Here is a 72,089-nt window from a genome sequence, read left to right on the forward strand (position 1 = left end):
AAAGGCATGCTGTTTTATCCATCTCTGATTGCCCAGCGAAATATGCTGTATTTTATGGGTAGCCCAGTGGCAGAAGATGCATTGTCCAGGCATTTTTCTACCTGCTGTTTGATTCACAATTGAAGATCATATATATTATGGCTCACTTGCCACTGCTAACTACTTTTCACAAAAGTATGGTCCTGCTGAATGGATGAATTCCCTTTGTACACATTTCCTGGAAAAGTTTTGTGGGTAACAGTTACAGATGCAGGGTGATAGGTAGCAACAGCATTAAACTTCAAGCCATCGGTGATGAGGACCCTTGGACCTTCTGATGTGTAGCTCAGGCTTTGAGATCGTTACAGGAAGTACAAATGGTGATGCTAAATCAGGTTGATCTTTTTCCCACTCTCCTCAAGCTTCTTTTACTCTCCAGTGTCATGTTGCACTGCTGTAAAGAAGTTAGAGTCTGTCAAGCAGGTATTTATTCTTTGCTGAGTCAGGAACTCACTCTATAGCTGCATATATTTTATTTTATTTTTCCATCTAGGGGTAGTGATTTGGGACTTCAGTTAGCTGATGAATTCTGTTGAGAAACCTTACATGAAAAGGGTATAGCCAAATTGTAGTTGAAGTGCTGAGTTGGCTATTACTAAGGGAATGAAATACATAGGTTCTCAACACAACTCTCATATTCCTATAGTTCTTGACCTCCTGTAAGTTTTGTCAATTGCCTTCTTCAGGCAGTACAGTGGAGTGTTGAGAACAAATTTTCTAAGGTTAGATGAAATCAAGTTTGATTTCTGCGAGTTATTCTCTGTATTCCTCAGAGATACTGGTAACCAAGTGTCATAGGTCATATCTAGTAAACATCAGTAATAAATTTTAATTAACTACTTTAGTTACTTTACCAATGCCAACCTTCTTCTATGTGCATTAATAATAATATGCTAATCTTACTGTATGTCTGTTTTAATATTATAAAGCACAGGTCGATCTCATCAACAATTTTCTAAGAATTTAGATATAGGCATTGTAGCAAAATGCTTATTCTACTTCTGGACAATTGGGCATTTGCTTTTTCCTAAACCTGTAAGTTCCCTGGGAATGAATTTTGTAGAACTGTGTTAAAAAGCATGCTACTTTAATAATTTCCTACTAGGAAAATTGTGTTGAGCTTAAAAGGTAAGAAGATAGCATGAATTTAGGATGTAGGTAGACTAAAGTATGGTCATTCAATTATATACTGCATGATTCGGGGCCATTTACCTCTATAGGCTTTAGTTTCTTTTTCTTTTTGTAAACTTAGATCAACAAAACTTAACTATTTCATAGGAACTTTATGAGACTGGATTAAGAAAACAAATATTGTTAAAATATGTAGCGTCTGTCATATAGATCATATTTAATATGTGCAAATTCCTATTCCAATAACAGATTTGACCTAAAAAAAATCTAAAATCTAGTACTTAGCATGATAGACAAAATAGAAAAACAACAACATTACAACCTTCTTAGTAATAAATAGAAATTTATAGAACATATTCACTGTCATTTTCTAGTTTTATTTTACAGGGTTTCTGCTTAGCACCAACATAAGGAAATACCACTTGGGGATCATGTCCAGCAAGATGCACACACAGGACAAACTGTGGCCTCTCTGATGCCTATTTCACTCACAGGCTTACACTCAAGGGGAAAGGGAAGCAGCCAGCATGGCATTGTGGTCATCTGATCTCCCCTAGGCCATTGCTGACTGAGAAAGGAATGAAAACTGAATCATGGTAAACAACAAAGGATATTTTCCCAGACACATATGTATAAAGATTGCTTGTAGATCTTGACATAACCATATAGAACACTGAGAGTGAGCTGTCCAGCTTTATAAACCAGGAGAATAATGGTCAAGTCTTAGCCTAATCCTTGAGCAATGCAAGGGCTTTGCATAGCAGAGCAAAAGCGTTACAGTTGCTCTTAACAGATGAATGAGTGAATGCATAAATAGATAAGTGAATGGGTGGATGAAGTTTGGAGATCTCCAAAGCATATGCTTTCATCATATGTGTTGTATAGGATGGAAGCTCAAGAAATAATTTGTTAATTAATTGAGAGGTAGTTGGCAGTAGGTGACTCATGAGCTCCAAGGACTAAGGGATGATGGCAGTTTTTCTTCAGCATCTCAAAGCCTTGCTCAAATAACCTTTGCCTTTCCCAATGAATACTTTTGAGATTTTTCCAAATGCTGATTGGCAAAAAAAAAAACAAAAACCCAAACCCAAACCCTCAGCATTTTTCCCATTTTGCCAGTATAATAATCTACATAAAAGGACAGGTTAATTTTTAAAATAGAATGTGAAAAGTTTGCCTGTAGGAGACCAGATCACCCCAATACTCCTTGATCTGATTCTCAGTGACTAATTTAAGAAATGTTCAAAGATGAAAGTATCATCATTTGTTAATTTTTAATTATCTCCCTAGCCACTAGACATAGTGTTATGCCTTATACTGCCTTGCTTCTAGGCCCCTAAGAAAAGTACCTGTATCTGAAATAAACCGATGGCATTGTGGCTTATTGTTCTTTCCCTTTTGCATGTCAGTTGTTTCGAAGATTTGTGCTTCATGGAACAGTTGATAAGTCATCTTGAAGACTTGGCATCTTTTTGGCTATTAGAAGTATGTATGAGCCAGGCACTAGTGGCTCACGCCTGTAATCCTAGCTACTCCAGAGGCTGGGATCTGAGGATCATGGTTTGAAGCCAGCCTGGCAGAAAATTCCCTGTGAGACTCTTATCTCCAATTAACTTCTCAAAAATGGATAGTGGGGCTGTATCTCAAAGTGGTAGAGTGCTAGCCTTGAGCAAAAGAGATCAGGTACACCTCCTAGGCCTTGAGTTCAAGCCCCCTGACTGACAACACCCCTGTCAGGTCCGCTCCTGGATGGTGAGCAGACGCTACCCTCCTCGTAGCAAAGTCTGCTGTACCTGTGTTACCTAGGCAACTGGCACACCTGGAAGAGGTCATATCTGCATCAGCTGAGGGCTGAGGTCACATCTGAATTTGATGTGGGCACACCTTTCTCTGCCCATACCCTAGATAAGGCCTTGCCCAGGCCCAGACGCTCTCTTTCCCAGCTCTCTCTCTTTCCCAGCTCTCTCTTTTCCAGCTCTCGCTCTTTCCCACTCTCTCTCTTTCCCAGCTCTCTCTCTTTCCCACCTCTCTTTCCCAGCTCTTTCCCAGATCTTTCCCAGGCCTTTCCCAACCGCATGGAGGGCCAAGATGGCCTGGTGTCAGCCAGAACAATGAATAAACCTGCCCCTTACCCGAATACCACGTGCATGGTGCTATTCTTACTTGGCTACCTCTTTTTAAAAACCTGACAACCCCCATCCACACAAATAAAACAACAACAAAAAGTAGTTATGAACCTTTGGAATTACCTTCAAGTATGTGCATAAAGTTTGCCTATTGTATCTGAAAATGAAATACATATGCCTAGTACTGCAGTATTTATATGACCCACAAAAACATTGCGATTTTTTTAACAATGAGCTGTAGAACTATAATATAAGCCAACTTATGGACGATCACTACCAAAGCAGCATGTTTTCTTTGTAGTCTAATCAGTCTAATCATAAAACTTAATGGGTCTAATTGTTTTACCTATAATATTTAAGAGTATTTTCTAAGGGAATACTTCATAATTAAATATAGACTGCTAGAAAATTGAATTGATTTATATTGGATTGTGATAGATACTCTGGGTTTCAATTCATTTTTTCCAACCTTTATTAAGAAAGTCCTACTGGCTAAACATTTTCAATATTGAAAATGTATTTCATTGGTATAATAAAGTCCTCACCTCTATATGTACTTAAAGAGAGTCAGCTGGAGGGTGTGCTATGGCTTTCATCCTATGAATTCCTGAACTGTACTATCCAATAGAGTAGCCCTAAGCCAAATATGGCTTGTTCTATTTAGTTGAAACTACAGTTGGAAGTTTGCTTTCTGAAGCACAATAGTCATATTGTAAATTCTCTATGGCAGCATGTGGCTACCACATCAAAAAGAACAATTATAGAACTTTTCAATCATTTCTGAATGGCCCACTGAGCAGCACTGATCCAGGGTGACAAACGAAGATATCTCAAATATAACAGAAATAATGGATGTTGGCAGGATAAGCCACATGATAGCACGTTCTTCCCTATTAACTCAGTACATCGGAAGGAAATGTATTTATTCTCCATGACACAGACTCTTCAATAGTCAAATACTTGAATGTGACTCTTTCCCCCTTGCTCTATTTCTATTTCCTCGATTCATTCTTTGTTCCTCGTGAGTTAAGAATGGCGGCACCCTGTCTGGTAGGGAGTAAGGAGAGAAAGGAAAATGGATTAAGAGGGCACACTGATGTCTAAGCAATAAAACCCTAGCATTCGAGGTTTAGAAGTTCTCACATTGTAAGAAGTTCTAAAGTTTCACTGTAGAAAAAAAAGAAAGAGCCTTAACAGGGTTGATTTCTGCTTTTTCTGGCAAACCTTAACTTCCTGGTTCAAAGAAAAGACGTGTATAAATGAGGCCCACAAGGCTTCTTTGACATCAAATCACTCTTACAGAGCAACATTTTGATGAGTTGAGCGTAAATGAACCAGAAACATATGGATTAAATTTCCCCCATGATAGTAAGAGGTTAGAAAAATTGTGGGGGGTGGGAGGGGAAAGCGCCTGGGAAAATGCATTTGGAGATTTTTCTGAGCCTTCCGTGCTTACAACTCAGGCATATTATTTTGCTAAAAGGAAAATGGGAAGTAGAATAAGTCATCTGCACTATTCCTTTTGCAGAGTTTCAAGTGGAAATTGGAAATGACATTGGCGTTTCCCTTGCAGTTCATAAGACTATAATTTAGGTTAAGAGAGAGCTTTTGGTGCTACTGGCCTGTCTCCGTCAGGAGAGAAGAGAAGTGTGAAGGAGGCTGGGTGGAATAGAATATTCTCTTCCTGGTACTGGAGAGCAGGAGCCAACAGATAGTGTGTGGTAGTCAAGTCTGTCCGGCCACTTTGATAGAAGGGATGTAGCGTGAAAGAATGGCCTCTTTTGCATTTTAAATACTTCTTTGTTCTCTTGGATGTCGAATGGGTTGAAGCTAGGGAAATGACATGCCAAATCACCCCAGAATCCCCAATGAAGATAGGAACAGAAGAAAAAAAAGAGAGGAGTAAAGTAGGAAAAGCCAGAAAGATTAGACAGGAGATGGTAAGATCTAAAGTTCAAGGAAAAGTGAAAAAACTTAGGACCAAAGAATCGTAGGACTTGATTATCCACTTGATATGGAAGATAAAATGGGGAAAAGGAGACAGGAGACAGAAATTTTGTAATTTATTCAGTGGAATTTTGTTCAGTGGTATGAATTTTTTACATCTAGCTCTTTTCACTCCGAAGTGTCTCATTTATGGAAGACAAGAAACCAATCACAGATAAACATCAATCATTGTTAAAAATATCTATGAAACACATAACCATTGTAAATATATAAACAACATGTTAGATCCTTGAGACAACAAAGCTTAGTTTAAGGACAATTATTTGTGTCAGGGAAATTAGCTCATTAGGCTTGTTATATTATTTAGCAAAATCATTCCTGGAGACATACTCTATAACCAAAAAAAAACACCTCTGACTCTAGCTAGAAGCATGGAGAGAGAATCTTTACTATTATACTTTGGCTTAAGGTCTGGAATAAACTTGAATTGAAGGAGGGTTTCCTGTTTTCCTAAATCAGTTTATCTCCAGTGAACATTTGGCCTGAGACACTTAGGCAGCAAACATTAGGCAGCATTAGAAGAAATGGCCACTGTTATTACACAGAGGCCCTTATGTATCAAGGCCTCTACGCAATCTCAGACTAAGGTGAACAATGATAAGCTACTGCCCTAAAGAAGTAATATTTCCTTCAAAACTATGAGTCCCCTTACATTGCCAACAGAAGTTATACTCCTTCTGTCCAAGAGCATCTCTCTATTTTCCTTAGAATTCAAGTCATATATCTTTCCTTCTTTTCCCTTGGAGTGTATGTTGAGCAAGCACTCTACCTCTGAGTTACAGTCTTGATTTTTTTCAGACAAGATATTGCTGTATAATCCATGCTGGCCTGGAACTAATAGTTAACCTGCCTCTGCCACCTGGAACACAGAATCCATCTGTCTCTGACTGTGGAGCACTGGGATTGAAGGCATGTACCTGGTTTGGGGTCACATGTCTTAATGAGTTCTCAATAGTTTAAGATAAGGATTGTGGGAAAACGTGTGGATGATCTTCAAAGTTTATGAACTGAAACCTGCACCAACATAAAAAGAAAGTGGTAGAACTGAGAGGTCTTTTTATATTGAGATCTGGTTACCTACCACACACATGCTCTTTCTATATAACCTTTTTTGAAAGTGAGGATAAGTAATCCCAATTATCAAACTTAATAGGTCTTCAAATTCTTTCTGTCAATAGACATCACAGAGAGAATGGATGAGAGAAGATGCTGTAAAGAAGCAAAGGCCTCAAAATTTAACAAGTTACCCTGGAACTGAAGATCCCCAATCGATGTGTCCATGTTTTTCTTCCCTTCCTTCTTCCTTTCTTCCCTCCTTCCTTCCTTCTTTCTATCCATTCTTCCTCCCTTGTTCCTTCCTTTCTTTCTCAAGCTCCCAGATCAAGACTATTGGCTTTTAAATCCCAAGCATAGATACATTTTCTAGGTACCAATGAGACTTTTCTTATTTTATTCATTTCTACTTCTACTTTTCTCTTCCTAATATTCTCAATTTCCTCTCTGAAGATCTTTAGGGTCCTAAAGAAGTTGGCTTTATCTTCACTATAGACATGAAGAATATGATCTATTCTCAGGAAAACAGCTTATTTTATTGTATTTTATTTTGTAGATCATGAGACTGGTTTCAGAGACTGCTATGTGATCTAAGATGATCAAATCTCAGGGCTTTTCAGTATCTTTCCTTGGATTGCAAAGGTGTAAGTATTCATTTATCCTATGGATAGTATGATGTGTATACATGAAGCCTGCAGCTGCTCCACCTAGTTTTTTCCCTGTGTAAAACAGTGTGAGAATGAAGTCAACACATGGAAGAAGGCAGAACCAAGAGAACTCTCCATGAAAGAAACCTGAGTCCCCAATTTAATCATATGCCTGCAATGTCCCTATTTCTGGACTTGTAAAATTGACAAGACAAAAGAATCCCTCTATTTATTTGTTTGTTTGTTTTTGCCAGTTCTGGGGCTTGAACTCTGGGCCTAGGCATTGTCCCTGAGCTTCTTTTGCTCAAAATGAATCCTTTACCATTAGAGCCACAACACTTCTGCTTTTTTGAGTAGTTTATTGCAGATAAGAGTCTCACAGAGTTTCCTGCCCAGGCTGGCTTCGAACCACCACTCACTGTAAGGTCAGCCCTGGGGCCTGTGCAGACACCTCCCTACCTCTTGGCTAAGTTTCCACCCAGTATCTGTGTTACCTAGGTAACTGACAGACCTGGAAACAGTCACCTCCCCTTCCTGCTAGGTCACATCCTGGGCACCTCTGGTCACATACCATCTGACCTGAGGAGGGTCTTAGGCCCTGAGATCACATCTGAATCCAGTGTGGCCACACTCCTCCCCCCGCCCCCCCCTACCTCTTCCTGTCCCTGGCCTAGGTAAGTCCTGGCCCCAGGGATCAGTCTTCTCTTCCACCCCATCTCTCCACCATGCGTGGTGGGAGGGAGAGGAAGCAGTTGGGTAAATAAACTTCTTTTCCTGCCTGAATATCATGTGGTGTTCTCTTCATCGGCTACAGTAATGAAACCTACATATTTAATACACCTTACACTCAGGTCTCAGCCTTATGCTTAGCTAGGATTACAGGCATGAGCCACGAGTGCCCAACTATCTTTCTACTTTTAATGTTTAAGACATTTTTTTTCTGTTTTTACTTTTGGTTTGCTTTTTAACTGAAATCATCTTAAATGACAGACAAAACAAAGGCCATTGCCATTCTTGTCTCCACCCTGCTTTCATCTCTACTGAGCTTTTCTCTATTCATCTTTTTTTTCTATCCTCCCTTGTTTTCCAGCTGTCTCAGCCTTTCATTCTTCCAAAACTTTCACGGCTCTTATGAACCTCAAGGACAGGTACATTAAGAGACATAATATTGGGCTTCCGAGATATTTATTTTATAGAGAAATGTTAGCAATTGGGGGGAGTTTGAGAGATAATGTGTTCCAGCCATTTCCTTCAGGTAGATAAGCTATTGTTACTCTCATAAAGCAAATACATCCAGAAATATTTAATAACTTGTTCAAACTAGCTAATACCAGCTGAGAACTGGACCCTAACTGGATTCTAAATCTGCTTTGAGGGAGGCAGAAGGAGTACAGAAATGGTGGGACAAATGGTGAACAAATGCAGCAGTGATACTAGACACTATGTTGAAAATGAACTATACAACTTGTGGGAGGGTAGTTGAGGAGGGGAAAACTGGGAGAAAACAGGTGACATGGTTCAAAAAGAAACTTTCTCATTATCTGACTTAGGTAACTGTAACCCCTCTGTCCATCACCTTTATAATAACAATAAATAGTTTTTAGAAGATAAGTTGTTTTATGCACAAAATTCTTAATTTTTGATAAAAGTACTATTTTCTTCTTGCTTAAAATGAACTCTCCCATTTGTGGTATGGAAGAGAACTATGCACTAACAGCTAATTCCTTCCTCAGATTGTACTTGGAACAGTCCAGATTTCTGTAGTTAAAAAACTTTTCTATCAACAATTACTTAGGAAATTTCCTGTCATTGTGGCTATTGAAATCTTGTTTTGATTTTTTTTCAGCTGTACTGTCCAACCACAAGAAAAATATAAGCCTATATTACCCAAACACATAAATATTCCCCAGCTCAATAAACTTGACCTGATGCTCCTACCTTGCTGTAAGTACATTCTTGGTGTTTACATTTATTTAGGTTAAGACCTATCGTTTCCATTCCCTTTCACTGGAGGTCAACATAGTCATCTGTCAAAGACCTTTCTCCAATTTTCTTCTGTGTTTGCAACTCTATTCTTTTAATTGGGACTGGAAACAGGAAACTCCTTCTCTCTCTAGACTTTCTAAATATTCTTCATATTGATAATGTTCTCTAGTAATACTTGTGATATACATGATTGTATAAGCCAGGATTGTTATATAAACTTATTTTTTATAAGATAGGGCTTTCTGTCCCGTTTTCTTCTCATTTGTGATACATGTGTAATATGAGGCATCTGGAGAATCCTTTTGTGTTCTTCCTTGTACTTATCTACTGCTCAGGCTGAATGGGAAATTTGCTGTTGCCATGCCAGGATGCAAAGAGAGTTCTAGTAAGTCTGTCATTAACGAACAGATGCTGTAACCTAAATATGATACACAAATCATTATTGTTCAAATTCATTGGCCAAAGAAAAATCAAATAGCTATACCTAATTGTGAGTAAAATGAGAGAAAAAGAAAGAGAAAACAACAATGTATGTATATAACCCTAAGAATCTAAAACTGCAACTCAAATATTAAATAGTATCTCTTGTAAAAATAAAATGGGTTGGCTAAGAAATAAAGAGGAGGAGGAAGTGAAGAAGGAGAAAGGCTAGTAAACTCTGAAAATCTTCGTAAGCTATCTAATATTGTAATTTTTCATACTGTGTAGACCCTTCAGGGGTGACACTATAACATAGAAAAAACTAGAACCAAACATGTGTCTTGTTCCTGGAATATAGACTTATTTTCTTCACTGGGAGGTTTGAGTTTCAAATTTTTGTAAGTTACCAATAAGAATCATTCTAACTTGGATTCTGCTTATTACAGTTTTTTCTGTTCTTTGATATTTCCTAGCCAAGTAAAAGAAAAATTCACTTTTGACAATCATTATTTCAAATCTTCATTTGCCATTTTATTACTAATGATGGGTATTTTTTTCAACAACTGAATGATTACACTAAAATCAACTTTCTGTAGCTAAGACCATACTTTCTAATCTATGGCTTTCTTGTTTCATGCATCTGTATTTCATGAAGCATCTTTGAGGTCTCTAGATAAATTTTGGTTTATAAAACACATTGTTATTTCAAATATAGAAAAAGACCTAATGTTTATGGAGGAAACCTAATATCTTTTCACCACCAGTAAGGAGACAACTTAAGAGTAGCATTGTCTGATATGTTTTTGGCCAAAAGTAGACCTCAATCTTTGAAAATCTACTAAAACTACAAACATCCATACAAAGCATAATTTTTAATATAACTCTTCCTACATCACTGAGCTGGGTTGTTTTAGGCAGTGATTGGCTTTCTTTTCAATCAGTTGCTATTACCATTGTTTGTATTTTATCTGAGCTTCAAAATGAAAAAAAATAACTTCCAGAGGTTAATTGTTAGTTTCAAAAATCAGAATCTATGCTTAGGCATGGCTCAAGGTAGAGCACCTAACAATTGCAAGGCTCTAAGTTCATACCCCAGAATGGTATAAATAAATAAATAAGCAGAAGCTGATACAGAAAACACTTGCAGTGTAAGAGATGTAGTTATCTAGTCCCTGTAAAATGTTTGGGTAGAGAACCCAACCCAAGTATCTATTTAATTCTCTGCGAGTCAGATAAGAAGAGGATTGAGGTAGGTTATAATGTTGGAATAGGTTGAAATGTCTCAACTGCTGGGTGCTGGTGGCTTATACCTGTAATTCTAATATTCAGGAAGGTAGGTCTGAGAATTGTGGTTCAAAGCCAGGCCAGGAAGAAAAATCTGTGAGACTCTTACTCCAATTAAACAGTAAAAAGTTCAGAAATAGTGATGTGGATCAAGTGGTAGAATACCAGGCTTGAGTAGAAAAAGCCAAGCAAGAGCACGTGGCCTTGAGGTCAAGCCTCTGTACTGATACACCAAAACTTTATATTATATTCATAAACTGCTGTGTTAAATGGCAATTCCCTTGTACAACTAAAGATACTAATGAAAATTATTAAAGCTAAAAAATAAAAATCCTGTATACTGATGTTTAAACAAAGCTTATTTCCTATAGCTCCAGACATTTATTTTATTTCTGCTCTTTTTGTAAACATCAAACAATCCTTAGGACACTTCCCCCCCCCCCCACACACACACATTATATTCACTATTTCACTCTTTACATAGTTGATAGCAGCTGTCAGGGCTCCTAAGCTTTTTTTTTTTTTTCATAAGCTCCTCATGTCAAGAGGAGTCTTCGGGTGTTTGTCAGGTGAGATGGATCATAGTGTTCATTGTTCTCCTTTGGAAATAGTTGTTTGCCACTGCCTCTTCTTCAGGCATAATGTTGCCTGTGTAAATCTTCTGTTACTGGAGTTTCACAATCCACTCTATGATGATTTATTCCTCTTGGTACTTGGAATACAGGTAACAGACATACTGAGCAGAAGGGTTCCTTAGATAAATTCTTTTGGCCCCATGGGAAATAGAAGAACCCAATTGTTTCAAGTTGGTCCGAAGGTGGATGCATTTGGAGTGCAAGAATACAAATAGTATGTAGATAATAGGATTATTAGTCGTGTATCTGAGCTTCATCTCTAAGAAAGAATAAATCTCATAGTGAGATGACATCTGTAGCTCAAAGGGTCCTTTCAATACTTCTTGAAAAGCAGGTATCAATCCAATCTTACTGGTGCTACCTGCCATTAAGATATCTTGGCTCCTCTCCTGTGTCTGCTTTTTATTATAATCTCCTTTTCTTTTTCTGCCAGAATCAACTGAACAACTGTATCCTTATAGCTGCAGTTCAGATCTCCAAAAGAATCTATGAAGTTACCTCGCCCTACCAGACTGAGCATTGGTACTAGTGATGGTTACAAATGATAGTACAGAACATGGATTGCTTTTCTTGTTAGGCAGCCATTCTCAGGGCCTATCAGATATGATAAAGAGAGAGTTAAGGCATCTGATATAAAACACAGCTTCCTTTTCATAAGGAAATACATATGGTTTCCACCATGAAGAGCTCTGGTTATTGTACTATCAGAAAGTAATACTAGATTTTTCTTTGGGATCAAAGGATAGTGAGCAGGGGAAGAGAACCAGGCTACATATGCTTGGATCAACTTATTGACTGTAAGTAGAAATAGGACAAGAGTTCAGAGGCTTTTCTGAAGATACCCCTGTTAGGCCTACATATTAAGATGGGTCACTGGTTAAAAATGCACCAAGCAAGAAGAGCAGAAAAATTGTGTCATTAAGAAAGACAATAATATATATATATATATATATATATATATGTATATGTATAAATGTATTTTTTTCTTTTCTTTTTTAGTGGTACTAGAACTTGAACTAAAGGCCTTGCATCTGCTAGGCTGGAGCCATAGGTCCAGCCTTGTTTAACACTTTTTATTTTTAGGATGAGCCTTACTTTCTGCCTGTGTAAGTTACTAAGGTGTGGTCTGCCAACTTTGGGCATCTAATTATTGCTGGGATCTGAGGCACTTGACAGCATGCCCACAGAGACTGAGTTTTGTGGAGTTCTCTGCCTGGACAAGGCTTGGCTCTTCACTTCTCCCATATCTCAGCTTCCCACATAACTTGGGAGAGCAAACTTGTGCCATTGAGTTAATCTATGGGCTGAGAAGGAGTCTTGTAAACGTTTTTTGTCTGGGCTGGTCTCCAACCAGGATCCTTCTGTTTTAAGCCAAAAAAGTGGTTAGGATTATAGGCACGAGTCACCAGTACCTAGTTTAACATATCTTTCTTCAAGAATGAAGACCAGGGGTGGAGATATGGCCCAAGTGGTAGAACATCTAGCTAGCAACCATAAGACCTTGTGTTTTCCATTACCTCCTTGCAATAAAAACAAACCTAAGCCAATATTGAACACTTAGCAAGTCCTAAAGAAGTATTTGTGAATTGATACAAATAAAACAAAATGAAAGTAAAACAAAACAAAAGGAAGCCAGATGCTGGTGTCTCATGCCTGTACTCCTAGCTACTCAGGAGGCTGAGGATCATGGTTCAAAGCCAGCCCAGGCAGGAAAGTCCGTGAAACTCTTACCTCCAACTAACCACCAGAAAACTGGAAGTGGCACCGTGGCTCAAGTGGTAGAGCACTAGCTTTGAACTGAAGAGCTGAGGGACAGTGCCCAGGCCCAAAGTTCAAACCCCATGATCAATAAACTACAACAACAGATCCCAGAACTGCCTTTCATAGATATCTCTAGGAAGAAGAAATGATTTTCCCCAGAATACATTGACATTGGCCAACTGGAAAACAGGAAATAAGACTCTCTGGCATCTAATTACACAGTCAACACAGCATCACATTGAATAATTATTTTCTGCTTTTATAAAGAGTGGAAAATTTAGATAATTTAGTTACCTTTAGGCATATCCTTGTAGAAGTAATTTTACCTTAAAAATTAAGATTAGTCTGTATCATCTGGGCAAGTAGAGCTTGAGACTATTGACAGAAGTTAAGTCTACCTTCAATTTAATTTTTGAAAGATTTTTTTCTTTTTTTTTTTTTTTGTCAGTCATGGGGCTTGAACTCTGGGCCTGGGTGCTATCCCTCAGCTCTTCAGCTCAAGGCTAGCACTCTACCACTTGAGCCAAAGTTCCACTTCTAGTTTTCTGAGTGGTTTATTGGAGGTAAGAGTCCCTGCCTGGACTAGCTTTGAACTGTGATCCTCAGATCTCAGCCTCCTGAGTAGCTAGGATTATAGGCATGAGCCACAAGCACCCTGCAGATGGGTTTTTTTTATTGGCATATATTAAATCCTACATGGTAAGGGGGACATTTTTATGCATGCATATAGTATAGTTTTATTATAGTCACTCTTTTTAAATTAAATAGTAAGGGTGACATACAGAGGGGTTACAGTTACATAAGTAAGGTAATGAGTACATTTCTTGTCGCATATCGTTACCCTTTCCCTCATTTTTCTCCCACTTATCCTCCCCCCCACACCCCCCCCCATCCAAGTTGTAAAGTTCATTTCCAACATAGTGTCCTGTGAGTATCCCTGTTGCATTAGTTCACCCTTTGTTCTTTGTCTCACCAATTTGTTATTCCTCTTCCTTGCCCCAAATCAGATAAAAGTATATACAAGACACAGAGTACCAAAATCAAAAGCAGTGACAATACAGGATAAACCAAAGGCAGGGGGGGGGGGGGGAACAAAAGAAAAAAGAAGTAACTTCATGCAGTGCATTAAAAAAAAAACCCAAACCCCAAACCAAAACCAAAACCCCTGTTTCCATATCTTAGAATTAATTTCATTTCAGTTAGCATATTATTTTTTTTGTCTGTCATAGGGCTTGAACTCTGGGCCTGAGCATTGTCCCTCAGCTCTTTAGCTCAAGACTAGCACTCTAACACTTGAGCCACAGTGCCACTTCTGGTTTTCTGGTGGTTTATTCCTGCCTGGGCTGGCTTTGAACCATAATCCTCAGATCTTAGCCACTTGAGTAGCTAGTATTACAGGTGTGAGCCAGCAGCGCCCAGCATTTAGCATTATTTTATATAGTCATATGTATATAGCTGTTTAATTATTGTGATCTTCTGTTAGGACTATCCTAGATACATGCTAATTATTATAAATGAAGGAAAACATGACGCCTATGTTTCTTTGGGTCTGGCTTACTTTACTTAATATTTTTTCGGGTCCGGTCGTGGGGGCCTGAACTCTGGGCCTGGGCACTGTCCCTCAGCTCTTCAGCTCAAGGTTAGCGCTCTACCACTTGAGCCACAGCGCCACTTCTGGCTTTTTTTTTCTTTTTGCTTATGTGGTGCTGAGGAATGGAACCCAGGGCTTCATGCATGCAAGGCAAGTGCTCTACTACTGAGCCACCTTCCCAGTTTACTTATATTTTTTTGAAGGCTTTCCATTTCTTTACAAATAGGGCAATGTCATTCTTTCTGATGGAAGCATAGCATTCCATTGTGTATATATACCACATTTTCTTGATCCATTCATCTACTGAGGGGCATCTGGGTTGGTTCCATATCTTAGCTATGGCAAATAATGCTGCGTTGAACATGGTTGTGTTAGTAGCTTTAATGTGGCCTTGTTTTGTTTGTGATTGTTTGGGTAAATGCCCAGAAGTCGGATTGCTGGATCATAGGGGAGCTCTATGTGTAGTCTTTTGAGGAACCTCCATACTGCTTTCTAGAATGGCTGAATCAGTTTATATTCCCACCAACAGTGTAGTAGCATTCCCTTTTGGCCACATCCCCACCAGCATCTGTTAATATTTGTTTTCTTGATAATAGCCATTCTAACTGGGGTGAGGGTGAGGTGGAATCTCAATGTAGTTTTAATTTGCATTTCTTTTATGGACAGAAAGGTTGAACATTTCTTCATGTGTCTATTGGCTATTATTATTTTCCTCTCCAGAGGAACTCTTTAACCCAGTTATTAATGGAATGGTTGTTTCTTTGAGGATTTGTTATTGGAGAGTTTAATTTTTTTTAGCTCTAGGTATATTTTAGATATGAGTCCCTTGTCTATTGTATAGATAGTGAAGATCTTCTCCCAATCTGTGGGATTTCTATTTATCTTGTTGGCTATGTCCTTTGCCATGCAGAAGCTCTGAGGTTAATACAATCCCATTTACCCAGTCTTTCTTAGTTATGTCTGGATCTCTATTTAGGAAGTTTCTACCTATGCTAAGGAGTCCTACTGTATCTCCTATCCCTTCCTGTAATCCTTACCTAAAGGTCTTTGATCCATTTGGAGTTGATGCTGGTGCATCAACTTCAGTTTTCTATACATGTATAGCCAATTCTGCCAGCACCATTTGTTGAAGAGGCTGTCTTTCTTCCATCTGATGATTTTGGCTCCCCTTATCAAAGATTAGGTGACCATAGGTCTGTGGGATAATTTCTGGGTCTTCAATTATTTTATTGGTCCTTACGCCTGTTCAGGTGTCAAAACCAAGGTGTTTTTGTAACAACAGCTTTATAATAGAGCTGAAGTTTGGTATTGATATTCCTGCTTTTCCCACTAAGGATTGTTTTGCAATTTGGGGTCTTTTATTATTCCATATGAATTTTTGGATTGCTTCTGTTTTCATTAAAGAATATTGTTGGGATATTGATAGATTATTGAACTGAATTTGTAGATAGCTTTTGGCAGTATTGCCATTTTCAGGATGTTAATTCTCCTCATCCAGGAGCATAGGAGAATTTTTTTATACTTCCTCAAATCTGCTTTAATTTCTTCTTTCAGATTTTTAAAGTTTTCATCATAGAGTTCCTTTACCTCTTTGGTTAATTCCTAGGTATTTTATTTTAGTTGAGGCTATGACAAATGGAGTTGCTTTCTTGATTTCAGCTTTGCTCTTCTCATTGTCTGGCCAGAGATTTTCAAAGAAAAAACATTATAACTTTAAGAGACAAGCCTCTGTGTTCAGAGAACTTAAGAATATGATGTCCCCTGGCAGGCATATGTTGAGGTCATTCTCAGCATCAAATGAGCTCAAAGTACTTCCTGCACTTTGGTGATTAATTTTCCTTTTATTCATATGTGAGTTTTCTCTCTTTAGTTTAGTTTTCTGGATTTTGGGGGGGGGAGACTGGTTTTATATAATGGAAAATACCTGACTAAATGTTTCCTACACCCATGGTAGATATGATTAATCAACTATAGACATTGTTAGTAGAGCAAAGTTAGTTAGTATTATGTATGTTTGAAACTTCTTTGATATTGACCACAGTCTTAGCTCATATCTGATTCTGTACTCTCATTCTAAATTCCCATTGTGGTTGAGTTTTGCCAGTTTACTGCAGTCTCAAATATCTCTTTCAGCTTTTCCTGGATAAAAGTTAAGTAGCATTTACCATGAAGCTATTAGATTAGTTTCTTCTTTCTTGTACTTTTTTCTTTGTTTCTTCCTTTGTTTCTTCCTTTGTTTCTTTGTTTCTTTGTTTCTTTGTTTCTTTGTTTCTTTGTTTCTTTCTTTCTTTCTTTCTTTCTTTCTTTCTTTCTTTCTTCTTCCTCTTCTTCCCTCCCTCCCCCCCTCCCTCCCTTCCTCCCTCCTTCTTCTCTGTCTGTCTGTCTGTCTCTCTCTCTCTCTCTGTCATTGGTCATTGGGTCTTGAACTCAGAGCCTGGGCATCATTTTAGTGATCTGCCACTTTGAGCCACAATGTCACTTCTAGCTGGTTTCATAAGATCTCAGCCTCCTGAGTAGCTGGGATTATAGGTACGAGCCACCAGTGCCTGGCTCAGTCAGTTTCTTAATTCAGTTATTTTGTTTTTGCAACTTGTTATCTCATTAAGGATCTCTCACTCTCGCTGGCTCTTTCTTTCTCCCCCATTCCCATTTTTTTAGGATTAGCCTAGAGCTTTCTTGGGTTGAATTAAAAAATCTATTCTAAACCCTTGGAACCTAGATTGATTCTTCAGATTGCACAGTTATTCATAGAACAGGAAGAAAACACAGTATGGTTGAAAAAAACCTCATTTAGCACATGTACTGCAGGAATATTTCTGTTCTAAAATGAATGAAATAAAAAAAATTAAAAATCAGTTGACCAGGAAATGCATTCAGTGATCATCAATAAAAAAGAGATCTACCAGTATAAGATAGTTGTTCATTAGGCAAGAAAGTTGTGATTTGCCAATCTGTGTACTTTTCTGCTTTCTCTCTCTCTCTCTCTCTCTCTCTCTCTCTCTCTCTCACACACACACACACACACACACACACACACACAGAGCCAAATTATCTCCATCTGCACTTTCACAGGAATCTCCAATACAGCACATCCAATATGGAGTTTATCATCTTCTTTTCTTTAAATTAATTATCCTATATTTTCTTTTTTATTATTTATTTATTTATTATTGTGAAAATACTGTACAGAGGGGTTACAATTACATGGGCAAGGTAATGAGTACATTTCTTATCAAGCATTGTAGCTTTCTCCTTTGTTTCCCCTTCCCATCCCATCCTCCCCCTACCCCCTCACCCAACCCATTGCAACAATGAGACGTACAAGTCGTTATGTCAAAAACGAACTTTATCTTATATTTTCTATTGCTCATCAATTCAACAAATATTTGTTGACCTTCCATATGTGCTTAGAAACATACAGAATATATTCAAGGAAAGGGATGAACAAACCTAGTTCTTGCTGCCATTAAGCTTGGAGTGCAGTTAAGTAGACAGGTGAAATAAGCACTTACACAGTGACTGGTCACAGAAGCTAGAAACAAAGTTATGTCCATTTCCATCTTACATTGCATCATAGCATCTAGTAAATCAGTAAGGTCATTAAGCTCCTATGGGATATGTCACTTACATTTCTTTTGAATAGAACTTTCTTATGCATTCCTCCTCCCACTGCCAGTTTTCTCTTATGATTTGTCACCTTCATGAATACAAAAGCCAATGGTGTTTATGACCTAGTGTGATTTTTTTACATATCCATCACACCACAATGGTCCTCCTGAAATACAAAATCCACCCTGCAAATAGTTAAAGAATTTCTATTCCTAGTGTACAATTTCCAAGATCCTTTACTCAGTATCTGCTTCTACAGTTATCATTTTTATCCTCCACTTTGTTTCCAGAAGTAATATTTTCTGTGTTCTCATACTGAATGCCACTGTGATTTTGCTTAGTGTCCCCTCTGCCTGAAATGTTCTTTTTGTTGACTTCACTAAATCTTTACTTTCTACGCTTCAAGGTTTAGCCTAAAACTTCTAACTTTCCAATAATGAACCAAGAGATTGTTAGCCTTTTGTATGTGTTTGTATTTTACACAATTTATTTTTAGTAGTATATATTAATTTTACAAACCATTGGGTTTTAATACATTTTCATCATATTGGCACCTCTATCTCTTCTTCCTATCTTAATTTCCCTTTCCACATCCCTAAAAGTCCCCTTTTTACTTTCATGTGCTTTCTTCTTCTTCTTACCCCCACTAAATTCAATATGTAAAAGGAAATATATGATATCTGTGTTTGTGTGTTTGGCTTGGTTTACTTAACATGATGATCTCCAATTCAGTCCATTTTTTCTGCAAATGACATCATTTCATTCTTTTTTATGGCTTAATAAAACACTATTGTGTATGTATGCCAGATTTTTACCCATTCATTCATTGATGTATACCAAGGCTGATTCTGTAAGTTGGCTATTGTGAAAATACTGCAATGAGCATGGATATGCAGATATCTCTAGAGTAAGGTGACTCTGATATTTACAGATATAGCCAGAAGTAGTCGAGCTGGATCATATGCTGAGTCTGCAGTAATTTATATTCCCATCACCAATGTAGAAAGGTTTCTCTTTCTCTTCATCCTCACCAATATGTATTGGTTTTTGTTTTCCTGATGATAGGCATCCTCACTGTAGTAAGATGGAATGTCAACCATTCACAGCTTTGCACTATAAACACTCTTAATAAATCCTAACAAGATTTGAAGTCCTTTGAAGCAGGGATTCTGTCTTCATCCTCTGGGAACATCAGAAACTATTTTACAGTTTTAAAAAACAACAGAAGCCTATAAATATGTTTAATATCTTGTCAGGAAGATCTTATTTTTTCAAAAAGACATCCAATAGGCTTGGAATGTGGCTTAGTAGTAGAGAGCTTGTCTTGCATACATAAAGCTCTAGGTTGGATTCCTCAGCACCACATAAGCAAAAAAAGCCAGAAGTGGTGCTGTGGCTCAAGTGGTAGAGTGCTAAGCTGGAGCAAAAGAAGCTCAGGGATAGTGCCCAGGCCCTGAGTTCAAGCTGCAGGACTGGCAAAAAGAAAGACATTTAAATTTTGGAAACAAGTCTTCATTGGTCAAAAACTGCCCTTTTTTTTAGTCACAACATCTGTCTGCATAGCCTACTAAAGCATTTGATTTTCCACACACACACACACACAACAAATCAAGACTTGATGGCTAGATTTCATCTAATCCAATTAATACTAGTTCTGCAGGCAGGACTGCTCTTTGGTTAATGCAAATGCTTTATCTGGCTAAACGATCCCAGTTGATGCTAAAATAAGAAGAATGCCCCTTTGCATCTGTTTTAATGTACCATCAAAGCTCCAGGCAACTCCACATGTTACATGGGCTGACTTGATCCAGTGCCATGCCTGCTTTAAGTCAAAACTCTGTCTTGCTCTGAATCCATGCACGAAGTCCACCCACATCTTGAATTGGTCTTAGATCTATTTTACCACTCAGGCATATGCTGTTTAGATATTTATATGTAAATCTGCCTGTCATAGGCAGAACAGCTTAAGAAGGTCAGAGATAGTTGTCAAAGTACCTCCTGTATTCCAGGCTATTAACTGTGCTGTTTCCAATTTTCCTAGTGATACAGGTGCAGTTCAAATACTTGCCTTTGGATTTTTTCACATCCAGTTGTGCCTTTTGATGACTGAGCTGTAAGTCTGAAAAGGGCTTTAGATTATAATGCTAAATTGCTAAAATGGGACTGTCTTGGTACCTACCCACCTTTAACATTAAGTTGAATTATGAATTGTACATTTATTCAGTTTCTCCCATGTAATTAGCAAAATGACTAAAGTCAGTGAATCAATCTACTTCTTAAAGAGAGGAGTAACTATTTCTTTCTACTTTTGCTATTGTTTTTTATTTCTCTAAATCTCAGACAGCTCTAGGCTCAGAATTTCACATGGATTATATCATTACATCATGATGTGGACATGCTTTGATATAGTCTTTATTTGCTCATTTAATACAAAAAGGAAACTCAACCTTACAAGATTAATATATTTTCTTTCTGGTTTGCAATTGGCCATTCAGAGGCCTTACCAATAAGAAATATGCGATTACAACTTGATTAAATAGAGGGAGGAAAAATAGGCATTAATTTGTTAACCACATACTCTTTTATCAGGAGAGTATCTGGCATTTATGAGGTCATGAATGCAGATTCATGCAAATAATCACAGCTACTTAGGAGGCAGAGATCGGGAAGATGGCAGTTTCATGCCAGCCTAGGCAAAAAGCTAGAGATAGTACCCCAATCACCAATTATCAAGCCAGCTGTGGTAGTATACATCTATAATCCTAACTAACCAGGCACATAGGAGTATTGCGATTCCATGGTGTTGCTTGCAGTGAAACCTTGTCAGAAATAAAATTTAAAAGCAAAAATGAATGATGTTATGGAGGATTTAAACTGAGTTCAAATCCCAGTACTGAACTCCTTCCCTTAAGAAAAAGTTTGAAGATATTAACTAAGTTATAGCTCAAGACAATGCTAGGTAACTGATAGAAAATATTCTCTGATATAGTAGAATTAACTGGGTTACTGCAACTCAGTTTGAATAGAACATTTCAGTCAATAGATTTCATTATGGCCATTCATACATTCCTAGATGGTAAATGGTATGTCTGCCTTAGTGAAAAATTTAAAAGTTAGTATTAAAGTACTATATAATCTGTGTCTCAAATTATAATTATTATTAATATAATTATTAGATTATTATTGGGAAGTATTGGGATACAGCTGGCCTTATGATAATTAATAATTATATTGCCTAATATATTTTTTTCAAAGCTTATGCTCGCAAAAAATTAGATGTGTGGAAAAATTGAAATTATATAGTTGATATAAAGTAATATATTAAGTAATTCATCCCCATAGGAATTTATGAACAATTTGGCAGCAAGTAGAGAATCATACCAAAATTATACAATGAATTATGATGTTCTTTTAAGCCTATTTCTCATCTGCCAAAGAAAATTATTTCAATGATAATATGTCTATATATCCATTTATCTATCATATATCAATCTGTCACCCAGCAAAATTTTCATGATCCTGCTAATATTATTAATAATACAGAGATGGAGAAACTTCACATATGAATTTAAAAATTATTGGGGTAATTTTTATTATAGATCAATGGAATTTAACAAATTAAGATCTTAAAGGTAAGATCTATCTACTGGTCAAGTTAACAGCTTGAGCATATTTTTTCAACCCAAGCCAGGTAGGATAATGAAGAAAGAAGAAGATTCTCAAAAAGAGGGACTTCCAGAGGCAGACTAGGCATAGTTTCAGATGAGATGAGTTTTTCTAAAAGGTGCTGTTTGAAGTTAGCTGTCTATATTCCATCCTATTTTCTTTAACACTAAGAAGTAATTTAATTTTCTCACTATTAGCTTTTTAATGTATTTAATGTTAGTACCTTGTACTTAATACTATATTACAAATTCTAACTAGACAATAATTATTTGTGTTAACATATTGTTTTGTTACCTCATACATTCTTTGTGCTGGCAGTTACAAACTTCACATAATTTGCAATCCAGTGCAAGAGGTGAAAATTTAAGCAGACGAATGAAGAGGAGAAGAGTGGGAGAATGAAGTCAAGAAGCCAATGTAGTATATCCTACAAAATTAAGAAGAATGAGAGACGGGGTGTGTAGAAGAGGGATCGGTGAGACTATTGACAGGAATGACATTGATCAAGATATATTCATAAACTGATTTATTAAATGGCAACTCCTTTGCACAACTACTTAAAAATAATAATAATAATAATTAGAAGAAATAACATGAGAGAAATAAGAAGAAAAGACAGCGATAAACTCTAAGCAGACCTGACCCGAAGTACTCATGCAGACAGAGCTATCTGAAGCACAGTACACACAGGGGAGAAAGCTATCTTAGTATAAGATGGATTATGCTCAAGAAAGAGTTGTCTGACTTAGAAAAAATTATTTTAAGTGAAGTAAGCCAGGCCCAAAGGAACATTGGTCTCATGGTTTCCCTTATTTGCAATAACTAGTATATGTCTGAGTCTAGCAGAAAAGGTCAGATAAGTTGATGTTAGGGAAATGAACCCCAAGATAAGTATTCAAATGTTTTTTTTTCTTTCTTGCAATTGTTTCTAACATATTTATAAGATGATTTCTTTGTTGCTTTGTATGTCCCTCCCCCACGGTATAACCCCTGCTTTCATTGTATTTGATGTTGGTATACTTTGTGGAGGGGAAGGGAAAAAAAATCGTTTAAATAGGGATACAGGTGGACCCATTGCAACAATGAGATGTACAAGTCGTTATGTCGAAAAATGAACTTTACAACTTTGGTGGGGGGGGGGTGAGGAGGATTGGGCGGGGGCAGGGGGAGGATGGGAAAGGATGGGAAGGGGAAACAAAGGAGGAGGCTATAACGCTTGATAAGAAATGTACTCATTATCTTGCCCATTTAATTGTAACCCCTCTGTACAGTATTTTCACAATAAAAGAAAAGAAAAAGAAACCATAAATAAAAAAAGAAAAAAAGGAAACCTAACTTTATAACTTTGGGGGGGGAGGTATGGGGGGGTGGGGAGGAGGTATGGGAAGGGATGGGAAGGGGAAACAAAGGAGGAGGCAATAATGCTTGATAAAAAAGAAATGTACTCATTATCTTGCCCATGTAATTGTAACCCCTCTGTACGGTATTTTCACAATAATAAAAAAAGAAAAAAAAAAGAAAGAGTTTTCTGAGAAGGAAGACTGAGCTTCATAAACACTTGGGAATGAGATGCCCAGCAAAATGGTAGGCATTTCAGGAGTGTTCACAAGGCAGCTGCGCATAAAGCAATATGGTTAGAACTAGGTCTAGAGAGTATCCTCAGATTGCTCCTGAGTAGATTTAGACTTCATTCTTTTCCATAAGACAGAGTCATTTAAAACTCAAGTAGATGAGGGAGAGTAAGACACATGGGTTTTAAAACCATCAATCTCTCTTGCATAAGTGTGTCGTATGAGGGATCACAATGGGATCAAGAAGATTACTGAAAAGTCTGTGGGAACACTTCAAGAAAGAGGCAAAATAAACAACAAATAAGGCACTGGGGAGAGGGGCTAAAGAAGAAAGGAACAGAATATCAAAATACATAGGATTAGAACAAAGGCACTTTGGATCTGGTGGTGAAAGGTTGAGAAACGAAGATGAAAAGATCCATTTCTACAATCATTCAAGAATGTTTCTAGACTAGAAAAGTAGATGAGCAAAAAACCATCACTAATATCTCATCATTATCATTGTTTCTGAATGAAGGCAGTGGTATAGTCAGGTACCATGCCCTTAATAAAGTGTCTAGATATATTAGCACATTTCAATTGCTTACAAAGCACTCTAGATATACTTCTTTCAGAGAAATAGTTTGAAACATCATAGAACATGGATAGAACTCTACTCAAATGTGAGCCTAGCAATGTGCAGATAATGTAAGTCATATATGAAAGACTAGTAATTTTTTTCTCCTTCTGGAAAAATCAATTCACAGAAATAAAAACTAGGAAAATAACATGATGCTCTGTATCGACTTACTTCATTGCTACTAAACATAGTGCAAATGATGTTGCACTTTTCTTCTCTTCAAAATGAATGACCTAACTACATTTAGTAATTACATATGACTGAGAATAATTTAATTGAATATGTACAGTAGCTTGCTTTTTTTTTTTTTTTTTTTTTGCAAATGTTTGCATCTTGGTTTTCACATTTATTTCTTCTGTTTCTACTGGACCTGGCCACTCTGCTAAAAGAAAAGTCATCAGCCTTTAAGAATTCCCATGGGGCATAACAGTCTTCAAAACGATCAACTAGCCAAATTACCAAGGGGCAATTAGATGTATCCATTCAGCCTTTTCATTTCACGTGTTACTGAAAACCAACTTATCATATTCAGTATTGTTTTTTTATCATATCACATCAATTCCTGTAATCTATATAATATTAGAAGATCTACATGGCAGATTCATTTATCTCACTCATGTATTCTCAAATAGATAGATAGATAGATAGATAGATAGATAGATGTGTACATATATAGGAACTAAGTAAAATAGACACATGACAGAAAACTCACAATATACATGCATTTATGGAACATAAGGAAGGTAGCCAGTGGGAATAGACATTTATCCTATTAAAAACATTTTAAGTATTAAGAGGGTAGTTCCAGTTAAGTAGTCAGGATAAAAACTAGATTAGCAAGTTTTCCTCCCCAAATACCTAACAAAAAGAATCAAATATGATAGCAAGATAAAAAAGAAATAATTTGACAATAGCCAAAGAAATTAGAAGCAGCAGCCAGCAACAAAAAAGAACGAGGAAGTTAAAATAAAAATAACTCAAAGGGCAGTGACCCAGGGCAGATGCAGAAGGCTCAGTACATTGGGGTAAGTGGTATAGCTTATGTGCCCAACATAGAAAGTAATTGAGCAGATGCAGTCCTGAAAGTTCACCTATTTCCTCCCGATAAGGAAAAAAAACACAGGCTGATAGCATTAGTGGGCAGGTAGACCTGGAAGATGTAAAGTAGTATTTTATTTAAATATATGGCGCATATTTTTAATATTTATAACATTCATCAAATATCTTCCTACCTTTCAAGTGTCATCTTTGTCAAATGTCATCATAGTCATGGTAGATATTTTTATTAGTATACATTAATTGTACAAAGGTGTTTCATTGTGGTAGATCCATACATGCCTATGCTTTACTTTGACCAAATTCACCCTCTGGATTATTCTTCCTTATCCTTTCATTATCTCCTTCCATTGTTTTTGTTAATTTCTAGTGGGTCTCAGGATGGTATTTTCATATGTTCATATATTGAATTTCCTCATTTTAAATATACTGCTCACTGGTGCCTTCATAGTGTTATGCATGCATCACTACCATTTACCTCCCAAACGCATTTCAACTTACACAACTGAAACAAACTTCACACACATTAAATACTGGCTCACCATTTCTTCCTTCCATGCAGACTCCACAATCAACTTTTCTACAATCGGTATGATTTTGAATACTTTGGGTACCTACATGAGTGTAGTGCTTGTCTTTTCAAAACTGACATAACCTATGCCATAAATTCCTCCCTTTTTAAGGCTGAATAATATTTTACTGAATGGTACTCAGTGTTTTGATGACCTGTCTATCAAATAGATGAACACTTGTGGTATCACCACCTTTGAGATATTGTAAGTGATATTGCTGTGAACATAAGTTCTAGTTCCAGCACTGAACTTTTGACATATGCTAGAAATAAATCGGTGAATCATCTAATTCTGTATGCAGTTTTGTTGAGGAAATGCCATAGTATTTCTTCACCACAACTGTGCCCATTTTACCTTCTCACCAGAAGTGCACAGAGTTCTCTATACTCTCAACAACACTGGTTTCTTTTAATAGTAGTAGCCATCCTAGTGAGTAAGAGGTAACAGCTCACTGCCTTTTGAGTTATCTTTACCTAATTAGTAATGATCCTGAGACTTTGAAATGTCTCATTGGACATTTCTAAATCTTTTTTTTTTTTGACAACTACTCCAGATGGTATCCACCTTCTACTGCTAGACAGTACATCTCACCTGGAGATAAACATATAGTACTAAACATATACTAAACATATAGTACCTGAAATATCAGGTACTCATGTACCTGACATCAAGTGTACTCATGTAGGCTGATGTTCCTATGCTGCTTTCCATAAGAGCAGTTACACACTGCTCCAAATCTGCTTTCAAATCAGGCATTTCTTCCCATATGGCCAAAAACCACTATCCCTCTAGAATTAGAGGCAGAAATAAGAGTCAAAGAAATAATAACCATTGTGATCCTCTGCTAAGAGTATCCTAGACATATACTAGTTATTATAAATGAGGGAAAACATAGAACCTGTGTTGCTTTGGATCTAGCTTACTCAATTAAAATGCTTTTTCCCCAAGTCTCTCTATTTCCATATGAATGGGGCAATGTCATTCTTTCTGATGGAAGCATAGAATTCCATTGTTTATATATATATATATATATACCACATTTTACCAAGGGGCATCCAGGTTGGTTAAATATCTTAGCTATGGTAAATAATGCTGCAATGAACATAAACCATATACAATGAAGCTAATCAAAATGAACTTCAAGATATGGAAATGATCATTTTTGTTTTTGTTTTCATATATTGTGTGAAGTTATTTCTTTTTTCCCTTCTTTTGTTCATTTGGTTTATCCCCTGTTGTCACTGTTTTTATTTTGGTACCCTGTGTCTTGTATATACATTTATCTGACTTAGTTGATGTAAGGGGAATAAAAAATGGCGAGACAAAAGACAAAGAGTAAACCAATGCAACAGCAATATTCACAAAATATTATGTTGGAAGTGAACTTTACAACTTGGGGTAGAGGAGTCTTGGGGTAAGGAAAAGTGAGAGGAAAAAGAGGGAGGGGGTAACAATGTTTGAAAAGAAATGTACTCATCACCTTACTTATGTAACTGTAACCCTCTGTATGTCACCCTTACAACAAAAGAAAATAATAATAATAATAGCCATAATCTTTTTAATATTGATAAAAAATGACCTGCACATCTGAGATCAATTATCTCCAAGCAGAAGAATCTCAGAGTTGAATACCATCATAGTGAAACTTTTGAAAAAGAGACAAAAGGAGACTTGAAAACACCAAATGCAACTTATCATGAGCAAGGGTGTTCAATGAAATTCATGGCTGACTTCTTATCAGAAATCATGGAGGAGAGGAGTCAGTAGGAAGACATATATGATATGCTTTATTTGCTAAGAACCCCATATTCAGCAAGATCCTCCAAAAAAATAAAGGAAAAATTACCACACTTCCTGATAAACAAAAAACAGAAGCATTTATCACTGGTACATTTATCCTATAGAAAAGACTAGTAGTAATTCTTCAGGCTGAAATGAAAAACACAAAGCAGAGACTGGAATTTCACATAAAGAAAAAGAAGCATATGAAATTAAAGTGATTATATAAGTATACAGGAACATCATATAAATGTAACTTTGTTCATGAATATATCTTCTACTCAGCAGACAAGCATCTATAAGGCAACATTTATGTTATAGCTTATTGTGTTGATGATCTTACTATGTCAAAGATATAATCTCAATGACAAAAATGTGAAAAAGAAGTAGGCAGTAGAGTGGCATTGGAATCATTTTTTGTGTTTGACTGAAATTAGCTTAGCATTCACAGGAACTTGATTGCTTCAAGTTAAGATGTTAATTGCAATTACCAGAGCAACAACCATTAATAAAATTATAAATTATATGTATATACGAGCAACAGAAGCATTAGTATAGCTCACTGTACTGTTTTTCACTCTAGAAAGCACTTTATTTGTATTAACATGCAGTTCATGCCTGGCAGTACATTAAAACAGAAGTAATAGAAAACAATCAAGGGAGCAACAACAAATATCTGAATATCCAGAAAGTTGACTATAGAAAGTAGGACTTGAAGAGACCCATCAATTTATCTCCTACATCCTTGGCCACTAATGGATTGCTCCCTGGAGTAAATTTCCAATTATTTTAACCAGGCTACTTTGAAATGACTCAGGAGGAGAGGGGTTTTACAACTTCTATCGGGGGAGAGTATTCTGCGGTCTGATACACATCGCTGTTTCGAACTGGTCGGTTTGGTACGAAAATTTCCTTTTTAAATTTATTTGTTTTGCTATTTTCCACAAAGAACCTGCTATCTTGGGAAGAACTGGGTTACCTCATGCTGATTCCTGAACTTCTGAATTTCAGTGTGAACCTCCCATTCCTATGAAGTTTCCATCACACACTTCTGGTTACCATAGCCTGCTGCCTGGGATTCTTAGTTTCATTCTGTCTGGGATTCTTAGGGAAGTCCCTGGGAGGGACTTACGGTTGCCATTAGCAAGGATTTTAACCAACACCTGGAGGCCCACTGATGGCGATTCACTCTGTTCTCTCCAACTCTAAGGGCCAGTCCCTTCAGGTGTCTTCCTTCTCGTCGTCCTGATAGAGTAGAGTCCTTCTACTCTAAATGTACATGTGATCATGTTTCTGAGTTGTAAACACCAGGTGAATGTACAGAATTGCAAAATGCTCTGTGATAATGTTTATTATAACAGCATTACTCAGGTAGCTGTCATTTACTGTACACTCTCTGTCTCTAACCCAAATATGGTGTATGTAGGGGCCAGGGGAAGAGAATCACACATTTAACACTTCTGTATCTTCAGTTCTTGTATCTCAAGGAATCTTAGCTTTGTGGCTCACAGAAAGCAGCACTTTATATCTTTTATTTAAAGAACGAAAACAAAAATAAGATTATGTGGTTTTTCTGGACACTTAAAAATATACCACGATCAGACTCGACAGAATTAGAAGTATAGCTGAACTATGTCACCTTAATAGAATAGTCAGTATGTTGCTGTCCTCATAATTAATTAAGTGAATATATCTTCTAATTAAATATGCATTCCTATCAGTCTCTCCAATGAGTTGTCATAGTGTAATCAAAAGTGTAGATTTCAAGTGTCTTTGGGTTGACTCTTCACCACTTGTTATTAGCTTGGAGTTGGGTAGGTCATCTAACCTCCCTGAGTTGCTGTTTCCTTATCTCTGAAATGAGCATAGCCATAATTATCCCATGACCTTGCCTTACAGATTAAACAGGATCACTTATTTGAAGGTACTTAGTCTGATGCCTGGCCTATAATATTATGTTGAATCAATTAAGATGTTCTAGTACATGGAACAAAAATCTCAAACTCAAGTGGATTAAATGGTTAGGAAAAAATTTCTTCATATTGTATTAGTCTATTAGGGCAGCTTTAAGGGTGGTAGATTCAGCGGTTCACCCATGCTTTTTACTGTGCTCCTTAATTTTCAAATTCTCTATCCTCCCTGCAATAGTTTCTTCTCTGTTCAGAGTTAGATTGGCTACTACTAATATTGCTTAAGAAGGAGAGTCAATGCCTCTTATGAAGCTCTTTATATCAGGGAGGGATTTTTTTTCTAGATGATCAGAGTATTTTTAGATCTGTTTTTTAATAGTGGTTCACATGCCACAATCCACCAGCATGGAATCTTGGGAAAAGATGGTTCTGTCATTTAAATCTCTCTGTGAAATAATCAGAATCTGCCAGACAGGAAGAACCTGGAATAAAGTCTTTGAAGGAGGAAGGAAGGCATGGCCAGATGTTAAGCCTTTTCCTCCTCCTCCTGGATTCATATCATACCTTACGCAGTTGTGAGGTATAGTAGAAGTGTAAAAGTTGTTTTGATGCTTATCAACTGTATTCTAGAAATGGGAAATTGAAGCAGATGGTTTTATGGAAACATGCAACTAACGTACACTGTAAACAAATCCCAAGCCTGTAGTTCACAAAAGAAATCTAGAAGTATGGGTTTAATTTATGCACCCATTTATCTTTTCACTAGCTATGTCACACTGATAACTGCTTTAATCTCACCTATCCTCTGTTTCCTTATCTTCATGAACAGTTAAATAAAGCCCTAGTCTCTCATAGGTTTACTGAGAGATTTAAAGCAGATACTATCAGTGTGGGCATGTAAAATTTTTACTAGCAGTACAGGCTTACCTTTACCATAGATTCAAATTGGATCTCAGTGATCTGTCTAAATACATTTCCTTTTCCCTCTGTCACAGATTTTCTGCATGTTGCATGCAACATAGAAAAAGGACTTAAGACTGAGGGCTTACATTCTCTTCCTAGCTCTATTGTTTCATTCTGTGGTTTTGTGCTCTAGTTTTCTGAATTGATTTTCTCTATTTTCAGGGTTATCACCAAAACATCATGGAGTATTTATTGTATCTGCCTCATAGAACTCACTCTAATAATGAATGGGCGATAGCATTTTTGTGATATCACCACTATCCTATCTATGCTTCCTACATAGATGGGATGACATGGTTCATCACCAAATCCAGCTCTATTTATTTGTTTGTTCATTTGTGGTGGACTTTTAAATCAGGTTCTCACCTCACACTTGGTATTCCACGTTTATTTTCTGCATCTGATTATTTTCCTGAGATAGGGTTTTACTGCCTTGGTGGGTGTGTGTCTGGATCACACGCCTCCTAATATTTCATTTTTCACTGTAGCTCAGGTAACAGGCTCTCACCACACTACCAGGATTCTTCTCTTGAGATAGAATCTTTAAGACTTCTCTTTTGAGGCTATCCTGAAACAACCATATTCTCAACTTCTGCTCCTATATAGCTAGAATGCCAAGCATATACCATTGCACCCAGATATTGATGGAAAGGTGTGTGTATGTGTGTGTGTGTGTGTGTGTGTGTGTGTCAGAGAGAGAGAGAGAGAGAGAGAGAGAGAGAGAGACTGAACTGGCTTTAAACTGTATATTCCCAATCTCCAACTCCCAAGTAGCTGAGATTATAGGTGCGAGCTACCATGTTCAACTATGTCTTGTTTTTGAGATAGCGTCTCCCTGTGTTTTTAAACCAAACTGGCCTCAAACTGTGATCTCTCTATTTCCATCTTCCAAGTAACTAGGATTACAGATTATATGCCACCACATCTGGCTCATTCTTTTCTTTTGATAAAAAGATGACAAGATTATTAGATGCTGGTGAAGATCTGGAGAAACAATAATTCTCACATATTGTTGATGGGAATGCAAAGTTGTACAAATGTTCTGGAACACGGGCCAGAAGTTTCTGAAAATTTTAACACAAACTTATCGTATTATCCCCATTATTTCCATGTATTTATTCAAGAAAAAGAAAATACATATCCATACTGAGCCTTTTACACAAATATTCATGGCTGCTTCATTTGTAATGTCCCCAAAATGAAAGCAACTCAAATACTTATCAATGGGTACGAGGATAAACAAGTCATTATATATATAGCTATACAATAAAATGTTACTAATCAACAAAAAGTAATTTTCAATCCATGCAACAGTACAGGAAAATTTCAAAACAGTTATGCTGAAAAGATCCAGGCAAAAGAAATATAATATATAATTCCATTGATGTAAACATGGGGGGAAAACTCATTGTGATAGGAAGCAGATATGGCTAGGGCTGGAGTCAAGGAAGGACATGTAGAGGAATTACCAAGGGACAATGATGACATTTTTCACTCTCTTGCTCATTGTAATGTTTTCACAGTTGCACGCATATGCCAATACATACAATTACAACAGTTTAAACATTTGCAGTTTATTACATGTCACTTATACAGCCAAAGGTGGTTCTTTTTTCTTAAAAGATGGTAAAAGTCATAACCCAGTAGGTGCAATCTTCTGAAGCATAGAGACACAACCAAATGATTAAGTTAAGTGGACCAGGAACAATTACCATGTAAATGCATTTGTAGGTCAATGACTAACAGAAATCTAATGAATTATTTTAACCTACATGAGAAGACTTGAATGTAAAAGTGACTTTGGAGCTAGATGTGTGTCTCAATTAGAATTTTAAACAAAATAGGGCGTGTCCGGACCCCCAATTCTTACCTGGCCTAATTGCCTTTGCTGTGGAACTGGGAGCTTGCTTGTGCTTTCTATTGTCCCCATTTTACTTGATCCAGAGCTCTTGATGTATTGTTAATCCCTCCACCCCTTTGCAATCTGATAGCCATGTTCTACTTCTCAAGCACCTCTCTAGCTTATTATTTCTTTAATTGTACCCCTTACCCATGTTGCTCTCTTTGGTCACATTTGCCCAATTAGTTTCTTAATTTAGACCAGGGACATCACAGTCTGTGTCTCATAGCTTTTTTGTTGTTGTTTTGTTTAATTTTTTAAATTCTCCTGAACATTCATGTTAAGTGAGGGACGTAAATACCTTTAACAGAGGTGGGTGCTCTTATTTCAACTCCAGGACCAACTTGTCATCTTGGAAATCATTCTGTATTCTGATACTTTATTTTAGAATGGGGGAAGGATTTTAGGTGGCTAGAACAGAGAGGACATATAGCTCTTATGGTGGCCTAGATGAAAATGTACGGCAGACAGAAAGTCCAGATTTGAATTACAGAAGTATTAAGTCTTATAGGCTGCCTACCTTGTGATCACTGAGAGTTTTCTGTTTGGAGATCCCTGGCAAGGAATTTTATTCCAGATGCTGCTCATAATGTTTGAAAGCAATCTTCCTCTTTTCCTTTCCTGCAAATGGATATGATGAAGTTAAGAATGTTAAAGTTCTGAGCATAGATCAAGACAGATCATAAAGGAGCCAGAAGTATGGTAATCTAGGACAAGTGGTTTTCAGCCCAGGCTCTGTGATCGCCTTTTGTTTTTGGTGATACTGAGGGGTTTTTCTTTTGTTTTGTGAGCCTTATGTTCTGCCACTCAAAACTCAGAATTCTATGAGGTCACAGTGTGGTCTCCAATTCTATTCAAAAATCAAAGCATCTTAGTAAAGTAAAAGTGATCATTTGAGCTTCATCTTCTAAGTTTATGGGCAAAAATCCTTAGGGAAAATTGTGTGCTGAAAGGAAAGATTTGGAGAAACTAGAGAAAAGTAAACTTCCTTGGAGAATAGGAAAGTCAAGGTCAGGAACTCAGTGGGGCCCACGGCAGCAGGATGCACAAGGCAGCCATGGAAACATCCTGGACAGGAGCAGGGGAGTGATGTTTAACTCCAGGACTACAGAGGCTGTGGAGGATTAATTGGCCCAACCTGCTGTCTGGATGGGCCTCTCATGGAATATGGCTTCTTAATCAGCCATCACCAGTAGACTACACAACAAGGGCAAACACTCAAAATTCAAATAGAAAATTGTTTCCTCTGGGTTGGCAAGGCACAAAATGAAAAAGCCCTGTAAATCTGGACTCCCATATGGGGTTCTCAGCTGGTGTGAGTCCCTGAATGAATTACATACAGCCAGAGAAATTAATACTACACACATGGAGGCCCAACTTGAAAGGAAGAACTGCATCGGAGAAGACTCTATCAGGCATCAAGGAATGCAGACAGGGCCCACATTGATATGCTATGCAATGGTGGACCCCAAGTGACACTATGATCAAGCACAGGAATAATGTATAATAAATGAGCAAGAATACAGATTGAAAGGAGAGCAAAATACCATTAAAGGGGTGCCATAACAGTCAGCCTTTTCTAGTTGGGTGTAACTAGGTGGGTGTTAACTTTCGCTTTCCTGCCCGTCGGAAATGCTGTGGTGTTCTGGGTGGATTTAGTGCTCTTTACACCAGTTAAAGCCTGTAGCCGAGTGATTTAAGGGTGCCCCCTTTTCCTCTTGGTCTTATACTAATTGACTTCCGAGTGAGTTATGGTCCTTAGAGAATAGCAGCTACACATTGGGTATATTTTTAATGTCAATTTCTGCAGAAGCTTTTACACAAGGAAATTGTTGTAACAATTATTCTTTTTATCCTAGGACCTAGGATAGTTATTGATTTTTTTTTTAGCCCATTAGATGGAGAAAGAATAGATGGGTGTATGTATGTAAATGCAAAATGGGATGACATTCATATGAGGAGCTATGCCTTTGGAACCTTCTTTGTAGAGTCTTAGAGTTTTGGGGAAGCTGAGAAAGTTAAATTATTCTGTAGCTGCAATTGTAGGGTAGATGGTTAGGCTTGAAATCATAAACTTAGAAGTAAAGAATATTCTTAAGTGATTTCAGCTATAAGTCCCTTCTTTCATGGATGCTAGCATTTAAAATTAATGTCTAAAATCTAAAATTTAATACTATCCATGATGAGGGGACTGCTTTGGTTTACACAACTCAAAGGGCTCATAAAGTTAGACTTCTGTGGCAATCACAGACCCCTGAGAACCATGTCCAGTAGTATATAATGGGATAGAATAGTACATAGAAGATGTTTGAATGATGTGTCCAATGATACATTGAAATGAGAATCACATTTCCTTGTTCAAAAGTAATCTACTTAAAAAAATAAAGCTGACTAAAGATTTCTCATGATATAGTTATATTTAGACTTGTTTTCTTAGGTGGAAATAGAAAGGTAGACTAGACTGAGAGACATCTGCTATACATTTTGGTCAGAGAACACAAAGCGCTCTGAGGCAAACAAAGGAGGCAGCATGAGCTACACGTACTGCAGAAGTTTGGACCCTGATCCACAGACATAAAGCCGAGGATACAGAAGAAAACCCTGAGTGTTTCTCATTTTACTTGTATGTCTTGAAATGAGTGCATATTCTAGTTTTAGAGTAGGATTATAAAACAACCTCTAAAGAAAAAATGAAATTTATCAGCAGTTATGAAAATGTAAAATTAATGCAAAATTAAATGTAAAAATTAATGTAAAAAGTGCAAAATTAACACCTACAATCTACTCATTCATACAAATAGCAGTAGGTCAATCAGTTTGGAAATGAGGACTATTTTGCTCAAGGTCACGAGGTTGGTGACCTTCCAGTCAAGAGTTGAATTTCTAGTTTGTAACCTATATCATTGCCTCTTATCTAGCACTACTGTCTGCACTCTCAATGGGGAAGACAGACCACCAGGGTCTTTCTTTTGATTTTTTTTTTTTTTGTCGGTTGTGGGGCTTGAACTCTGGGCCTGGGCGCTGTCCCTCAGCTCTTCAGCTCAAGGTGAGCGCTCTACCACTTGAGCTACAGCACCACTTCCACTAGGGTCTTTCTTGATCAAGCTCCTCTTCAGACTGAAGCCTAATATTGTTTTCTGGTTGGAAATGACATGGTTGATGGAAACTAGCTGGTATTTTTACTTTAGATTAAGATACACACATAATCTAAGCCAGGCTAACATTTAGGCTTTCCACATGGCTCAAGAACTCCACTGGTCAGCATTCTTCCTGCTCATCTTCCTTTGCCACCAATCTTACAAGCGTGGAGTTTGCTGCAGTTTTTGATAGTGCAATGGGGAGACATTTAGCAATTCAACATCTCCCTACATCCTGGAGGGAGACCTGGAAAATGGCAGGAGAGAAAAAGGTAGCATTGTCTAGTCATTTTTCTTTTAAGAAGAGCAAGATTTCCTCTCAAAACACAAACTGTATATACAGGACTTATATCCTGAGATTTTATTTTTCATTTAAAGTGTAAAAACAAATAATTGTTTGTGCCTTAGGACCCTATTGGCATAATATGTTGACTAATAGCTTTATTGATAAATGAATACTTATGAAGAATGAGTCTTCTTGCAATTTAAGCTGATAAATGAAGAGTCTCATATGAAAAGAACAATGTGATAGATAGGGTAAAGGGAACTGGGAGAATAGGGTTTTCACTAGACAAAGTCAGCTTTGTTCATTCAAGTGTTCATTCACATACTGACTGAGTCTTTACAAATGAAAGTTCTATATATGCAGTACATAAAGCTTGCCAGGGTGATTGTCATTGTTATTTACTAAGCTCTTTATCAAAATTATTTAAATGGCTGATAATGAGTCTTCTACGGATGACAAGAGTCAGGTGCCTATGGCTCATGCCTATGATCCTAACTGCTCAGGAGGCTGAGACTTGAGGATCAGAGTTAAAAGCCAGCCCACAAAGGAAAGTCTGTGAGACTCATCTCCAGTAAGTGGTTCTGTGACTAAAGTGATAGAGCATTAGCTTCAAGCACAAAGAGACTCAGGGATAGCACCTAGGCCCTGAATTCAAACCCCAGGACAGGGAGAGAAAAAGATGCCCAAAAATAGGCAAGTCTGTCACTGTCTTCATAGATGAAATAAGAAAAAACAGCAGTATGGAGACATTAAGACACAGCAACTAATGGAACTATATGATAATCTAGGTTCTCTGACCATAAAAACCAGGATTCCCTCCAGTTTTTTTTGTTTTTTGTTTTGTCAGTTGTGGGCTTTGAACTCTGGGCCTGGGTGCTGTCCCTCAGCTCTTCAGCTCAAGGCTAGCGCTCTACCACTTGAACCACAGTGCTACTTCCAGTTTTCTAGTGGTTATTGGAGATAAGAGGTTTACTGACTTTCCTGCCTGGGCTGCCTTTGAACCATGATCCTCAGATCTCAGCCTCCTGAGTAGCTAGGATTACAGGCATGAGCCACTGGCACCTGCTCCCTCTACTTTTGAGGAGTACTTTTGTATATCTGAGCATAGGTAGTATCAGGAAGCTTTTATTTGCTTGTTTGTTTATTTATTTATTTACTTTTATTTATTTATGTCAATCTTGGGGCATGAACTCAGGGCCTGGGCACCACTGTCCCTAAGGCTTGTGTTCAAGGCTAGCTTCCGGCTTTTTTTTGGAGATAAGAGATCTCATGGACTTTCCTTTCTGGACTGCCTTTGAATCACAGTCCTAAGATCTCAGCCTCCTGAATAGCTAGCATGACAAGCATGAGCCCTTGTACCCAGCTTGGAAGATGATTTTTAAAGTAGAGATTTTACTTCCAAGCCTTGGCGGTAGACCCTAAAGCTGCTACAATGTTAAAGCCTAAGAAGCAGATGTAAAGGAGTCTTGATGGTTCAGAATACAGTATGCCCATATGCATAAGCACTTAGAGCTAGCAGACATGAATGTACAGAAGCCACATGACACAAAGGCCATACTCTCTTGTCCTGGGGCTACCTGAAGAAAGAATTTCCCTGGGGACATTTCTACTAGTTTCTTACCAATGAGAGTATTCAATATCCTAGTAATAAATGACCCTCCACGCCCCCCTCACTCCCCCCCCCCCATTCCTTAGTTCATGCTTGCCACCCTGAACTGCCCCCATTCCTCAGGCTGGCTGTGCAACTGAATTCAGTGGAGAGGAGGATTTGGGTGTTCACATGGTCAGCTATCTCAATGCTGATGTGGGGATTATTCTGTGTTGAATAGACTTAAAGGCATAAAGAAATGAACAGCAATTTCAGGGGACCATGTCTAAGCTTCAAAATCAGCACCTTCTAGGATAGGATGTTGCTGATTTAGTTTTTAAGGTAATGATTATAATTTTTTCCAAGTCTTTCTATTTCCTAACAAATGGGGAGATGTCATTCTTTCTGATGGAGGCATGGCTATATACATATGACCATATAAGATGATGTTAAGTGAAATGAACCCCAAGATAGGGACACAACTTGTTTTTTTCTTTCTTGCTATTTTTTTTTGTCGATTGTGGGGCCTGGGTACTGTCCCTCAGCTCTTCAGTTCAAGGCTAGCACTCTACCACTTGAGCCACACCACCACTTTCAGCTTTTTCTGCTTATGTGGTGCTGAGGAATCGAACCCAGGGCCTCATGCATGCAAAGCAAGCACTCTACCACTGAGCCACCTTCCCAGCCCATCTTGCTATTGTTTTTTTGTTTTTTGGGTCCGGTCATGGGGCCTGAACTCTGGGCCTGGGCGCTGTCCCTCAGCTCTTCAGCTCAAGGCTAGCGCTCTACCACTTGAGCCACAGCGCCACTTCCGGCTTTTTTCTTTGTTCTTATGTGGTGCTGAGGAATCGAACCCAGGGCCTCAGGCATGCAAGGCAAGTGCTCTACCACTGAGCCACCTTCCCAGCCCTTGCTATTGTTTTTAAGGTATCTAAAATGTACTATGTGTTTTTTTTGTTTCTTTTGTATTTTCTTTCCCCATGGTATAACCCCTGTTTTCACTGTATTTGACCTCATTGCCCTGCATGTTATATAGACAGTTTTCTAATTTGGAGAGGGGAAGGGAAATAACAAAATGCTGAAACAAGGATACGGGTTAACCCTTTGTAACAATGAGATGTACAAGACACTGTGTTGAAAATGAACTTTACAACTGCAGGGGCGGAGGGGGGGAAGGAGGAGTTGGGGTGGTAGGGAGGGAAGGGATGGTAGGGGAAAACAAGGGAGGAGGTAACAGTGCTCAATAGGAAATGTACTCATTACCTTACTCATGTAATTGTAACCCCTCTGTACACTAATTTTACAAGAAAAAACATTTAAAAAGATAATGAGTAGCCCAATTTGGGACCTAGAGCTGGTGAATGTCTGGGGGAGACTTAATTACAACTGCAAGAGAGTCTCAGGCCTCTCTCTTCATACAGCTCAAAGTAGCATGGAATACAGAGCAAATGATGAGACCAGTGAAGACCCATTGAACTGTCCTGCAAGAGAGCTGGGGCTGGAGACAGACAGACAGACAGACAGACAGACAGACAGACAGACAGACAGACAGACAGATAGATAGATAGATAGATCTCTATATATAGCTGATACATATATATATATATATATATATATATATGAATATGATTTAAACGATGGACTTGGGATTTGCTGTATTTTCTTCAAATTCTAGTTGCCTTTTCATGCCACGTTCTACCACGCAGACTTTCTGCTAGCATCTTAACAAAATATGGACGAATTTTCTGTCATGGTTATAAACCTCAAGTGGCAAGAAACTCGGGACAAACCATTCTTCTCCATGTGGAAGTACTTCAAATAGATTTTTTCTCCTCTGTCCAAAAGACTTTAAATTTAAGAATTAAAGAGGTTAACTTTTTAGACGCATATAAATGTAGCAAAACAACTCCCAACTGCATCGATAGGCTTGAAAATATAAGTCTATACTTATAACATCTGGGATGTGATGTGAAATTGGTATGGAGAGGACTGGTAAGTCTAAAGGCCATTTTATCTTGGACCATTTTATTTTCATCAGAAGATTTTCCAGTGTTGGGAGAGAAGATGCACCAGCCAGCCTACTCTATACATTTGTCTTAACCACTCAAGTTGTACATGCACATGTGTGTACAAGATTTTGTACACAAACACTGTATGATCAGATCACCTCCTCCTATTCTCAAGTCTGTTACACATGATCTTGGCAGAAAGGATAACATCTTTTTTAAGTATTTTATTTCTCTTTGCTGAGTAAAGATCTAGCCTTCTTTATGCAGCAATTTCAGGGATGTGAAGTGATTTGATCAGCTTCACACCATTGGACCAAAGCTAGATTTCATTCGTAAATCCAGGCTTGCTCCCAAACCAGTTATTTTACTGTTTTTTTGTACTAGCATTTTGTTAATTGTCATCAATTGATTTGTCATGCAATACTTATCAAGTCAGACTGTTTTCTCATTCTATCCCTACCATGACTGCTTGGTGAACTTGAACAAGTCACTTCTGTAAGCCTCAGCTTCTCATTTGCTAGATAGAGATTCTCATCTGTGTGTGTGTCGGGGGGGGGGGGGGTTAATACATGATTATTGTGAGGATTATATAATCCACATAATTTAACACAATGGCTTGCATATGATATTTTCAATACTTTTAGATATTTAAGAGATAATATTATTGGAAGTATCTGGCCTTGGATTTTTGCTTCCTTTAGAAGTATTATGTGTTCACTGTTACAATGTACTAAATAATATACAGAGTGAACTCTTTTTTTAAAAAACAGATTGTATCAGATAGATGTTACTTTTATATTTTATGGATAAAATATAATAGCCTAAAATCCATCACTTCTTAATCATTTGATCATACCCTTTTTATGCTCTTTTAGTTATTTATGCCTATTGTCTTATGTCTGTAAATATATTAAGTAGTATACTATTACTTAAAACTAAATAATAATTACTTGTTAAATACTAAATACTATTGTGTATCTCTTTACAACTCTGCATTCAGTGACATTATTTTAATTATGAAAGCACTTGGTAATTATGCTGGATTATGTCAAAGACTGCTACATTGTAAATAGCATAAATAATCAAGGAGAGAGTTGTCACAACTATTCAAATGTCATTAGGGGATTTAGTAAAGATTTGGCTCACATCATTGATAAAACAAATTTAAGTTTCAACATATATCATTGGTTCATTAACATAAATGCAAATATCAACTAACATCTGTGTCACTACCACACTCTTTGATCAATGCAGTAAATGCCTTCTATGCTGAAACAGTCAAGCACTTATTTGCAGTTTCTGATTTTGTCAAATCATCATTGAATTGTAATGATTGGCCACAATTCCAAAAGCTCAGCAAAATAGTGAAGGATTAAACCTACAGAATTTACAATGAAGTTTATTGTATATTCTAGTGTATTAGATAAGTTGTGCGATACATACCTTGTATATCAATACAATGTATAGTAAACTTATACATGTATACAGGGAGATGGTCATTAGATACTTATCAGTATACCACTCCCCTCAACAACTTATCTACTGCATACTCATCACTTTTCTTGGCTCTCGAGTAGGAATAAATAAGTCCTAGGATCCAGACATCAGCCAATACAAAATTCCAGGCCTTCCAATACATTTCGGGGTCTGTTTTCCCAGCGTTCTGGGGTTGAGCTGTGAGTCATCAACAACTGATTCTGTTGATCTGCCTTAGGTAGAGGAGAGTTATGCCTCATTAGCATAAATAAAGCTCTTTTGTCCAGCCTCAGCTTGTAAATAGAGAATTAAGAGAAGATGAAGTTCACCTACATTCCTACTAACTCAGGACTCAGGAAGCTGGTTGAGGGGAAATCACCTTTTCCAGAACTTTTGTTTTTATAAAATGAGTATCATTAGCAGGCTAGTCCCAGGCTCATGCCTAGAGACTTTATCATTTCCACTCATCATCTCTAAGACTAACTGGCCCCAGAGTCCCTTGCCTGGACTGTGGATGTCCCCTGCTGGAAAGCAGAGCTCACTACAACTGTGAATGCACACACACACACACACACACACACACACACATACCACACACACAGACCCCCCCCCCCCACACACACTGGTTGTGTGTAAGAATATTCTCACTGACTGCCTACATGCACCCTAATAAGAACCCACTCAGAAAACTCCCAGTTTTGTCTTAGTTTTAAAAACCTGCTTTCATTTTCTGATTTCACAGCCTAAATTATGATAATCACAATTTATCAAGGGTTTAGCATATGCTTTAGGACTCAGTCTCCGTATGCTATACACAGTCGCACAGCCTTCTGGGGTTCCTTTTTTTATTCTTATGTGCAATTTCCTGTCTGTATTTTCTTTCATTCTTCCCTACCCCTCAGCATTTGCCCAAGGTGAGTTTCTTTCCTGCCCTATTTCCTATTTGTCCTGGCCAAGTATTTTCTCCTTTCAGAACCCTAATGGTTTCATTAGAAAAATTAAGGAAATGAGTTAGCTGACTGTCAATTCTCCTTCCAAACTTAAAACGCTGATGCTTTCTGAATTTAATTTCAGAACACACAAGCTGAGGTTGGAATTGTTGGGAATTTCCTTTTGGATCAAGGAAATTAAATTGACTTGTACACAACTTGTGGGTTTGTATCTGGAAGGTGGAGTTCCACCTTAAATTTGGGCTGCCCCTGAGGAATATACTTTTCTTATCATAAGCTCACTGCTCACTTGCGGGAAAGGTTATCAGCAGGTAGGGGGGAAAAGCCATTTCTCCCTTCTCTCCAGTAAGCCAAAGCATGGCTGCCAATTCAGACAGCCAGTTGGGAGTTTTCACCATGTGACAAGCCCGAAGGCATGTTCGAAGCTGCCAGCACAGAGGCCTGTCGAATCTGCTAAGGAACCAGATGCAGCAGATGAATATCTTCCACGGCTTGGCATCTGGGGCCTATGCTTGCCAGCTGAAAGACAAGGCTGAACTGCACAGTGCTAGGGATGGGGATGGTAGAGGGATCGCTAAGAAATAAATCACACACATTTCTCATTACATTCGAAAAATGCAATGCTAGGGAGATTTTCAGAATTGTTAGATCAGATTTTATGTGGGTAGATCAGATGTAGGTATTCTTATATAAAGGGCTAGATTATAAATACATCAATTTATATATGATAATCCCTCAGACCTTGTGGTTTTATTAAAAGTCTATGATGACTCCTTTGTATTTCTAGAATGCAACCATATTTGTGCAGTTACTCAGCGCACTTGTATTCATGAAGGTAATCTATATTGACATATTGATATATATTGATATATATTATAATGATATATTCTTTTTTTTATTGGTCATGGGGCTTGAACTTTGGGCCTGGGCACTGTCCCTGAGCTCTTCAGCTCAAGATGAGTGCTCTACCACTTGAGCCACAGCACCACTTCCGGTTTTCTAGTGGTTTATTAGAGATAAGAGTCTCTTGGACTTTTCTGCCCTGGCTGGTTTTGAACCTTGATCCTCAGATCTCAGCCTCCTGAGTAGCTAGGATGACAGGCATGAGCCACCGGCGCCTGGCTTATAATGATATATTCTTAAAATAACTAAATTGATAACTATCAAATGACATGATTGATTAAAATGATATATATTATACAATGATATAAGATATGTATATGCATACATATTATAAATAAATAAATATATGTACTTACTTTCATGTGAACATGCATACACACATATAACATGTCTTGACATTCTATTCTGGCCCCCAAAGAAATATGCATATATATGTACGTGTACATATATATGTATATACATATAATTCTTTCATTGTCAGAAAACCGATTACTATGTGTTTTGAGTTATGAGTCATGGCCATTTTTCAAAATTCTTTTTCTCAGGCTAGACACCAGTGGCTCAAGCCCGTAATCCTAGTTAAACAGAAGGTTGAGATTTGAGGATCAGGGGTCAAAGCTAGCCCAAGCTTTGTAAAATCCATGAGATTCTTATCTGCCATTAACCATCAGAAAGCCAGAAGTAGAGCTGTGCTCAAGTGATAGCAAGGTAGTGTTGAGTGCATAAAGCTAAGGGATGGTGTTCTGGCCCTGAGTTCAAGCTCCAATACTATCACACACACACACACACACACACACACACACACACACACACGCACACACACAAAAATACCTTTCCAATTTAGATTATTTTAATAGTATTCATTCAAATCATTCATAGTCTCAGTAAAATTCATCATATGTTTAATGAATGTATACCACATACTAGACATTGTCAGATGCCGTGCTGATGAAGCTGAAGATGCAACATGTGCTCAAGAAACTTATAACCTAGAGGAGCAAAAGCTAAGACAGAGACAGAGACAGAGAGAGAGGGAGGGAGGAAGGAAGGGAGAGAGAGGGATACATATTTTTTCCTTTGTTGACTTTTCAAAAAAGAGAGAAATAATATGTATTAAGGGCAGGATTATAACTATGTCAATAGTTTTCTTTTCCAAAATACTTTGATGCTATATTATTTGCTTTAAGAGATTTGTATGGATATATTCCATAGTATAGGCCATAGCACAGTATAGGCCATTTCCAAATCATTGTTTTAACTTCATACATTTCTAGTATTTATCTTGTGCACTTAAAATATATAATACAGATAATAGAATATTTTAGTTTTCCATTAATCTAGTACAAAACATTATTATTCTACCCTCTCTTACCATCTTGTTCTTTTGGTTACCCTATCCTTCCCCACTTTATGCCATCACTCTTAACTTTAAAAAAATAAAACTCACTGTTATGTTCATGTATATACTACCACTGGCAACCACTCTTTTCATGTCTTACCAGTTAAGTGGGAGAGAAAGAACACCCTGTTAGTCATTTAATTACAGTTTTCTGTGGAGGTTTATTCATCTCTTGAATTGGTTGTTCTGTGCTTTGCTTATTCAGATACAGTGATTAGAAGAGATAATTCTCTCACAAATTGTTGTATTCCACTCACCCAATTTTTTGATGAAATAACAAATTTCTTGGTTCCAGAAGTCACTAAATAAATTACAAAGGATCAGAAAAGCGACTAGTTCCACAGCCCAGCCTGAGGCTGACACTATTCTAGGCCGCAGAATCTCAGAGAAAACAAAGGTGAGGAAACGATATGTTTTCTATTTATAAATTGGTTACATTATGTCTATAAAGCAGACACAAAATATTGTAATAGATATTTTCTTCACAACAAATAAATATAAGATATAAGGGCTTTGCTGGGCACTGGTGGCTCACGCCTATAATCTACCCAGGAGGCTGAGATCTGAGGATTACGGTTCAAAGCCAGCCTGAACAGGAAAGTCCATGAAACTCTTATCTCCAATAAACCACCAGAAAACCAGAAGTGGCGCTGTAACTCAAGTGGTAGAGCGCTAGCCTTGAGCTGAAGAGCTCAAGGACAGCATTCAGGCCCAGAGTTCAAGCCCCACAACCGACAAAAAAAAAAAAAAAAAGATATAAGGGCTTAAAAGCAGAGAAGGAAGAAATTATTTTCTGTCAACAGGACAAAAATTTGAAAATTGGATAACAATTCATCTGAGTTGTACAAAAAAAGGGAGGTAATTAAGATGGCAGCAATATGTGTAGCACTGAAGGTCTGCAGATACATAGTTCAGAATTAAACTGTGGATTTTCTGGGGCCAGAAATAAGCCTTTAAGGAAAATTCAAAGAGATTTTTGGAGGCAAATTTAGGAATTCAGTGGAACAAGTGTTACACACAACCAATGTGAAAGAAAATTACTGTCATTTCATACATACCAATTATAATTCACACAAGTTTATTCCTAGATTCCCAAAATACATACATGGGTTTCACTGAACTGGCCAACCATTGACATGTTTCTAAAGTAGCCTTACAGCAAATGCCTAACATGGTCCCATGTCTTTTTATGACATGTTATTTATCAAACCACTTTTGCTTGGGGCTATGTCTTTGAAGTCTTGATATTAACTATTTTGATTCATTTTCATTCTATACCCTGACAGGATTTGCAAGACCAGAGAACAATGATAAAAGAGCTTAAGGCCAGTTGTAAAGGGCTTTGGATGCCATCCTAAGGTAAGGATTCCAGTCATAATTTCAGCAAATATTAAATACCTACTATGTATTGGGTATTTTGCCACTGGTTAGACACACAGTCGTGAATAACATAAAGCAAGTTCTTAGGTCATGAAGGCCAATCTCATGGAAAAATTACCTCACTGAAAAAAAATTGTTTCACAGGACTTTTTTTTTTAATAAGAGAGATTCTTTGTTCTAGGATGGCTACCTAATTTCACAAGTAAGGAAATTAAGCCTCAAAAATGCAAACTACCTATTAAACAATAAATGGTGATATTGCCCTCCACCATATCTTCCTGCTTAAGGCCTTTTCAAATACACTGTAAGATTTCTTCTCTGAGGAAATTGACAAAGGCTGATTAACATTCTCTGCCTTCCACCAAAACTAATCCATTATTGAGTTCTATTTTCCTCGAACCTGTTAGGTGAAAAATCTGATCAATAAATTAATATTAAAGAGGGATGTTTCATAATGATAAAATGATATATTTGCTAAACAGACATGTTAATCTCACATTTGTATGCACCTGATGGAAGACTTTCAAAACATGAAGCCAAACTAATAGAAACAAAAGTTCAAATAGACAATGTAAAATTATTGCTAGACATTTCAAGAGTCTTCTCTCAATAATTGATAGAGTAAGTAGCCAGAAAATTTGTACAAACGTTGGATGCATAAACAGCATTAAACAGCTTAATTGACATTTATGGAACATACCTCTAAACAATAGCAGAACACACATATAGCTCAAGTGCACTCAGAATAGTCACCCACATAGACTATTTGTTGGTCAACTGAATATGATTGGAATCATATGAAGCTTATTTTTTAGCTGTTATTATTGGTTGAATATGAAAGGTTCCTGTGTTACAGTTAGGTCTTCAGCTGATGGAGGTCCTGGAGGAAATAGATCACTGGTGGTAAGTTTTGGAGCTAACTTGTCTCTGGATCCTTCCTGTCTCCTTCTCTCTGTTCCAACAGTCATATGAATGGCTTCCTCTGTCACATTTTCCCCTGGTCCTGATGTTCTCCCTTACCACATCTCAGAATCAACAAAGCTCAGAAGCGTTAGCTGAAATCTTTAGTCACAGCGATGATAAAGTAATATAACTCAAACTAATATGTGTTTACTAAGTTCTCACAATGGACGTCAATATATAACATTAATTGTATTTCTATATTCAGTGTCTGGATTGCATTGAGCTGCCTCCAGTACGTTGAAGCCCCAGCTTTCAATGTGACTACACTTGGAGATAGTATCTTTAAGGTGAAATAAAAAGTGAGTGAGGTCATAATGTTGGCCTCCAATCCAATAGGACTGGTGTTCTTTTTGTTTTTTGTCGGTCATGGGGCTTGAACTCTGTCACTTCCGGTTTTCTGAGTGGTTTAGTGGAGATAAGAGGCTCATGGATTTTCCTGAATGGGTTGCCTTTGAAACGTGATGCTCAAATTTAGCCTCCTGAGTAGCTAGGATTACAGTCATGAGCCACCGGTGCCTAGCTTAAGACTGGTATTCTTAATGATGAGATACCAGAGAGGTATCTTTTTATTTCCCACCCATGCCTTTGAACAGAGGAAAAGCCCTACTGACACTTTGATCTTGGATTTCTATTCTCTAGAACTGTGAGAAAATAAATGTCCATTGTTTAAGCTAACAAATATGTGTTATCTTATTATGATAGTATGAGCCAACTAATAAATACATGGGTGGGCTACGAATAATGGAAACTAAAATAAAAACAATGTAATTCCAGTAGCACCAACAGTATGAAATACCTAGAGGGAAATAAACGTGTGTATTTAATATTTATATTTATGCATATACACATATTTATTTATATACATTTAGTACACAAACTCAACATACAATTACATATATAGTTCCAATAACTGTTATTTGTCCCCTGTATAATAGATCTTTATATTTGTGTATGCGTGTGTGTGTGTGTGTGTGTGTGCGCGCGCGCGCACGCGTGTGAGTGTGAGTGTGCATTTTGGTACTGGGGCTTGAACTCGGAACTTTCGTTCTTTCTTCACCTAGGTATCAATTAGGAAAGCATGGACAGCCATCTATAGGTAGTAGTCAGTCTTAATATAAGTACCTAGATATGTAAGGAAGCTCAATTGCTACCAGGATACTGGTGGACACTAAGAGCTCAGCCAGGATAGAGACTGTTGGTTAAGAGTCAGATTATGAAAGTAAATTTCGGCCCGGCACTGGTGGCTCATGCCTGTAATCCTAGCTACTCAGGAGGCTGAGATCGAGGATCATGGTTCAAACCCAGCCCGGGCAGGGAAGTCCATGAGACTCTAGAAAACCAGAAGTGGTGCTGTGGCTCAAGCAGTAGAGCACTCACCTTGAGCTGAAGAGTGCAGGGACAGTGCCCAAGCCCAGAGTTCAAGCCCCATGATCCACACACACACACAAAAGTAAGTTTCAATTTGAGAGCTAATATTGATAGATTGACAGTGACTTCCTGGAACAAGAATACTGAAAAGTCATCTTGAAAATTTGTTCAGTCTCATTTGAGGAGAAGCTATAATCAAAGAAATAAGCCTATTGTGGGAGTGGCCCTGCCCTTGTCTGGTATTACCCTTCCCTCTCTGAACTCCACTGGACCCAAGAGATGGAAGCAGCACTAAACAGTTTTGCACACAGTCACGCATGGGTCTGTGGTCACTGTTCAGCCCAGCTGTTATTATATGTAGAATAATTTCCCAGATTTTTCTTGCTCTGTCCATAATTAAAATCCCCCCAAACTGACCCTTTGAATGTAGCCATTTGATTCATTAATTTAAAACTGGTCTTGCTAAATTCACACAAATGTGCACACTTACACACACTATAGTTAGATCATAGGTAGATAAATACATGTCTGTTCTCCTAAAATTTAGTTGTCACTCCCAAGTCCTTTATGTATTTCAATACCACAAATAAATATCTTCAATTTTAAAAATCGGAGTTAGAGAAAGGTGATTCCTCCAAAAGGAAAAAGCTACCGAGTTGCCAAAGAAGCATATAATTGAACAGAGCCTGGTGAGATTTATGAACATATGTCTAATAGTCCCTTACGGAAATTTCCTCAAAGTTACAATGTTTCATGTTTTGTAATTATGTATCTTTTCATGTCTACTTGATCATTAGCATTGTGAAAACAGTTCCTGGAAATCTATATCCATAAAGGCTAATATAGGATACTAGGCATACAGTCAGAACCAACAAAACCAAACCAAATCCTGAAAAAAGCAAAAAAAAAAAAAAAAAGCCACAGGTATTAAAGAAATGATTACATCAATAAAAATTTTCTTCTGCTTTGTCATAGTAATCAATTGTCAAGAAAGTGATCTAAGGTTTTTAAGAAGTCTAATAATATATCTCCCCTGATTGTAATATAATCTATCATTTATTAACATTTGACAGGTTTTTAAAATGTATATTATTGCACCATGAGTATGCAGGTATGTTTATGAAATAGATACTAATTTGATATTTGGCATAGGTAAAGAAATGGATACTGAGAGATACTAAATAATATAACCTGCATCATCTGTCCTTTACTTTTTTTTTTTTTTTTTGGTCCAGTCATGGGGACTGAACTCTGGGCCTGGGCGCTGTCCCTCAGCTCTTCAGCTCAAAACTAGTGCTCTACCACTTGAGCCACAGTGCCATTTCCGCATTTTTTCTTTTTGTTTATGTGGTGCTGAGGAATCAAACCCAGGGCCTCATGGATGCAAGGCAAGCACTCTACCACTGAGCCACCTTCCCAGCCCTCATCTGTCCTTTAAAACACAATGATTTCCAGCACAGGGTTAGTTACATTGGATAAATACATACATGTATTTTTAAATTAAATGTAGTATTTCCTAGGATGGTGATGATCCAAATTCTTTATAACTCTTAAAAGATTAATCTTTCAGATTTCAAGATTTATGAAAATATTGGTGGAATATTTATCTTAGTAAAGTAAAACCTATTTAACAATGTCCTGAAACATGATGTCTTCCCCTCCTATATCCAAGAAAAGGACCAATTCAATTGTAATTCAAACTTAACAATTTTCCACTTGTAGCAAACTTTCCATCCCCATTTTGTCCTTTGGATAACCTTATGATGACTTTTACTGTATTTATGCAAGATCTTTCCAATTAGCCCTATGAAACTCTCAACTCTCAAATGGAGAAGAAACAGAGAATAATGAAAAGAGGATAAAAGAAAAACAATGATCTGGGGTAGCATTTAACTAGCAGGAGCTTTTCACACTGTGAGGTCATAGCAACACAGAGAGTCAGAAGGGTCCTAGCATTCTCGTAATCCGATCCCATAATATTTACAGGTGTGTTTACTTTGGCATAGGCAAAAGAACACAGGGTTTATAGTCAGTCAGTCCAAGGTCAGTTCCTGACTTTGCTACTTACAGTATAATGGGTATTTGTGGCATGGTAATGTTACTAGGCAGTGTTTGCCCTAATTATAAAATGGTAATGTCAATATGTATCCTAGTTTTAGGATCAAATATTGTAACATGTACAGCACTTAGCACACAGGCAAGGCATGTAAATACTAGTGGCTATTGTCACTATTCTTATAATACCATGATACATTACTGGGCAATTCTAAATTTACAGAAATGATGGTGTTGCTTGGTATGACTGCATGCTAATGCTATGGGCACTACTCAGCTGTTTGTGCCCAATGGCTTGGATTTCAGCAGCCATGGCCCTCCATTAAGTTTCTCATCTGGGTCGATAAAACATTATTCTGGGATGATACCTAGTATTCCCAGAGCAACATTTTCTACTTATACATTTTGTGCTTCAAATCTTCCTGATTTTCACACTGGCCCTTCTCTTCATTCATGTTTATTTTATTAAGTTTATTGCCTGATCTCAGTCTGCCTCAATTGTTTCCAATGTGTCTGCCCAGAGTCTCCCCACTCTTTACATACTCGAACGCAGGGAAAATGGAATAACATATAAGCAGTTAGATAGGTAACTTAAGCAGCTTTAATGGGCATGCTTACTGAAACTCCTCCTTTTTCCTCCCAGGGCATGTCACTTCCAAGGAGCATACCCTGCCCTTGCTTCTCTTCTCATAGGACTCTGCATCATTCCAGGTGGTTCGTGGCCATGACTGTAACTAAGTAAATAAATATGCAATCTGGGTCAATGTTAGGGGTTTAATGTCTCACACATCAACAGTATCTTCTAGCTCAGTCTCATCATAGTAAAGATAGAAGCCAATAGATTTGTTTTTAATCTTTATTGTACAGCTGATGAATAGGGGTCTACAGTTACATAAGGTAATGAGTACATTTCTTTTGAAACATTGTTAACCCCTTCTTCATTTTCTTCTTCTTACTTCTCCCTATATCCCTCCCCCCCAGTTGTGTAGTTCATTTCCAACATAGTGTCAAGTGAATATCTTTGTTGCATTAGTTGATCATTTGTCCTGCTGTTTCTATGAATCCCTTTCCCTTCCACAGATCAGATAAACATATGTACAAGATAAAGGGTACAGAAAACTAAAAAAGAGAAAAAATAGGAAATAACTGCATACAGGACTTAGTAAGAATCTCTTGTTTCCAATTCTTTTTTGAGCTCATGTTGATACAGTTCATTATATGTGGTCCTATGCACTTAAAAGTTGGTCTATTAAGCTCCCTTGTTAAAAATATCATAGACATATTCTAGTTATTACAAATGTGGGAAACTATGCAACTTACTTTCCTTTGGGCATGGATTACTTCACTTAATAAAATTTTTTACAGGTCTTTCCATTTCCTTACAAATGGAGCAATGCCATTCTTTCTGATGGAAGCATAGAACTCCATTGTGTATATATACCACATCTACTGAGGGGCATCTGGGTTGGTTCCATATCTTAGCTATGGTATATAATGCTGCAATGAACATGGTTGTGCTGGTAGCTTTAGTATGGCCTGGTTTGTGGCCATTTGTGTAAATGTCCAGAAGTGAGATTGCTATGGCATAGGGGAGCTCTATATTGAGTCTTTTGAGGAACCTCCATACTGCTTTCCAGAGTGGCTAAACAAGTTTGTGCCCCTACCAACAATGTAGTAGTGTTCCCTTTTGGCCATATCCCCTCTTGTATCTGTTATTAGATTCCTTGGTATGGCCAATCTAACTGGGTAGAATCTCGATGTTGTTTTGATTTGCATTTCTTTTATGGCCAAAGATGTTGAGCATTTCTTCATGTATCTATTGGCCATTTTTATTTCCTCTTCAGAGAAGTCTATCTTTAAGTCTTTAGCTCACTTGTTAATGGGGTGGTTGTTTCTTTGGGGATTTGTTTTGTGAGAGGGGCTTCAATTTTTTTTAGCTCTAAGCATATTTTAGATGAGTCCCTTGTCTGTTGTATGACTAATGAAGATCTCCCAATCTGTGGGTTTTCTATTTATCTTGCTAGCTATGTCCTTTGTCATGCAGAAACTCTGCAGATTAATGCAATCCCATTTATGCAATCTTTCTTAGATTTATTGTGTTTTTTGGGTCTCTTATTAAGGAAGTTTTGACCAGTGCCAAGGGACCCTAGTGTATCCCCTATTCTTTTCTGTAATATTTTCTAGGTATCTGCTCTTACCTTAAGGTCTTTGATCCATTTGGAGTTCATTCTGGTGCACAGTGATATATAAGGATCTATCTTCAGTTTTCTACATGTGTTTAGCCAATTCTGCCAGCACCATTTGTTAAAGAAGTTGTCTTTCTTCCACTCTGTTTTCTTTGGGGGGAGGGGAAGCTTTCTTATCAAAGATTAGGTAGCCATAAGTCTGAAGGTTCATTTCTGGATCTTCAGTTCTATTCCATTGGTCCTCAGGACTGTTCTTGTGCCAGAACCAAGCTGTTTTGATTACTATGGCTTTGTAGTAGAGTTTGAAGTTTGGTACTGATATTCCTCCAGCACTGTTCTTCCTGCTAAGGATTGTTTTAATTATTCAGGGTCTTTTATTATTCCATATGAATTTTGGGTTGTTTCTTCTATTTCATTAAAGAAGGTAGTTGGGATATTGATGGGTATTGCATTGAATTTGTAGATAGGCTTTGGCAGTATTGGCATTTTCATGATGTTAATCCTCCCAATCCAGGAGCACGGGAGGTTTTCCCACTTCTTTGGTTCTGCTTTAATTTCCTTTTTTAGGTTTTGAAAGTTTTCACCATATAGGTCCTTCACTTCTTTGGTCAAGTTTAGTCCTAGGTATTTTATTTTTTAGAGGCTATTACAAGAGTAGTTGCTTTCCTGATTTCAGCCTCACTCTTCTCATTGTTGGCACACAGAAAAGCCATTGATTTTTGTGGATTAATTTTATCCCCTGCTACTTTGCCAAAGTTTCAGATCAGCTTGAGTAACTTCAGAGTGGATTCCATGGGTTTTCTAAATATGGGATCATGTCATCTGCAAAAAGAGAGAACTTTACTTCTTCTTTCCCTATTTGGATTCCCTTTATGTTTGCCTCTTGCCTTATTCCTCTAGTTAGGAATTATAATACTATATTGAAGAGGAGTGGAGAGAACGGACATCCTTATCTCATTCCTGAATTTAGAAGAAATGGTTTTAACTTTCACCATTAACTATAATGCTGGCTGTAGGCTTGCCATATACTACCTTTCTTATATTGAACCATTATCCATGGATTCTAATTTCTACAGAGCTTTCATCATAAAGGGGTATTGGATCTTGTCAGATCCTTTTTTTGCATCTATGGAGATGCTCGTGTGGTTCTTGTCCTTGCTCCTATTGGTCTGTTGAATTACATGAATTTACTTTTGTATATTAAACTAGCTTTGTACCCCTTGAATGAATCCTGTTTGATTGTAGTGTATCATTTTTTGACCAGTTGTTGAAGTCAATTAGCCAGAATTCTATTGAGAAGTTTTGCATCGATGTTCATCAAAGAAATGGGTCTATAGTTCTCTTTCTCTGATGGGTCCCTGTCTGGTTTTAGGATGAAGGTTATGGCAAGCCAATAGATTTTTTTTGTTCCTTTGACTCATTGTTTAACTAGAGCTACAACAGGAGTTTTGTTCTCCCTCTCCCCATACAGTCCTTAGATCATGAAATCTTTTATTGTTTCCATTTGTTTTGCCATTTGCTCTTTATTAAATAGCTCTTTTGCAAATTATTATCAAAAATGCAAGGGGGTTAGTTTCACACCATCTATTATGTTTGTCAACTGGATCTGATTACCATTCAGACATTCTTGGAGCCTCAGTGATAAGTGTTGACCTTCATTAGGACCAAACCAGTGCCAACCTGAGGTAGATGGCTTATCTACTTTCATATTACTTTTGAGACTCCACATTGTAACACCTGAGAATTGTGCTTATAAATATTGGAGATCCTGACTAGGGCTTTGCCTTTCAAATAAAGTAGATTTTATGAATGGGCAAACAGGAACAAATACCTAGTCACTATCAAATTAAAAAAACAAGTGCTGCTTGTCAAGAGAAAGTAGGAAAACTAATCCCAAACTGCGACTCACCAAGTCATGGAAGAAATGTACATGTGGTAATTTAATTTGGGGAAACTGACTTTTCAGAAACAGTACAAGGTTTGAAAGCAGCAGATGAAATAATTGAAGGAGGTTTCCTGGGTAAATTAAAATTTGGTCCAGCAAATATCCTTTAGTTCTGAAAATGATTGGGGTGACCTGAAATTGAGAAATAAGGATATGTGTGGGTGTATGTGTGCATGTGTGTGTGTGTGTGTGTGTGTACACAATGGGCATGGAAGATTCAGAGTATAAACTATCTTTATATGAGTAAAGGAATGAAAGCGAGTGTGTCAAACAATCATGGATGGCTCTGAAAGATGAAACTGGAAATGTGAAGTGCTGGGTCTAAGCACAAGTAGGCTATTATTCTCACATTTACCAATTGTATAAGTCACTCCTGCTCCCTTGTTATAAATTGAATAAAGGAAATGGTATAAGTGACACAAGACTAGCTGAGCTCTCATTACCTAAAAGAAAATATGAGAAATAGAGGGAATGGGTTTATTTTTAATGGGTACTAAATTATAGTCAGACAATATGATGAAAATATAATATACTGTGTCCTTCAAAAACCTAGAAGAAAGGCATTTGAATGTTTTCAGCTTAAGTAAATGATGAATGTTTGAAAATTAGATGTTTACCCTGCTTTGAACATTGTAATTTACAATTTGAACATACATGGAAACATGTATGTGTATGCATATATATATCCATAAAAATATACATCTAAGATCTCTGAACCTACTAAAAATGATTTTTAAATAAAAAGTAAAGCTCACAAAAGAAGAGAATAAAAACCCTACCATTAGGGTTAATACAGTTCATTTATTTAACAGCAGTCACCATTTGGCTTTTAATTTAGCAAAAATTTCCCTAGAGCCCACAGCATACAAGATACTACACTACTTACTACAGATGAACTAATGTGAAAGATATGGCCTCTACTTACAGGGAATTATAGTAATATGATAAAGAAATGGACTTAATGAATAACTGAAATAAAATGTGTACATGGTAATAGAGATTCTCAAGAGCCTTTGAGAGCAAAGAGAGGGTCACTTAACACAACCTGGGATGACTCAGCTTCAGGGCTGGTTTAGCTAATTAGCTGTTATAAGGAGTTATTCACCATGGTAAGTTTTATAGTATTGAAATGTCATAGAGGAAGACATATAGCATTTCTTTAGGAAAGACATTTTCATCTTCTTTTTTTCGGTCACTAACTTAGATTAAAAAAAATAGGATTCTGCAGGAGATTTTATGGATTTTTTTGCAAATTCTTTCTTGTGATTAAGTGGTTACATAATTTCACAAATTTCACAGTATTGTGGGATAGTGATGCTTAAAGTCACAAACACATTCTAACTTTTATGGGGCAAATTGTCTGTCGTGGTCTATAACATTTATGAGTTCTATGAGCTTTGCAATACACCCACACCAGGTGATATGTACATTTCTTTCCTTTTGCATAGTGTCAGCTGTTCCCTCTTTCCCGCTCATTCCCTCCCTCCCATTGCTGCCATTGAGTTGCTGCCATTGAGTTGCTTAGTTCGTTTTCATCAATGCCCAGTGCAGCTGACGGGTCCCACTATTGTATGATTTTCCTGATTCCCTTTAGTTTTGTGTCTTCTTCCTAGTTTCCTCCAGTGTGCACATATATACCATATATGTGATCAGCAGCATGGGGTTATTTAGTAGTGATTTGATCAGATGAGTGGAGGTCCTTTGTTTCTCAAGTCTTGTTAACTTTGTCATATCATCTTACGTTTTGGATTCAATATCCACTTATCAGGGAGACCATGCGCTGTTTGTCTCTTTGCTCTTGCTTACCTCATTCAACATGATTTTTTCTATTTCCATCCATTTGCCTGCAAATGCCATTATTTTGTCCTTTCTAATGGCTGCATAATATTCCATTGTGATTAGATACCACAATTTTTGGATCCATTAATCTGTGGTGAGGCATCTGGGTTGTTTGTATGTCCTGGCTATAATGGTGCTACAATAAACATGGAGGTGCATGTGTCCTTGTATACTGGTTCCTGTTGTTCAGGATAGATGCCTAGGAGTGGTATGGCTGGGTCATAAGGGAGGTCAATATTTAGCTTTCTGAGGAAACTTCAGACTGCTTTCCAAAGTGGTTGTACAAGTGTACATTCCCATCAACAGTGTAATAGGGTTCCTCTTTCTCTGCATCCCCTCCAGCATTTGTCATTGGCTGACTTTAGGATGTGGGCCATTCTGACTGGGGTAAGGTGGTATCTCAGGGTTGTCTTTATTTGCATTTCCATTACAACCAAGGACAGTGAACATTTCCTCATGTGTTTCTTTGCCATTTTTATCTCTTCTTCTGAGAAGTCTCTCTTTAGTTCCCTTGCCCATTTAGCATTGTTGGGTTTGGGAGGAATTATTTTCTTGAGTTCCCTGTATATACTGGATATTAACCCCTTGTCTGATATATTGGTGGTAAATATTTTTCCCAGTTAGTTGGTTGTCTTTATAGCTTGGTTGCTATGACTTTAGCTGTCTGCAGGAGATTTTGAAGAATGTCATGGGTAATGTTCTTAGAATTATCAGTCTTTTTCTCGATCCTTGTAATGTAGATATAATTTTCTTTATCTTTCTTCATGGGTTTTGATGACAGTTATTTTTTTAAAAGAACAAAGAAAACTAGAAGAGGATCACAATAACTCAATAGCTATGTATATATGACCATATAAAATGATGTTAAGTGAAATGAAGTCCAAGATATGGAATCAAAAAAGAAAAAAGAAAAAAAGAATATGTTTGTACATCTGAATCATTTGGGGACCTTCCCCAAACAGATTAATACTTCATTTCCCAAATCTTAAATTTTGATAATTTACAAGCTGACATTAACTCCATCCTTCCTCTTTTCCCCCCTTGCATTTCCACTCTTGCTGCCTTTAGAACTCATAGAGACCTCTAGTCAATTAATCTGTCTGCTTCCCTTTAGTCTATTAATTCTCCTTTTCGCTCTTTCTTTTACAGTATGTTACTTAAGCTACCTCCCCCAATCATTCAGCTACTATAGCGGTAAAGATCTTTAGCTAGCTACCACTTAAAAGTTTCACCCTCTGTGACTTCTTCTTTTCTTTATATATATGTATATTTATTATAAACATACTGTACGAAGAGCTTACAGTTACACAAGTAAAGTATTGAGTACATTTCCTATCGAGCATTGTTACCCCCTCCTTTGACTTCCCCTACCATCCCTTCCCTCTTTACCTTCCCAACTTCTCCTTCCTCCCCCACCGAAGCTGTAAAGTTTGTTTTCAACATAGTGTCTTGTACATTTCATTGTTAAAATGGGCCAAACCTGTATCTTTATTTCAACATTTTGTTATTTCCCTTCCCCTGCCCAAATCAGAAAAAAAATATATACAAGATGCCAGGCACCTTAATCAAATAGAGTGAAAACAGGAGTTATACCATTGGGGAAGAAGATGCAAAACAAACAAAAAAATCACTCAGAACGTTATAAGCACATTAAAAACAATAACAACAAAGATAAAAACCTCTTGTATCCTTATCTTGGGATTCATTTTGCTTAGCATCAGCTTATATGGTCATATGTACAAAGGTTTTGACCTTTTTTGCTTGTCCTAGCTATATACTAATTATTGTAAATAAGGGAAACCATGGGGCCTAGGTTTCTTTGGGCCCGGGTTACTTCATTTAACATGATTTTTTTCCAAGTCTTTGCATTTCCTAACAAATGGGATGGTGTCATTCTTTCTGATGGAGGCATAGGATGCCACCACAATTTCTTGATCTATTCATCTACTGAGGGGCATCTGGGTTGGTTCCACATCTTAGCTATTGTGAATAATGCTTCAATAAGCATAGCTATGCTGGTAGCTTTAGCATAAACTTGATTTTGATCGTTTGGGTAAATGCTCAAAAGTGGGATTGCTGGGTCATAGGGGGATTCTATGTGGAGTCTTTGAGGAATCTCCATACTGTTTTCCAAAGTGGTTGAACAAGTTTACATTCCCACCAACAATGCAGTAGGGTTCTCTTTTGGTCACATCTCCTCCAGCATCTGTTGTTATTAGATTTCTTGATTATAGCCATTCTAACTGGGGTGAGGTAGAATCTCAATGTTGTTTTGATTTGCATTTCTTTTATGGCTAGAGAAGTTGACCATTTCTCCAAGAATCTATTGGCAATTCTTACTTCCTCTTCAGAGAAATTTCTCTTATTAATTTCACTTATTAAATTTCACTTATTAATTGGGCGGTTGTTTCTTTGAGGAAAGGAAATAAAAAAACAAAGTCCAAAGTCTTGGCAGTAGTTTAGACTATGCAGAAGATCGATTGGTTTTCCTTTATATGTGATTGATCTTTTCTCCCTGACAGGTTTAAGGATCCTTTCCTTGGTTTCAATTGATCCTGTACAGATTACAATGTGATGGTGAGATGTCCTGTTCTGGTCTGGTCTATTTGGGGTTTTAAAGGCCTCTTGTATCTGAATGGGCCTATCTTTTTGCATGTTTAGAAAGTTCTCTGCTAGGATCCTGTTAAATAAATTTTGTAGACCTTTCACTTCTGTTTCTAGGCCCTCCTCTACACCCATTAACTTTAAATTAGGCCTTCTGATTGTGTCTTCTAAATGTTGGATAGATTTATCATATTTCTTGGACTTGTCTTAAATACTTGTCTGTTCTTTCTCTATATTGTCTAGGCTGTCTTCAATCCCAGAGATTAGATCTTCTGCATAATCTAAACTACTCAAGAGTAAAAGGGAATTTTTAAAAACCTAAAATACAAATGATGAAAAAATATAAAACATTTTTTAAAAATTTATATTAGGTAGGAAAAAGTTTTCCAATTTTTTTTTTGGTGGGGGGGAATCCTGTGTCTCCCCTGTGTCCATAACCAGTCTCTTGGTGGAGTCTCTGGTTTACTTGTGGTATTTAGTTTCCCTGTGGCTTGATTGGTTTTTAATCAGTTTATTTGAGCAGGCAGATGAAGCTCTGCCTTACCAGGGACTTTATGACCCTCCTTAGGCTAGTTCAATGGTAGAGTGATCTGCTTTGAGTATCACAGAAGAGGAAGATGACTGTTTCCTCTAGCTTGAAGTTGCTATGATGAGGCTAAGTTGTGGGTATGGTTGAGGCCTGTCAGCAATCAGTAGTTTTTCCCTAATGGGCTAGCTCCTGAGATACTCACAGAGTCCAGTTAGGATCCATTCTCGGAACTTATGTGTACTGAGTTTCATAGGATTTATGTTTACTGAGTTTCCAATTGTTTTTCTTTTACCCTCCTGCAGCTGGGTCTGCAGCCTGTGCTACAGTGGGGTGGGGCAGCCTTTGTATCTGTTTAGCCAATGAAAAAAGTCACTTTTCCATAGGCCAAGCTGTCTCTGCCTGGGAAGGGCAACTTTCTCCTGGGGTGGAGCTGAGCTCCACAGGTCAGGTTCCTTTGACCTGTTGAATGGTTCCTATTGTCTTCTTCTAAGCTACTCTGGCCTGGTGTTTGTCAGTATCAAAGATAGAGTTCTTCTTGGTTGGGGAAGGGCTACCTTCCTACTGCTGCTCCATAAGAAGGAGTGAGGATGTCTTGTGTGGTATTCATGCCTTTCCCTTGGTTTCTGGGCTGTCAGTGGTCTGTGACTGTCTGTAGTCAGCAGGATGAAGATTTCTGCTCCTTGTCAGTTTTTGCTGGCAGTGAGTAGAATTCTGCTCACACACCACTTCTGGCACCTTTGTCCCAGGCTCTCTTTGTTGATATGGTGGCTGTAGGAGCAGCCACCACACTGGCAAGTGCTCAAATCTGTCTCCTTAACCAAGCTGCTTGAATGTTTCCTCTCTAGCCAAACTCTCTGTACCATGATGGCACACTTGGTGTGACTCTCTAGCCTTGGACTTTTCACTAGAACACTAAAACTGGTTTCTATGCAAGAGTTTGTTTAGCCCCCAGCTTCTCCTCTGCCATCTTCCACCAGACTCCCTTTGTAACTTCTTTTAAGGAAAAAAACAACAACAAGCCAGATGCCAGTTATTTAAGCCTGTAATCCTAGCTACTCAGGAGGCTGAGATCTGAGGATCTTGGTTCAAAGCCATCCTGGGCAGGAAAGTCCATGAGACTCTTATTTCTGATTAACCACCAGCAACCCAGAATTGACACTGTAGTTCAAAGTGGTAGAGCACTAGCATTGAGCTGAAGAGCTCAGAGTCAGAACCCAAGCCCAGAGTTCAAGTCCCACAACCAATAGCAACAACAAAAATTCAGCAAATCATACAAATGTTGATGTAAGAGATAATTTTATAATTCATCAGAGTATAAATAAGTTATCTTTAGGAAAGCTGTCCAGTTATGAAAAATAATTTTGATAAAGGCAAAAGCAATTGTGTACAACCCTGGCTCATTATTTGTGTAAGATAGTACACTGAGAGGTGTGTGATTACAGTTTGCGAGGAGCTGACAAGTAAGAGATGAAAGTAGGATGTAATCACTTTAAAACATTACTTGCTTGAAGGAGCTGAGGTGATAGAAAAGAACAAAGAAGCTCATTCGATGTTGTTTGAGGTCAGATACTTCAAATCTGCAATGTATAAGTTATATTGTAATTACTACATTAAACTACTTCAGAACCTAGGCTTAAAACAGTCATTCCAAAATTCAGTATCTGAACCACCCAATCCAATTCTGCATGGAAACTTGTTGGAAATGTGAATATAAGGACCCTAGTAATGCAAGACCTATGAAGCAAAGACCCTGAGAGTATTTCTCATTAGTCTTTTATTTTAACAAGTCTTTAAACTGATTCTTATGGAAACAAGTTTGTGAACTACTAGCTAAAGCTAGTATATATATGCATATATATAGATCTCTCTCATATATATATGATATATATCATATATATATATATATATATATATATATCTCAATCAACTGTGTTCACTCATATATCTACTGGTGGGTCAGTTGGGGTTAGCTAATCCACAGTGTCCTTAGATGAGACAGATCATCTCTACTCCAAGTAGTCTCAAAGTATTTCTTGACTTATTCCCATGACAGTTCAGGGGACATAGAGCATATTTAAATGTTGACCTGTGTTCATAACTGGCACATTGTCCCACCTGTCATATTCTTTCTATTGGCTAAAGAAACTCTCAAGATCTGTCCAAGTTCAAGTAGAAAAATGCACTTCATTTAATGAAAAAAGAAATATGTTACATAAAAGAGAATTGAGGGTAGTTTTTTGGTCAAGTCTATAGTATGGTTGATGGTCTTACACTCAATCAGTAATTTGAGAAATTGGAATTCATCAGATTTTGATAATTTATTACAAGGCATTACCTCAAATGATAGGAAGATACTGGCTTAAAACTTATGCCTGTCTAATTCTGAGTAATCAGATCATGCGCAAATAGGTAGAATAGGACATAATAAGTGCTAAGTAGACCAGAAGCCTAAGAGTTTTTAAGAAATAAAAAATAGGAGGGGTGATTTCAGATGTGAAAGATCAGAAAACACTCAGTGAGAGTAGTAAATTTTGATCTGGTTCATGGATGAATGATGTTCAAAAAGGATTCACTTTAAGCATAAATATCAAAATTCTATTCATACAATACATGGAAGCTTTTTTAGCTTTAAAATTTTTTAGAAGATTAAATGAAGAAAATTTCACTTAGTAATATACACCCATACATGGAGTAGTTGGCAGTGAAGTGAAGTATTTAGTTGTGGATGTTTTTGAACAAAACATGTGGACAAAAGATGTCATGTAAGTTCCAATTACACTTACCTTTATGCAAATTATCTTTTTATTAATTTATTCATGATACTATTTTAATTTTAAATTCATTCTTCCAAAAGTTTCCAACTGTCTTCAATCCACTTTAGGCAAATCTTATTCAGAGGCTACAGATTTACTAAACTAGCATAGCCTCACTGATATCTCATAATAGGGTTTTTATGTCAGATTTCCCCTAAATCACAGCTTCCTAACTGGACAGATGAAGTGGCTTTGGAGTCAGTTGGCTTTGGAGAGGATAGAAGCTGTTAGAATGATGGCTTCAGGCCACAACCTACTATGTACTTTACATCAATGACCTGTGCACACACCGAGCACTATTATTTTCTATGTATTCCACATGTGCATAAGTTAAGAACACTTCCATAGAGATTGTATGTAGTTAGCTACTCAATGCTATGGGGGTAAAGAGTACTAATAAAGCCTCATAACTGAAGCTGCAGAGTGTATTCCAAAAGTGTTCATGTGTGTGTGTGAGTATGCCTGATAACTAATATTCCATTGGACTTACAAGTCATTTTTTATAAAATCCTATCTAGTAACCAGGTCTTCTAATTTCTGACCTTTTCTACATGAGAAATTATAATGGATTCCATGACACTCCAACTCTGATCTCAAATCTGATGGTAATCTCTTTAATAATAATGACTTTCTTGCTAATTTCTTTACGATGAGCCTTTTAATTTCACCCCCTTCACTATTAAGTTGCATGAACTACTTATAGAATAACCTGACTTCTTTAGGAAAGCCAAACTTAGAAAGGACATAAGCAGATATCCAAATACATACTCTGATTTGTGTATGGCCCAGGAGCCTCATGAAATCCTAAATCCAGATCCATAACAGACAGTGAAATAAAGCTTCAGGAAGATGCCTAGACGAATGGAGAAGAAATAGAATTTCCAGAAAGTCTAGCAGAATGGGTCTGGATATTGGCAAGAGTTCTGCTTTCAATTGCACTACCAGATTCCATGCAAGCTTCTCTCATGCAGGGGTCCCCTTACCACCACTGCCCCAGGCTCACCTGTGTGTTCTGGGAGAGAACAGTGTCAACAGAGCATGTGAGCTTTGTTGTGGAGATCCCAGTGAAAGAGTTGGCCGCATAAAGTTCACAGAGGAAACCTGGTGAGGGAAATCTCATAGTTGACTGCATGGTCTTTCACAGTGGAATGGAGAGTACTGAGGGAGGGGTATGCTGCCATCTGAAGAGGTCAGAGTGATAGGGACCATAAGCTTAAGCAGCAACGGTGAGGAGGAGAGTAATAATATTCAATCAAGTATGATCCCAACTCTAGTGGATAGTACAATGAAAAGTTGCAAGATATGGCCAATTTTATCTTTTTAAATTGCTTTAAGCTGTTTTGGGGTACTTAATATATATAAAAGTACTATTCTAGACTCTAACTTTGTCTGAGCACTCAAAACTTAACAAAACACAAATACTTTTTGGAACTTATATTTTGGTTATAGATATTTCATATGGAAAAATTCCATCTCCTCATCAGATACAGATGAAATAATTGAGTATAAGAATCCACAGCAGCTAGTGATAGTAGTTTAAGAATTAAAGACTATAATTATAAAGACTATTGGTTAATCAAACTATTCAATGAATCAAAGCTTTGAAATCTTACTAATGAGGAAATGGACAAATTTATTATTATCCCTAACAAAACACATTTTTCAGAGGCAAGTATTTTTGTATAATATATTTTGTTGTGTATTCTTAAATGAGTCAGTCATTCCTCTATCTATCTGTCTGTGTGTCTATCCTTGTATCTTTACTTTTTTTATATCTACCAATATATTCCAGACATTGTTTGGGATCTAAAGAATACATCTTAGGGAGTGGCTAGTAAAAAAGCCAGATGGAGGCTTGCCATATTTTCTATTTCCTTGGACCCTAAAAGAATATCACATAATAGAAGTTCAATAACATGTTTATTGACAAATATATCATTTGGCCTAAATTCTCTGTTTTCAATTGAATCTTTGCTTGGTCATCATTTTGAAACAAATCTGCTGCAAAATCCATTAGGACAACCCATGGAATCATATTGCTAAGACTTCCACATCCCAGTGGGTCCCTGATATTTCACTGTAGAGCTTTTCATGGGACAGATGCCACAGTAGGTTAAATATATTAAACTATATTGGAATTTATTTCCTTCATATTCATCTGGGCTCTTGGAGGATATAATTACTCTTCAAGAGATCCTTGAAAGGCACTGTATTCCTCATTTCCAATAAAATGGTTTATTCACTCACACTTAATGTCTCCCTCTCTCCCATCTCTGTACAACCCTGCACACATTTCCTTCTCCTGCTATGATTTATCTCCACTTCATCTATTGACAATTTATTATTTTTAAGGTTCAAGGTATTTATAGGACCCCTTCCTCCCTCCGATACTCTAAAAGGGATGGCTGTCCTCATTAAATCTCTACCAACTAGAGTTCCCTCGGTATTTAGCATAGAGCCTACTCATAATAGACCCTCTGTAGATCTCTCATAAAATATAAACACTCATAGAACTGAAAAGTAAATCTATAAATGCAAATATTTACTAGTACTTACAGAGTACTTGGCAAAACATCATTTATTCTCAAAAAGATTTCCTCTGACTTAAGTACTGTCATGCTCGTTTAGCCAGTATGAACACTCAGTCTCAGACAAAGAAGGGAATGAGATGAGCTGTGGCAGTCTGTTTTGACAGAAATGGCATACTCACTCAATCAATGGACTGTGTGAGGAATCAAGTGAAGATAGTCTAGTGTACAGTAGTGGTCAGATATACAAAGTCCCTAGAGATTTTATTATGTAAGTAACTTTATTACCTTTATACCTGAAGGGACAAGGGGAAAAGCTGTTATCTATAGCCTGGTAACAACTATCCCTGAAAGAGAATCATGCTCCTACCCAGCCCTTAGAAGTAGAGATTTCTCCAGCCATACCCTAGTAGAAAGGAAGGTGGAGGAAGTTAAAAAGAATACATGAATGCTTTCCCTTATTTTGATGCTTCTCATTCCCAAAACCCAACCAAAAGACAGATAGCAAGAGATCTAGAGACATAAAGTTCTTGCAGACTAGCCTCACTGGACCCAGACAGAGGCATGGAGAATGAGAAAGTGCTAGAGGAGACTGAAAACAAAGAGAAAAACAGATGTTGCCAACTACATAAAGTCACACTGCACTTGGGTTACAGAGACAAAATCTAAATCCTATAACTTTGGTTATTTTCACAATACTGCACTTAGACAAGTGACAAACAACTCTGCCCAAAAGCATTTGTGTGTGTGTGTGTGTGTGTGTGTGTTATACTCTCCAACAAACTGAAATTTCCCTGAAAATAAAAATGATTATCTTTTGTAACCTTGAGCAAGTCATTTAAGTTTATAGACCTGAGTTTTCTAGCATTCAAAAAAATACTTCATGGGGCTGGGTGCTGCTGGTGGCTTCATGCCTGTAATCCTAGCTACTCAGGAGGCTGAGATCTGAGGATTGCGGTTCAAAGCCAGCCAGGGCAGGAAAGTCTGTGAGTCTCTTATCTCCAATTAACCACCAGAAAACTGGAAGTGGCACTGTGGCTCAAGTGGTAGAGTGCTAGCCCTGAGCTGAAGAGCGCAGATATAGCACCCAAGCCCAGAGTTCAAGCCCCATGACTTAAAACAAACAAACAAAAAAATACAACAAAAAAACCACTTCACAGGGTTTAATAGAGAGTAAATGGGATGCTATTTATTAAAATGTTAATAGGATGTTTGGCCCAAAGAAGATGCTCTATGTATTTCTATCCTTTCCCTAAACCATTTTTATATCATTGTGATATAAGAACAGAGATTTGTGCATTTAAACAAGTATTGATTAGTCAAGAAAAGCTAGTTAAGAGGGGTATGTGGCTCTGGTCTCTAAAAAAGAAAAGATACTAAAGGAAATTGAGAAAAATTTAAGATATATATAATCAGCATTTCCTAAAAATATTCAGAAAGAAGCTTCTTAAGCTGTATCCTAAATATAAGATTGAATCTTGCAGTGTATTCCTTTATAAATGCCCTGAGGGGTAGTGGATAAAATATGATCTATTCCTTCTAGAAGATAAGATCCCTTCTCTACAGAAAAGAAGGCTATACAAACAGTTTGAGAAGTGGAAGAATACAATCAGAATATAATACATGCAGAAGGGAAAGTCAGCAAGTCCTCAAAGAGAAAATAATATTTGAGCTGAGCCTTGGGGAATGAATGAGTTTGAAGAATAAATGAAGGAAAAATAAAAGACTAGAAAAAGGAAATTAGATAGTGTATACTAGATCATGTCCACGTTTACACTAACTATACTTAAAAATGTAAGTAAAAGATCCAAAACTAGTGTTCTAAGAATCCTAACATAAATAATGAGTTTCTCTGAAAATAGTGTTTCATTCTTGGTCATGATGTATCAACAATGATATGATATGCCATTGTGGTGTGTGTATGTATGTGTGTATGCACTTGCATACATAGATATGCATGTGTACCCATGCCTGTACTAGGCTGGACTTAGGACCCTTTCACTCTCACTTGACTTTCTTGCTCAACTGCTGATACTCTACCACTTGAGCCACTCCTACAATCCAGCCTCATGTTGGCTAATTTGAGATGGAGCCTCCAAAACACTTATGCCTATGCTGGCTTTGAACTGAGAGCTTCCAGATCATAGCCTCCTGATTAGCTAGTAGTGCAGGCACCAGCCACTTGCTACAATGTTTCAATAACAAATTTGTTCCCACATTTCTTTTTTAAATGATTGGACAAATGTATAAGCTTTTTACAAATGTGATTACCAACTTTACACCAGCGTTAACAAAGGGTGGACCGTTATCCTGTCATTCTAAATCTTATGAGAGATTTGATTTTCATGTTCTCTCCGTCTTCCAACCATGGTCCAAGTCCAGTGGTCCAATGGTTCATCCTCCTTAAAGCAAGATTGGGAAAGTACTTTTCAGTTTGGCAATGAAACTTGGGAACCGGCCAGCCTAACTTACATCAACAATTAGCACTCAGCAAATTAAACTCGTTGGTTATAAAACAGCTTCCATTTTACCTCAATGTCAGCACTTTCATGGGAAATTTTACTTCCAATGAAAGAGATATGACAAATTATGTATAGCTTCTTACAGGACAACATAGAAGCAAAGGGCAGCCTATTTCTATCATCCCAACTTTCCCTGGGTAAAGCTGATTAACACATGAGACTTCAAGAGCATAATTGAAAATGTTTTCTTTTTTTTAATTGTGAAAAAACTGTACAGAGGGGTTACAATTACATGGGCAAGGTAATGAGTACATTTCTTATCAAGCATTGTAGCCTTCTCCTTTGTTTCCCCTTCCCATCCCTTCCAAGCCTCCCCCACCACCCAATCCTCCCCCTACCCCCCCACCAAAGTTGTAAAGTTCATTTTTGACATGACAACTTGTACTTCTCATTGTTGCAACGGGTCCACCTGTATCCTTATTTAAACGACTTGTTTTTCCCCTGAAAATATTTTCTTAATTTGTTTGTTGGCTGAATAGTTATTAAGTACTTTTTTTGGTCCCAGGTATTATGCAGAAACTGGCACTACAATAATGAATATGAACTAGGTGCAGCCTTTCAAGTAATTCATTGTCAAATACACTAGCATTTCAAGAACACTAAAAACAAGCAACTAAACTAGTCTTTATCCAGTATTAGAAGAAGCTCCCACTGAAAGAATGAATAGAAATGGATCTCTGGAAATAATCAAACCATAGGCTTAAAGTCTCAAATTTAAATGAGAAGGGTTTTACCTGACAGTTTATGGACTGGATCAGGGTATTTTGACAGCAATGTTAATTTCATTTGGGGCCAATTGTTTCTTTGTTGGGAAGTTGTGAGGGGGAATGGTTTTGTGCATGGTAGAAGAGTTGACAGGATCTCTGGCCTCTATCCATTAGATGCTGGGGGTACTATTACTAGACAGAATGTTGTGTTTCTCCAGATACATACCTTGAAATTCTAATCACCAGCATGATGGTGATTGGAGGTGGAGTTTTGGAGGCATAATGTCATGAGGATGGTACCTTCATAATGAGATTAAAGACAGGAAAGAATGTTTTTCCTTTCTCTATCTGTCTGTCTCTATCTCTGTGTCTGTCTGTGTCTCTTTCTCTTTCTCTCTTTATCTGCTTTCTTTCATGTGAAAGCACAACAAAAAGACAACTATCTACAAACAGGAAGCAGAAGCCAATAATGTTGGAACCCTAATTTTGGATGCCCAGCCGCCAAAAACACAAGACATAAATTTTTATTCATTAAAACACTCAGTCCATGGTCATTTGATGTAATTAAGACACACTAAGATACAAGACACAAACTAAGACACACTCATAGTCAATCAAAAATGTCTCGAGACTGCTACATAGTCTCTAGAGAGCAAAACCTCTCATTTGAATACTATTGGTCTACATGATCTTCAGACTTCCTCCTATTTCTAGGAATTAGACGTAGTGGCTACTTTATATCTCTGTAATATTCAGGGAAAGCTCCATTTCCTCTAGTTTGACCATAGCTGTGCAGCCACATGCTTATAAAGAAAAAATCCTAACCTAAAGGAGGAAAACTCAAGTTATTGGTCCCAAAGGCACAACTATCTCTGTCTTCAATCTTATAATACAGGCTCTGCTAGCCCAAAATAAATGTAATCAAGATATTCTGGGCTCAAGTATGCACACTTCTTAGAAATCAGAGTTACTGACTGAGATGGGCAGCCTTCTCATTTGGTAAAAATGGTGGTTGGAATAAGAAAGCTCATTTTGGACAGTGCTTTACAGAACCTTCTTCCAATTGGTGCAGCTCTGTTCTTTTATTTATCCATCCAATGTGCCTGTGGAATGATAGGAAACACTTAGAAGAACCACTGGACTTGGATCTGGAGCCTTGACTTTGGATCCTAGTCAGGTCATTAAACTCAGTGTTCATTTGGACAAATTACTTCATATATTGGCTCACTCATTTAACAAACTTTTTCCAAGAGCCTTCTGCACATGAGAAGCTCTAAGAACTGGCTGAGTATACACATGGAATAACATAGCATTCCTACTAGCTGCTCACATGTTGAAAATGAACTTTACAACTTTGGTGCAGGGGTGGGAGTGGGGGGGGCGGGGAGGATTGAGTGGTGGGGAGGAGGATGGGAAGGGGAAACAAAGGAGGAGGCTACAATGCTTGATAAGAAATGTACACATTATCTTGCCCATGTAATTGTAACCCCTCTGTACAGTATTTTCACAATAAGAAAAAAGCAAGCAACTGCATTATTGTATGTATATGTCACTACTGCACACGACAGGGAAATTATCATCAGCTTGCCTTTGTTTCCTTCTTGGTCAGGGAGGCAAGTACTCCCTCAGAACACTATCTCCAACAAGGTGACCAATCTTCCCCTCTGTTTGTCTAGTCCATTCACACTGAGATGAACAGTGTCCAGTAATGCTATTGGACAAATAATGGAGTGTCCATCTATTGGGATGTCCACACTCAAGAAACTTATTTTTATATCTTAATCATTTGCTCCCCAGCTCCTAACACATTAGGAACTGTTTGTGTCAAGTGAGGAAGCCATCTATCTCAGTCATTAACTCTGGCTTCCAAGAGGTATACCTATTTGAGCCCAGAATAATATGATTCAATTTATTTTGGATAAGCAGACTACAGTATAACTTCTTTCACTGATTTTTTTCTTACTTTTTGCCTTTTCTCTTTCCACCAATTATCAGATTTATCCAATCTCAAGGGCTTGTAAGTATGCATCCAAGAATTTGAGTATCTTCTTCTCCCAAAGAAGTACATAATTTCTTTGAATCCTTAATTTTTTTGCTTTCATTTTGGACTAGAATAACAAGGACCAGTGGCATAGTAGAGGATTAAGGAATCAAGAAATAAAAAGCCAATGCCAACGTTGTTTAACCTAACAAGACCAAACCTTAAAACCAAGTGGTCAAGCTATGAAAGTGGTAAGCTCAGAGTACCAGGGTTTCATGGCTCTTTCCTAGAAATGGCAAATGGCAACTGAACCATCAATTATAATTCTATGATCAAACACTCGTTTCATGGAAATAGATGTGTGAAACATGATAAAACAAAGTGTCAAGCAAGTTTCATCTTCTAAGGCTCCATTCTTCCAGTACAAAAGTAAAATGTTGACTAGGAAATTTCTGTATCTCTTAAAGAGTTAATATCCTATTAGTCAATGTAACATGGGTTGTTTTTCTCTGATCCCTGCTTCACCTTTACTTTTTACTGAAAAATTGCTGCTTGGTCAGATATTGAAGTTGTAGTAGTAGGTGAAAGGACAGAGTAACATCTCTGGAATATTAGGATTGAGGGAGCTGTAATGTTAGGTTTCATATAATTTTATGCAACTTTTTAAAAATTTAACCTAATTTTAGAAAGCTCTGCAAACAATAGTCTCATTTACTTTGTGGGTCCAGAGCTCCTCTAATTAAACATTGGAACTCAATAAGTAAATCATGTCATGAAAAATCCTGTCATTTTATTTATACTAGATAGATCCACTTAAGCCCTTGTCAACAACAAAGAATTCTCAAGATGAGAACTTACCCTCTTTCTCAGCATTCTCCTGAGAAGCTGACCTATCAGGATGTGAGCCTATATTATTGTGATTTTAAGTGGATATCTTAGTGCCGCCACATAAGAGTGATTATGACATTGCACATAACAACTGAGTCTTGGTTTGTTCAACTGTAAAATTAAGAAAATAAATATATCTTGGGCATATCAAGGCAGTGCTCTACTCATCATAGATGCCCTCTCTTCTACCCCAACATTCCAGTGTCGGACCCACAGTGGGTGTTCATTAAAATGTTAGCTGCCTTAGCCGCTCTACTTTGTGTGTTCCTTTTTAAAAGGGGTTTTAATAGACTCTGTTTCGGGCCACAGAGATATCTTCTTCCTACCATAATTAGCAACTTGAGAAATCCTGTGAGGTCGATAAATTTGGAAAATGCTTACATAAAACAGAATGTAAAATGGCAAACCCTGCCATCAGAAGCCAGTAAAAGTCAATTGCTTTATGCGACACCTCTACAAATGGCATTATGTCATTGCATAATATTAGTGAGAAATTGTAAGATTTTGTTCAGGCCTATAAAGTGTAATGACTCTCACATCATCTACCCATATAAAAAATAAATTGAAAGAAAGTAATATTTTAAGAAGAAGAAAAATAAAGCTTCCAACCTCTTGGCTTTTTCTATGTTTTGAGGAAACTTAGTTTCTAAAGAAATGCATTTAAATGATTTTTGGTGTATTTGGTTGGTTTTCTACTTTTTTTCTCTTTCGTTTTGTTATTTTAATTTTTCATCCTTTCCACTTCTGTTTAATTGGGAACATACAAAAATTGGAAACACGCAAAAACTTTGTTTCAGAATCAGGTGGTCTTGGCCAGAAAACTTTCCCAATACCTAAAAATGAACTTTAAATGTTCTAAAAAATGGAAAGTCTTAGTAGTGCCAATAAAGAGATGGATTGATTTATTCATCTGGGCTAAGGTACAGGACATTAAGTTTCACAGATGCCATTGGTCACTTAGTATTTTGTACTAAAACTGCCTAAAAAATCTGTACACTCAGGGAAATGAAATTGTAAAGCTTCCCTTTCAATGAAGAAAAATGTGATATGAGAATTTAGTAGCTCCCAATAAGGACTTCTCTTAGGAAAGGTGGAATGTCCATTGTTTCTGGAAGGGGAAGACTTAATAATATTGAGGAGATTATGACATGCTCTGGGAATACGAAGAAAATGACTTCATAGCCCTCCCCATAGATCAGTTTCATGGATGTGAGTAAACATGTCTACTAGGCATAATAGATCAAAAGAGTCAAGCCATTGGGTACTCTAAATAAACTGGCTATTTGGGAAAGGCAGAAACAAATGTGGTATGCTGGGCTCAAAATAATGAGTTCTGTTTTCCTTCTTTGTCAATATTACCATGCAGTGGTGAAGACAGGTTACACACTCTTGGGGATGAATCACATAGCTAGCCACACATGGAAATAGCATGGAATAGTTCAAGCCAAGAAGGAAGACTTGGATCCACACAGCCAACTTGAATCACTCATAGACTTGGGGGAAGTGAGTTAAATTAAAACATTTGGTCATCTCTTCAACCTTTAACCTAGTGCTGGAATTCTCTCTCACATCCTGAAGGATAGCCACCCAACTTTCAACTGAACTTTTTCCAGAAACAGCTCATTTTTTTATATCTCTGGATATAAGCTTCTGGATTGTGTAGATCATTACTATGTTCGACAAAACAACATCAATAGCTATTACCTTC

This window comes from Dipodomys spectabilis, unplaced genomic scaffold (assembly GCF_019054845.1).
Source record: "Dipodomys spectabilis isolate Male_0828 unplaced genomic scaffold, ASM1905484v1 ptg000002l, whole genome shotgun sequence".
In the NCBI taxonomy this organism is placed as follows: domain Eukaryota; kingdom Metazoa; phylum Chordata; class Mammalia; order Rodentia; family Heteromyidae; genus Dipodomys; species Dipodomys spectabilis.